Genomic DNA, 69,827 nt, shown 5'->3' on the forward strand with positions numbered 1-69,827 from the left:
GGACTGACAGGAATTGAGGGGGAGAAGTCAGGGCGGGCTTCTAAGATTTCTGTCAATGACCATAATCTTAGCCCTCTTCTGAGATAAATTGTTAAATAACCCTCAGTCTAGGGCCCCCTAGTGGTGAATCTGCTCATTTCAACGAGTGCTTAGTGACTAGTGTGTGTTCCTGGGGAGGGGGAGGGGGAGGGGGAGGGTGGTGGTGTCCTAGATACTGTAGGTAATGTCTTACTTTGAAGCACAAGGTTTAATTGGTTAATTTTTTTTAACTGGCTGAAATAGTTCGTATCCGCGTACGTACCGGGAAACCTGTAGGTACAGCATCTCTTTGACCAACTGGCTGTATGTCCGCTCCTCTATTTTTAAATGGAAACAAAAGAAAAACTGTTCAGGGACAACTGGCACCTCTGTGGTCATGTCGATGAGTGTTGACTCCCCCTGGTCTTGCTGCACATAGGATTTGGAAACGAGCAGTTTCCTCGGGGGGGGAGTTGTGGTCTCTCCCTTCACTGTTCCCAGCCTATCTCAGCCTATGCATGCCACAGAGTTTGTGCTGTTCAATGGTGGAGAACCAGCTGATGTCTTTTAACATCAGTGCTGTCCTCCTTGGCATCAGGAGAGGGGAAGGACCCGGAGACTTTCTGTGCGTGCAAATGCATATAGGGACAGCAGGGGTGAGGGTCCTGGATGTGTAAATAGAGGGTTGTGGGTTCCAATCTTGGGAATGACAGTGCTGCTGTCCACCAGAGCAAAGTATTTTACTCAATGTGCTATTTGTATTTTTGTGCATTGTGTACAAATGGGTGCAAATGTAGGTTACTTTGGATAAAAGCAGCCATACAATTAAAAAAAAACAAAAGAGCTTTTTTCAGTTTTCATTTCCTGCATGTAAATGAACCTGTACCCCACCAACGACAGGTCTGTAGAGGACAGTAACAAACTCGGCCCGGTAATATAAGATCTAGAGTACTCTCAAAGTGCCTAGCCTAGACTTGCAAAGCCAATTCATGTCCATACATTGAATGGTGAAAGCTGTGGGAGTCCCTGTATGTACAAGCTTTTAGGGAGGTGAATTTTTTTTATATGCTTTTCTATCAGAAATTCGTAGTACGGCAGTTTGCGAAAGAGATACTGTACCGGCAATGTGAGGGGCCAGTTCTGAATCTCCGGCCCCATGTGTGAACTTGAGACAACATTTTAATTCTGTTCTGTTTTTTTTGTCTTCTTTTTTACTTTTACATGTCAAAAGCTGAATCATGACATTACTGTAACCTCCATGACAGAGTGAGAGCTTTCTGTCTACGTATATATATATGGAATGTAAAATATTGTTATTCTGTGTTTTCCAGTCAATGCAATATCAATTCTGTATAAAAATGAAATAAATAAAAATGAAATTAACCTCTGGCTTTGTTCTTGGGTGTCCGGGCCCCCAGCGTGACACGGAGTACCTCAGAAACCTGCAACACTATCAAACGTGTTACACAAGGCGGGAGAACAACTGTTATCATTCTGAGTGCTTGGTTCATTAATTGCTCCCTTAATTGAGCTGAATTGATTTCCCAGATTGCTTCTTTTTAAAGCCTCAGTTTTGAAACAGCTGGGACTTTTAAGATTATTTTCTGAGTTTGGCTCTATCCAAGAGCACAGTTATAAAACTGGTCTAATTGTTTAACTCCATTATTGTATTGTAATACTTCTTATCTGAAGTTCCTTCTAGGTTAAAGTACCTTTTAATCAAGTGACTTATTAATCACTTATTCAATACCTTCAGAAGCATACTATAGACTAGTTCAGGTGGGGGAGCTGCGCCAAGTAACAGGTTTATTCCATGCTGAAAAAAAGAAGGAGAACACAACGTTTCGGCCGTGGGGCCTTCTTCAGGTGTGAGAGAGACAGGGCAGTAAGCAAATATTGTATATAAGCAGTATATAGTATATAAAATACTAAATATTATACTTTATTTAGTGAGCCACACACAGAATCGTCTGAGTCACTCAATAAATTATACGCGTCTTTAAATACAGTGATGGATGAGGCATTTGCCAGCTTAGTTAAACCTTTTCAACAATCAAATATAATTAAAACTTGCAGCTAGGGTTATTGAAAGGAAACATTTCCTGTAGCTCAAACTGATACATGTAGCAAAACGCAGATTTCATATCACGACGGTTAAATATTCATCTGGGTTCTGGTTATATTTATGATTTATAAGAACTTAACTAAAACTTGAACCTTTAATGCGATGCATTTCCACGTGTTGCCGTCTTCAGTGGAAACATTTATGGAGACCTCTTCCAGTTGAAAATCGGTTTAAACAAGACTTTTTTTTTATTTATGGGCGAGACGTGTTACGGACTTTTTTTAAAAAAAAACACACACCAAATAAGCAGAATAAACCAGAAATGCGAATGGCGTTAGAAGCTCTCACTTCTGCCCCTACCGGAAGTCAGTAGCTCTGACAACGGAAAACGAAGCTGTGGGAGCGATTTGGTAAATAATGTTTTATGTCTGATCGGTTTTAAATGCCTCTGTCCTCTCCAAGAGTTGTAGAGGTTCTCGGGCTTGCCGGTTTTTGTGCTTTCTGGAGGGTGCGGGGCTACACATGTCCTTTCCCGACCGCCTAGAAGAGCGCCTGGCCTCGGCGGGGGCTCAGCTGACCCAGGTAGCGGTGTCGGAGATATGGAGGGTCGTGGGGGAGATGATGGCGGAGTACCGGGGGGAGATCGCCCGGCTGGACAGAGACAACGCGGGCCTGAGGCGCAGGATCCGCGAGTGCAGGGCCGAGCTGGTGGCGGCGAGGCGGCGGCGGCGGAGGAGGCAGACGCGGGGCTCCGGCGGGGACGAGCCGCCAGGGAGGAGCGAGGGATCCCGGCTCGGAGAGCGCAGCCCTGGTCGGAGAGAGGCCGGAGCGGCAGATAGCAGTAATGTTTTTTTTTTCTTTCTCTCTCTCTCTCTGGGTGTGCATGCTTGCTTTCAAGAGTTGGAAGAGGATTTATCGTGTGGCAACCGGAAAAAAACACACTTGAAGCCGGGAGGACCGCTGTTAGCAGCCTAACCACGTTTTAATCTTGGCCAAATCGCAATAAAATCCCCTCTCTCTTTATTACACACATGAGGTGCGTGTTTAACGTCTTACTTTACGGCGTGTAACTGATGCAATTAGTATAAGTCGCATTTCTTTTACACGTTAAAGTAAAAGTAGACCGTACGTCACCAGTTATACGTATCTCCCCTTCTTACAACGTAACGGGATCCTCAATTTAATTTACAGTTTTCTGAGCAATCGTTTGTATTAAAAAAAACTAATTTAGAGCGGTAACAAAATACACGCTGATCGGTAATTTAGGTACAATCTGAAATACTTAAAGAACGGATATAAATTATTTTTTGTAGAACCGCTCATGTCAATATAGTAACAATTCAGCAGTGCAGTAATCTCAAGAGACATAAAAGTAGCGTTTCTGCGTGACAAGACAGGAAACACGGGTCCATTAGCAATTGTGTTACAGAACATGATAAAGCAAACATATCAAAGGATGGTAAAAGAAATCGAGTGGCCAGTGTTAATATTTGAAGGTTTGTGAAACTGGAGCGCAGGAACCCTTTCGTTGGTTAATCAGGGCATACACTGCTGCCTCACAGCGCTGGGGCCCTGGGTTCGATTCCAGACCTGGGGTGCTGTCTGTGTGGAGTTTGCATGTTTCCGCTGTGTTGGCAGGGGTTTCCTCCCTCAATCCGAAGACACGCTGGTAAATTGGCTTCTGGGAAAACGGGCCCTGGTGTGAGTGTGTGTGTGTGTCTGCCCTGTGATGGACTGGCGTCCCGCCCAGGGTGTACCCTGCCTTGCGCCTGTTGCTTGCTGGGACAGGCTCCTGAAAGGCAGTTTGAAAATGGCTGGTTAAATGAAACGAACACTTAATTTGTCATTACCGCGACTCGCCGGGTTACAGCAGTGGGCATCGCAGTGGCTGTAAAGAGAGGACCTCGGGAGGAGATGATCATTCCCCCCTGACTTCGCCGCGCCTCGTTAATCTTAACTAAGAGCGTGGCGTAGGAGCCGTTCCTCGGCATGCAGCGGGCCACACTGTTCGCCGTTGTGAAGGAAGGAATGTGTGACCGTCGCGGTACTGTGCGGGCTCGTGCCCTCGCCGCCCCACCCCGCCGGTTCGTCCCGCAACACCTGGGGCTCGAACCCGGGTCTCTGGCGTAACGCAACAGGGAACCAGCCGAGTGAGCTAAAGGAGATCTCCCCCAGCCCAGGCGGCTGAGGTGATGCACAGGGAGGGTGATGATGTCACCGTGCCCAAACTAGCTCCGCTACAAATGGGAGTGGGCACTGTGTCTCCTCACACATCGCTGCCATCCCAAGAGTCAAATCCCTCTCCTCTTGATCTCCCTCTGACGCTCAGTCCTGCACTGAGAGTGTCTGTGTAGGGTCCTGGCCGGCCGAGAGTGTCATGGTCTCGTTCCCCTGTGCTCTCTCCTCCGCTAGGAGCCGCAGAGGCCGGCGCCGTCCCCGACGCTGGGCGGCAGCGCTGTGTGACCGAGGGGGACCCCCCGCCGATGGACGCGGAGGACGGACAGCTCAACGTCGCCCGCCACAGGGAAGTGGAGCCGGTCAGCGTGGGCAAACAGGAATCCGAGCGTGGGAACGGGGGGCTCGCTCCAGATTCGTGGCCCCGTTGTGACAGCAGGGGCCCCGACTGGACCGGACAGGGGTCCCCTAGCGGGGATCCGGGTTCCGCCGATGCCTGGCACTCGGCTCCGAGGCCCCCCGGGACCGGCGGCGAGGCCGATCCGGAACAGATCTGTCGCTCGCCTGGAGGGGGGCAGTGGTCCGCCGGCGCAGGGGGCGAGGCGGGAGGGGGGAGCCCACGGCCGCTGCGCCCCGGGCCCCCCTCTCCGCAGGTCCAGCAGCATGACGGACACCGCTGCACCCAGTGCGGCAGAGGTTTCAAGAGAAAGTGCAGCCTGAAATCCCACCTGCGGGCTCACGCCAGGACTCCACCCCCAAAGTAAGAGGTGTCCCTTTCCTGCAGGAAATCCCCCCAAAACAACGGGAACCATCTATCCCGTTTCTAATGCGCTTTATCCAATTCAGGGTCGCAGGGTTGCCGGAGCCTATCCCAGCAGGCCACTGGCCCATGTCGGGTCACACTGACTTGTGCCCAGCTCGCCCACTGGCGCCGGGTATAACTTTCCCTGGAGCCAGTGAACCTACCGGTATGTCTCTGGACTGTGGGAGGAAACCGGAGCACCGAGAAGAAATCCACATGAACACAGGGAGAACACGCAGACTCCACACAGACAGCACCCCAGGTCCCCGAATTGAACCCAGGGCCCCAGAGCTGCAGAAGTGCCCATCACTGCGCCACCACGCCGCCCACAAAAGCATCCTCACACTTCAAGAGATCAACACCTTGGTGTCTGTAAAATGAGCTGACTGCTTCTAGAAATAAAAATGGATAATGAACGTTTCTTTTCATGTACGCAAACACTAATTGGCTCTTCCTTCCACCAATCAGCACAAAGATGTTTTCTGGTTTTCTGAGCGAGCCAGACCCAATTGGAGTGATGCTTCACTAATAGAAGAAGAGGTTAGCTTTAAGTGCAGTAAAAAAAAAGGAATAATAGCAATTTATTTTGCATGGTACATTAATATTGTACCTCAGACAGTTAGCATTAATATCCGCTCATTACAGGGTTAATGCTTAATTTCTGATCAGTTTAGGAGAATGTATACATTCCTGTCTCAAACCGACCTGGAGGGTATAGACTTGATCAGTATCTTTAAGGGCTGCCCACTTCATTTTCTACTGAGAAAATAAAACAGGCTTTATAGTTTGTAAGAATTAAGGTTTATTATGTGGGCATTCTTTTTTTATCAGAGGTGGTGTATTTATCTTGAGCACAGATGTTTTATAAATAATAGACATTCGTAAGTGAATAAATTGCACTGTTGAGTAATTAATTGCCTGGTCTTCTGGTCCAGTCTTCTTGACTTTACTTCCAACTGAGGTCTTAATTACTACACGGACCTCTCAACGGAACTAGTAATTTGCTTAATTAGACCTGTTGTAAAGGCTGCAGATGTTCTTCACCATTAAAACGTGTAACTTGCTATCTGCAAGGGGATAGAAGCTAGAATGTGTTAAAAGGTCTAAGCAAATGACTTGTTTGATGGGGAGATCTACTGTGTGACTGAGAGGAGAGTTCTTAAAAAAGATGGAGAGTCTAATATTGGATTTGTAAGAGGGAGCTGATAAATCTCAGTTTTCTTATCATGGTAGCAAGGCAACCAACTCGAAGGCTGGATGTTAAGCATACTGCAAGCTTAATAAGATGTTAGCGGCCCCCAGCTTTCAAAGACATCTGGGTCATTAGCTGCCCTCCACATGTTCCAGTGACACTAGTCTGCAGTCCCAGAGGAACTGGATGTACTCTGACAGGTCCCTTGTTCTGTAACAGATCGTCAGGAACAGAGTCCACCGAGTCATGAAGGGTCAGTTCAGTATTTGTCAAGTCCTGGCTGGATTGAGTGCAGCAGTATAAAGTAACAGAAGTTGCATACCAGTGTTCTAGATCTGCATTCTCCAGTCCTGGTGCTGGTATAAGGAGCCTGTGTTCTAGATAAACATTTGCCAGCCCAGGTGTTGGATCAAGGCACCTGTGTTCTAGATCAATGTGCTCCAGCCCAGGTGCTGGTATAAGGAACCCGTATTCTAGATCAGTGTTCTCCAGCTCAGGCACTTGTATAAGGAACCTGTATTCTTGTATTCAGCCTTGGTGCTGGACTAAGACACCTGTTCTAGATCAGTATTGTCTAGTCCTGGTGCTGAAATAAGGAGCCTGTGTTCTAGATAAATATTTGCCAGCCCAGGTGCTGGAATAAGGCACTTTATTCTAGATCGGTACTGTTTAGCTCTGGTGCTGATATTAGACACCATGTTCTAGATCTGTGTCCTCCAGCCCTGAAGATAATATGAGGTACCTGAGAGTGGGCAGAGTTTACCAGAGCTCGTCTCTACACTTCCCCCTTTCTTATCAGGGGTTCACGACAGCACGGCGACTATCCAGTACTTTCACTAAGTTCACGGTTTTGTGCTTAATTTGGAATTGGTAAGATTTTTCTATACCATCTAAGAATTTATTTTGTTACCGAGATTTAATAACTGGTCTGAGAAATTGGGACTGCGGTGCCCCTTTAAAAGCAGTCATGATAATTTCTGTGCAATATTTATGCGTATGTGGAGGGAAGAAGTATTAAATCCATCTGATAATTTAATGTAACCAATTAAGCGGCTGAATGCTTGGATACAATGAGAGCCCAGTGAGAACGCCCTAGGCTAGACCCTGGCACGACACCCAAGACATGCTTTCCAGAGGGGTTTCTGCTTTTCCAACCCAGATCTCCGTCACTGAACGGAGCCAGGATCAACATGACCCTTGGCCAACTAAATGAAGAAACACAGAGCCGGAAGGAAGAGGCTTTGGAACAGAGGCTGAAGGCGAGCAAGCTATTGTGTCTGCACACAATTTCATATAGGAGCAATTGCAATCCTTTTTTTTAAAAAAAATGAAAATGATGAATTGATTCAAGTACCTTGTAAGGCTAGTGTTTGTCCAAGTGTGATTGGTCAAGTTTAAAGTGCAAGTCAAATACATCACATCAGGATCAGCTTGGCTTCGCAGGGAATGATGCAGGGGTGTGCAAAGTAATCTAGTTAGGGATTGGCAGAGCTTCAATACTTCTTCATTATTCCACAGAGACATATATAAGCGATTGGAGATTCATGTTCAAGAACTTCCGTGATACCGGCAAGGAGAGGGTGGGTGTACTGAAGAACTCCAGTCACGTCCAGTCTCCGTCAGAGACGGGCGCTGTGTCCGCAGGTTTCTGACCTCTCTTTAGAACAACAGCCCCCGAACAGCTGGGAGAGGGTTCAGTCTGTAATGAGCCGATTTAGACACTACAGCTCTCCCGGAGGGCGGCTGGCCAGCACGGATTTCAACAGACTTTGGAAATGTCAAGGAGAGCAACATGACGGAGCGTTTTTTTTCTTTCAGTCTCTTTTAACGGGGGTTAAGAATCTGTTACGAATATATTTCACTTAAGTAGAATTTAAGTCAAATATATTTTGGTCCTTTATTTGTTTTTCCAAGATCTTTTGAGAAGCCTCTCGTCCTTATTGCCCTGCTGCTGTTCCTAACAGCGGTGCTCCTCACACCTGCGAGCGGCAGGGCAGCGGTCCCCCAGGCTGGGCTAATTGCAGGTCTCCTCAAATCTTCACCAGGACGAGACCTAGCCAAAGCCACTAAATTAGCTCAGCTGGGGCTTTTAATCTGAGGGGTTTAGCCAGGCTCAAGCTTGCAGCTGACGATGACGTCAGGAGCTTTGAAACCTGATGGCCTGTTCTCCCCTCCCAGACCAGACTAACTGTACAGTGTAGGGCTCCCCACAATCACCCTGAGCCCCTGTACCCCTTTATTTTTGCACACAGCCACTAATTGCACTTGCCTATAGACCTATGCTCCTTTATTGTGAACTCACTAATTGAGGAGTTTGATTGAATAGCTTTATCTGAAAGGCACATGGTGTATTGATTTAATATATCCAGTGTATCCATCCCATAAAGTTTTAAAATTAATTTGTGATCTTGCACTACCTGCAACAGTTATATTCTTACTCAGAGAGGGAGGGAGGACCACATGAAGTGTGTGTTACAGTATGTAGGTGAATAATATTGCTTTTGCTGTCATGGAGGTGAAGAACAGAGTGACTTTGCTTTCCCTTTCATCTAGAACAGACTAAGATCTGGTACAAAAGATAGTCCATTTAGACCACTGGGTATCGAGTAGGTACTGTAGGTCCTTGATTCTAGGATCTGACCCAGTCATGTCTTGAAAGAAGCCGGAGTATGGGCTTCAACAGCATGGCTGGGCAGCTTGTTCCATGCTCCCGCGACCCTCTGTGTAAAGGCAAACTCGGAGCAACACTGCCGTGTTAGAAAGTCAGTTGTGAGATTGAAACCTGCAGTTTCTTAAACCATTACACTTAACACCATGGCGGTGAAAAACTACACAGACAGCTGGACCTTTGAACTACATCTTTTCAGTACAATGACCTTCTGAAACAAATGACTTTTCACCGTTTAAACCTTGTCTATAGTCTAAAAATACCGGTCATCCCTCCATTTTTTTTGTTTGTAGTAGAAAGAGCCCAACAGAATGAGCTGGAACTACATTTCCCAGTTTGCCAAGGCATCACTTGGGCCAATGGTGGGGTTTCCCTGAGTTAATTGAGCACAGCTGTTGTCAATCTAGTTTTGTGCCGAGTCTATAAGGGCAAGGCAGGGAGACGAGAGGGGCCCGTTGTGTGAGATCAAGTGTTGGAGCTGAAATGTGGAGGTTTTGCTGAAGGAATTCTTTTTTTTTTTTTAACCAGAATCTTATACTCAAGATGTTTTGTTTTGTTTTTCTGGAATTTTTTAGGCTTTGATTAGAAGCATTTTAATCCTCCAAAAGCAAATAGTCCTTGTTGTTTTGTACTTCTGAGTTGTTTTTCATGTGCCATTGCTTTGATATATAACGGGTGGCCCTTTTCAAACCTTCATTAATATTATGGCAGAATTAAATGCACTATCATAGAAAATACACTTAATGCCTACTCACAGAATGCATATTTGAGTTCTGACTAAGAAGTGTGGGATAAGTATGTTCTGTCACTTAGTTTTTTGAGGACAAGGCTATGTTTGCTTCTACATTACACAAATAACGTGCACTGATTTCCTGTTTGGTTGATTTTCTGTACAGTGATCCAGGTGACCTACTGTATTTACTGACAGCAAACTGACATTCGGCAAAGACAGAGCAAACTACGGTATGTCGTGTGCCAACCAAACGTGAAACTATGAAACTGCCCCTCAAGGACATCAGTTGATCGTCCGCTTCGAAGACTCCAGTTATGGGCAAAGTCAAGCTGTAGGTGAGAGAGCTCCACTGCCGTTTCTGTTTATACTCTCCAGAAGATGAGGTCTCACTGCCCTCTGTCTGCAAAGCAAGCAAGATGTGAGACGCACTCAAGAAGTCCTGGAGCAGCTCTACCTTCAGCTCCAGGATACTGAGAAGATCTCCATTAAAGGACATCCATTATGGTTAGGGGTAAGTCTAACAAGGCTGTCAATCATAAGATGCCCTTCATTTCATGTGCCTGATCGTTTCTCTCAAAGGTTCTCCATGAAGGATGCTGTATTCTGAAGTGAAAAATTTACTGAATTTCATTTGAATTTGCTTTTCATCTGTACTGATCGGTTTCTTCACTTGTGTGTATGTTGTCAGAACAGAGCACTCTGCTCTTTCAGAGTTGAGAACCTACAACCTGGGCGTCACAGACAAGCTTCCATTCCAGCGTGGGCTGATGATGTGGAGATCCTGAATGACTGTTTTTGGACTGTTATGTCTTTTATACGACACCATGATCAGGTGCAAAGACTTCCATTTCCGAAACCTGATCAGAACTCATCTAAGGCCAGCTCCTAGGGCTTTTGTAACTGGAGTCAGTGCCCCCCGGTGGTTGGCTGATGTAATGACTGAGCAGGGAGAACTGACAGTGGTTTTGTGGGTGTATTCAGTCAGGCATGTCAAGGATTCAGCTCTCCAGCTGTTCTAGATCAACACTCACCCATCGCCGTTCCACAGTGAATCAGTTACAGGTCAACAGATGTCAACTGCACTGTACAGAGTCAGTGTACAGTTCTTAAACTGTTAAGACTATTTTTCCTCTCCCTCAGCCCCTCCTGCAGTATTAATGAAGCACCAGCCACCAGTTGGAAAGCAGTGGCCCTGATATAAACAAAACCGTAATGCAAAAAAATGTTAGAAATGAGGAGCCCAACCAGAGCATCTTTGATCAGCTTATTTGATCACTAGCAATTAATCTAATCTGAGCCTTTTCCTGTATTCGTTTAGACAGATTGGCTGAGCAGTGTGTTTCAGACAATACAGACCATCCAGCAGTGCCTACAAGGCACATAAAAGCATCTGATACCTGACTAGAATTCAGAACAATGTTACCCATTTTCTTGTATTTTAGGAGATATTATTTTACCCCTTAGCAGTAACTGGCCAATCAACATACGTTTGCTTTAAGAAAAAGCATATTTCATTTGTCTACAGAGTGAGACACATGGTCTCTTCGCAGTTTAATTGCGGTAACATTTATTTAGAATGCCAGTTTAACTCTGAGAAATGAATTTGTGTGCTATCTGTGCTGTATACAGTATTCAGTTACGTTACACTAGACCGACACGTATTTGAGATTAGACAGGCAAGCGACAAATGCAGGACAGCGATTTTCCAACAGGTTTTCCACCATATGTAAACAACAATGCATGGACCTAGTGTTCTTTGCATTGTGAAAGAGTTTTTTTACGACATTTCAGAACATAGTTTTCAGCGGAGAAGCCAGAGGCATTCTTATCAAGCTCCTGTGCCCGAGTCTACTTATGCAGATTTCTGGGATATTCCTAAATAAAAATAAACAAAAGTGAAGCAAGGCCAATACCAGCATCGTCAAGATTGATGGGAGCGTTGATGCTGTCATACGTGTGCTGTCTACTGTATGTATTGACGACCATGGGTTATCTAAAGTATTCATTGGAATTTATCAACCTTCCATAAAGATTCTCCTACTTCAACTCCACTCCTCCGAATGCACACCACCATCCAAAAATAAGAAACTTTGTTCTCCTTCAGTCCGATTATAGACCTGAAGTCCTCTGAGTCAGCCCTGTCTGCTCCGCACTGACCCTGGCTTGTCTAGTGGCCAGTTGGCCTGAGACTGTCCTGGGACCAACAGCGGCCAGCCTTCCAGACTGGCCCGCAGGACGTCCCGTTCACACGGGACAGGTAGAGCAGGGGTTTGGCCACGCTGCTCAGGATGATGAAGGAGAAAGAGAGGGGGTGCAGGTAGCAGAAGACCATGTGGGGCTGGGCGTAGCTGTAGAAGGGCACCGTGAAGGCGGCAGGGAGATAGAGGGTCAGCACCACGAGCAGAATCGCCAGGACCGTGTGGAAGGCCCTTCTCTTCACTGAGCGACTGTTCCCCCTCTCCTCCTTCCTCCTCGTCCTCCTCTCCTCCCCCTTGCTCTCCCTTCCCTCATCCTCCCTCCTCTTCCTCGCCCCCTCGTCCCCGGGTCCGGTCTCCCTCAGCGCCCTGAGGATGGACAGCTTGCAGAACACCATGACGGCCAGGCAGGGGTAGAAGGGGACCCCCACCAGCCCCAGGTGATCCCAGAGGCCGGACTGGGTGAGCAGCAGGGAGAAGCCCAGGGCGGCGGCCCAGGACCCCGCTGACATGGCCGCTCGGATCGGGCTGCCCCCCAGCCTCCGCAAGGCCAGGGGGTGCACCACGGCCAGGTAGTGCTCCAGGCAGACGCAGCAGTAGAGCAGGGGCCCCCCGTACAGGCTGAGCGAGAAGAGGCAGAAGAGGGAGTGGAGCAGGGCCGTGCTCTGCAGGAAGAAGACGTTGTAGACGTGCAAGGGGGTGATGCAGCAGAAGAGGAGGTCCATCACGGCCAGGTTGATATAGAAGACGTGGCTGGGGGATCTGGAAGAGCTTTGGCCCCTGTGCACAGTGAGAGGAGAAAGAATCAGAGCTCGGCTGATCGCCACGGTCATCAGCCCTGGGTCCTGCAGATGCCATTCTGCTTTGGCAAGATCTGCAGGCGCTCATCAGGCAGAAGAGCTACTTACAGACTGGAAACATCTCCAGTTTCTAAAGTACTGGCTGTCTACAGGACAATGGTGGAGGAGGTCAGAACTAGATGAAAGTAGAATAACGCGGAGACCATGGATCTAGTCTCGGTCCAGGAAAGCTACATACAGTATCACGTCCTTTGGGTTTCAGTTCAGCTGAGCTGTGCATGGCTTGCTTGCACCAAACTAGTGCAAGTTTAAGAACATACTGTATGGGGTGTAGGTTTAAAAACAAAATGTCAGACTATGGTAAGGTACATGGTGGCACCTTACTTTAGCCAGTAGATCAAAGTCTGCCAAACTCACGCTATTTGTTCTTTTAGAAATTTCCAAATTCTAACTTGTGTCCTCGACACCTTAACGTTGTTTTTGTTTGCATACCAATAGAAAATAATAGGTGTGTCTACACCTGTAGCCTTGGCTATGCTGTAAATTCGCTTGTGAGCAAACGGGGCTCTCTGACTTTTCGGGCTAGACGCTATGTACAACAAAAAGAAGCTGGATTGTTCTCATTGACCAAGACTGGCTTTCCAGCTGTAGCACACAAGATGGGAGTCAGCAGTCTGACTGTTCTGGGGGAGCCGGAGCCACTATTGCTCAGAATAGGCCTCTGGCATACAGTCTGGGGTGTCTGAGCCTGCTGCACTCTCACTGAGACGGGGCGTTATTGTTAATGACGTTACGTTACAACCCCAGTCTCTTTGTGGGCCCCACACCTCGGTCGGGGGAAATGTGCTCTTTCACCTGGGCTGGGGTCCGAGCAGGAGCCAGAGGACCCTCAGGTTGGCGGGCGTCCCCACGGCGAAGGACAGGAGCTCCACCGTCGCCCACACGGCGAACCCAGCAGGCCGCTCGCGGCATATCTGCATGATGTCTGAGAAGCGCAAGGCAGGGTCCAGGCCGGCGGTGAGGTTGCTGGGATAGCTGGTGTTGGCCCTGGAGACAGTGAGGAGCTCCATGGTGGGACACTATCTGTCGAGGAGAGAGAGAGAGAGAGAGAGAGAGACCATCGGTAATTCATGGAACTGAGATCTATGAGAATAGACTCCCGCTCTGTACCATCCATCCATTTTCAACTGCTTTTTCCACTTCAGGGTGCATTCAGAAAGAGGAAGGTCTCAGGCTCACCATGTGGGAATAGTGGATGATTCCCTGTATCATTAAAATGTAATAAACCACAACGGAATGTTAGAAATTGGTTTGGCTGAATAGGAAATAATGTAAAATGCACTAATGCTAACCATTGCAGTTAGCAAGTGAGAATTGCCCATAAACCCCTGTACATTCTAATCCCAGGAGTATGTCATAGTGTGCAACACAGAAGATACACTCTGGACAGGATGCCAGTCCAATGCAGGACACACACACACACACCAAGGTCCATTCTCCCAGCAGCCAGTTAACCTATAGGTGGGAGGAAACCAGAGCACCCAGAGGAAGCCCACATAAACAAGGGGGGGAACATACAAACTCCACACAGACAGCACCCCAGGTCCAGAATTGAACCCAGACCCCCAGCATTGCGAGGCAGCAATGCCAACCACTGTGCCACCCTGATTCTTTAAATTCCTCAGAGGTGAGCTTGTTTATGGTTACCGCAAGATCTAGAGATCAAGTATAAGAGAAACAAACACATAACCCCCCCCCTACACAGGGGATTTCTCCTCGATTTGACCGAGCCTTGCTATGTTCCACATGAAGTTAAGTCATGAGGTTGTTTTTTTTCTGATGAAGCTAAAACAAATTCCAAATTCACTGCAATCTCAACATGGGCTTATAAATGTTAATGCCAATTCTGTTATTGTTAATGAATTCTTATGTGCAAAAGAGGTCACTGGGACCAGTTTTTGTCTTAGAATTCTACGGAGGATTTCACGCACACTCATGCACATGGAATTTGACTGAGTGCGACTGATGACAGAGATGGGGCAACATTGAGCATGACTGTAGGCAGGGTATGACCTTTTCAGTCTTTAAAGATAATCCAGACACTAATCTGGACCATCCTTCTTAAATTCCATTAAATACGATAGCCATAAGCAGTTTGTTCATGAATAATAAAATGACTCTGTATGTTTAAATACATACGGAGACACCGTGGCTGTGCCCAGTCTCCTAACCTCATTTTCGGCTCTCCCTGACCAAGTACAATAGGATTAACCAGTATTCCTGTGGCAGCCACCCTGCAGACCAGCGTGATATACTCTAATTGGATGTGGTACGATGCTTGAAACCAACCTGTGATCAATTACAGAAAAGTGCTTTGCTATTTAATGGCGGAGTCGGGTTTCCAGGGGTAACCAAAGCGACCTTGTCATCACACAGCAAGACGCGTTCGTGCTGAATTGTGTTCAGCGTGTCTGAACGTCTTTATCTGGCAGGCTGCTCTGTCTCGCAGAGCAACAGTTTCAAAACATAAGCTGTTCGCTCAGTTACGCACCCCCTGGTTCTGGGAAATACAATATTTTTCACCCTGCCTTCATAAAATCGTTTATTTGACTTGGTCCAAATGACTGCTTTCCCCAAGTATTAAAGTCACTGAGGATCTGAAGGTCACAGGGCCGGTGGACAATGCAGCGATCTGTCCCTTTGAGGACAAGCAGTTAGCAACAGATCGCTGCATTGTCCAGGCAAACACTGTTAATCACAACAACGCAACATCTTTCCTCATCTAACATCATAGGAACAGTGATAGACAGTATGGGACTGCACACTCTCAGAAAGACATGCAGGAATGCAGGAAGAGAGTAAATAGATAGATACTGCATTTCTCAAACGCTTTTCTCCATTTCCCATCCATTAAGATCAATGTCAATTTCAGCCGAGGAAAAGTGTGAGAAAAAGAAAAAGCCCGGAAGAAACTGAGCTCTTCTATCTGATTGTAAATTGCAGCCTTTCGGCTCTCAGCCCTAGGAAAGAAATTATTCCAAGAGTACCTTGCCTTCAGAAGAGGGTGGCATTGATGAGCCAGAGGAGTCATACCTCAGGATGTCCCACCTGTCAGCACCACAGACAGGTCCGCTGTTCGTCGGCACCGCAGACAGCTCCACTGTTGTGTCAGGACCACGGACAGCTCCACTAGTCTTCCAGCACTGACCAGCTGCGCTTCCTTCAGAGCTACATGCCTTTCAGCACCACGGATAGCTCCTGGTTACTGCGTTCAGGACCAGCTTCTCTTGCATTGGCTGTTCCTGCCTCAGACTCTCTCTCACTCTCTTCCCAAAGCACTGGGAGTGACTTACAAGGGTGTACTGAGGAAAGCTTCACACACAGACGTAGCAGGCACACAGAGACTCCTACGCACACACTGTTATACACTGTACATATTATCTGATTTGCTTAGCAGATGACCTTATCCAGGGCAGCACAGAAATGCATAGAGAGTCCGGATGAAGGGTTCCTATTACATATATCATATCATATGCAATATTAGTCAACAAGAAATACTGAAAAAGAATTTAAAGACGGCTCACGTTTTTCACATCTGGAAGAGTGGACAGTGCAGATTATGGCAGGAGAGCGGTGGAAATCAATTCCTGACTGGTAACCAGCATGATCTTCTGAGATGAGTGCAGGATGTAGACCCTCAATCATACCAGCCCATACTGAGCCGGGGGGCTATGGAGAGGGAGTGAGGTGGAGGCCCAGGGGTCTAGAGGCCCTGATGAAATAGAGGTTCAAATCAGTTTTTTATTAAAGTAAAAATGCAGTAAGTAAATACAGTACACAATACACAAGATATTCTAATATTTTATATAATAATCATGAATAGCTCTTGTCTTATCACAAAGCAAATGGGCCATATTTTCCATATATATATTTTTCTGCGTTTTTCAAATGGAATTCAGGAAGTTAATTAGGAATTGAAGAACTGGGATGGCTACAACAAATAGGCATGTTCAGTTCAGTTCGGTTTATTGCCATATGCACAAGTGCAATGGAATGCTTATTTGCCTGTATGCTCCAATACAAAGACATTAAGGACACACCAAAAACATAAACACAGAACAGCAGCAGCAACAACAACAAGTTAAATAACATACAGTACATCTTAGAAAAAAAAATCATGTGGAACTAAAAAGGATCATGGTTATGAGTGACCAATAGCATAGAAAATCACAGTACAGCTGCTGAAAATTATAATATATTATAATATATGAGACATATGCACCAAATTCTCATTGATTGCATCATATATCATTCATACATCGCATTTCTCTATGTATGATATATCATACATTGATCATACAGCAAGGGACACTGCAGGTAGTGGCAAGTCTCCTTTAAAGCCAACAGGCCACTGAGTATCTCAGAGGTAAGGGATATGAGCGATCTAATTGAATAAACGATGTTTGAAAGTACAATTACGATCAATTAAGGCTGCGCTGAACAAATGCTGGCGTCAACTTTCCTGGATAGCTAAATGACCTCTTGACAGTACAGTGAGCTGTGTTGTTTATGCATTATCTAATGAGCTAAATCTCCACATTAAAACATTTGTTAGGAACTTGGAGCTGCGCAGATCTGGCCATCCAGCAGCAATGAGCCATCAGAATAACTCTAAACACTCTTCAGTACCAAGAACAGTTCCACTCCTGGTTCACTCTGACCCAGGGTTTCACAGAGATCGAATGTCTCTCTCCTTCTCCTCGTCTTTGCCTCTCTTTCTTGTCCACCTCTATCCTCCCTCAGCTCCTCCTGTCTCTGAGCCTTGCTGGGAGTGACGTACAGAGTGTGAAAAGGCAAACACGTTTTTTTGTTTGTTTGACAATTACAAATGTTTAATGAGTTAATTCTTTAACTCAATTAGTTACTGGATTGTTGGCATCTGTTAATTAGGTAATCAGCTTTGTGCAAATCAATTAGTTCTGTGCTGTGTGCTAATGTGCAACAGCTGTGGGAGTGGCTATAAATAGTGTGAGAAAAGGGGTGTTGAAACATGGTGCTTTTTAACTCTGTAATGAGCTTTTTGTGTGTTTTATAATGCAAATCAGTTTGCATTAGACTGCTGGAAGATTGTACAGTATTTGCTGGTCATGGGAGTGTCTCCATTGCTCCAAATTCTCCTGTAAGTACATAATGTATGTCTTTGATAGCAGACTAATACTCACATTCAAATAATTCATAGTGGCTTGTTTGCTCTTAAATGATACTTTAATCCTGACGGGTGTTTCTAGTAAGATACAGTATATAAGCCTGTTTCACTGGTTGGTTAGCTATGTCATGCTGATGAGTACTAATGGGGAGAAGCAGTTGTTTGTGGCTGCTAACATTGATTCATGCATTGCATTTGATGGAAATATACTGGTCTTTCCCTATGTTGTAAAATGGATCAAACTAATATTCATTTTCCCATAATTAATAGAAACTTGTTTGCTGTTTAAAGACCTCTGTTTGTCTTCCTGAATGTTGCTCCAGTGATAAGAGTCTCTTTGATGTGATGTATTTCCTTGTCTGTGCAGTTATCCGTCTTGATGTGTAAATAAATGAGGACAGTACAAAGTGGGGCCAGCTCACAAACCTAAAATTTCCATCTGACCTTTTTCATAAGGGCATACACAATCACGGTAAACATCCGAGTACAGAAAGATCACTGGGGCCCAGCAGTCAGGCCTAGATTAGCCAGGTGTCTCACCAGCAGGTGGGGGTGAGGGTGCAGTTCTGGCTGGGGAATGAGCCTCTTGTGCAGGTAGTGGAGTACTCGCATACCTCAGAGTCACAGCAGGGCTGGAGCCACATCTATTCGCTCTTAGGATTTGCATGTGCATAGGTCTATTCAACTGGTTAAAGGTGGGATCTGTCACAGTATAATCCATGTACACAGGTAGGTTAAAAGTACAAATATATCTATTCATGATCTTGGGTCTCCCTACACAGAACAGCAGGCTGACTATGTGTGTTATGTATGTTACAGGTTCTTAAATGTGTCCAATATGTTACAAGTTGTAAAGCTGACATGGTGATACAACCAGCTGCTCCAGGGTGGTGACAAGTAAAATTAGAATTTCAGCACTTATGGGCAGAAAAGAGAGACTTGTCACAGAGATCTCTGGGTCTAATGCGGTGTGAAAGAAAAACCAGATGCCTTCAAGATAAAATTGCATAAAGAGAACATTTTTATTCTTATTGCTGTTGTGCTGTACAATTCTCAAAGTATGGCACTTGTATTTGAATGAAGGACAGATGTAAGACATAAGATGCAGACGTGATGGTCATACACAGTTTTCTTTTTTTTTAAAAAAAAGGTTTTTGTTGGTCTTTCAGAAAAAAACTCACTCAAATGTCAGCTCCCAACTGCGGTCGGATCTCATGTGGGTTTTCAAGGACAAATCCAGCGATTTGCTTAAGGAGAGGAATGAGCAGGATGTTTCTGAAAGCTTTTAAATCAAATCTGTTGGAGTCTACGTCAGAACAAGTCAAGGTGAGAGGAAAAAGTCCACCCAGCTGGTTTAGAGAGACGAAGAATGAAAATCAAAGCATTCACACTGCTTACATAAGGACAGGCCCCAGAATCTAATCCTTCTTTCATGCAAATGTAATGTCCTATAGAATTGTTTTTTTTTTTAATTTTGTATTCATTGGTGCTGCTTTATTATTGGTGTATATTTAACAAGCAAAATAATTTTCCTGCCGTTTTGTCTAAGCACAAGATCTTTCAACTGTTATTGGAGGGATAAAGTGATCTTTGCCAAATTTCCTGACTCTTCCTGAATCGCCATATTCCTCTGCACACAGAGCTGTGGATTTGCTCCCAGCAATCCAGCTCATCTCTCAGAAGCCTCACCCTCCTCCGGATCTCCTGGCCTGCCTCGTTCTTCTTCCCCTGGGCCAGGCCGACGCTGTCTTTGCAGATAATGAACAGGTCCAGGCCCATGAAGACCGCGTTGGCGGCTATGAACCCCACCCTCGCTGCCTTCGAAAGGGCCAGTGGGGTCCCTTTGGCAGCTTGGCCAATATCCACGATGTCTACTGCTGCTGGCACACTGCGCGCTGCCTTGCCTTCCTGAAGCGCCACTTTGGCAGCACTGGCAACAAGCCTTTCAGTTTTAAGCAGATTAACAGCTGAGGCGCAGTCTACAATTGTGTCGATACCCTTCCCTACGCTAACAAGCCCCACTACCATTTTTGCTGCCTCAATAACTGCCTTATGGTCGACGTTGGCATTATCCATGTCAACACCCTGGCCTTTATTGCTGGCTACTGAATGCATGAATTCAATAATGGCAGCTGCATCTTTTGCATAATTCTGGAAGATCTCATGGGATCTCTTTGCTTGCTGGATGTTCATGGACATTCCTGTTACACCCGTTGCAACGCTGCCGACCGCACTGGTGACGCCCAGCGCTACGCCGGACAGAAACAGTGGGAGGGACAAGCCAGCGGTGACAGGAGCCAGAGCCAGTCCTGCAATGCTCAGCGCTCCACTTACCAGCCCCACCGAGCTGCCTGCCACACTGGAGATGGCTGTGCCCTTCTCCACTTTGTCCAGAAGGTTCGCCGTCTCCTCCAGCTCCTCCAGATACTTCCTCATTCTGGAATTTCGGGCACTGAACAGGCCAATAAACTTCAGTGCATTGTCTTTGAAAAGAAAGGTGATCCTCAGGTGTTTATCTTGCCTGTGAAATAGAAAAAAGATTAATACTGCATGGCTAGACAGGCCAAGTGGATTCACTTATTACCACCCAGCGATAAGGATTAGTACTTAGATAACTATTATAGGGAATAAATTCTATAGAGGTGAAAATATTGACAGCTGTTAGACCTCATCTATTAAGCTGTTTTTTAAAGAGACCAGAATACAGTAGAATAGTAGGTGCAAATATTCCCTTTTTTGATTTTCACTCCATTACCTGATTTTATTCAGCTGCTCTAAGTGGTCATACATCTCTTGCAAGCTCTCAGTGGTTAGGTCACTGTGGAGGTGGGGAAATACCGGCTGCTGGATGCTTTCCGGTGCTCTGTTGTAAAGAACAGATGGCATTTACATTTACAATTCTGCTGTGATGCATCAAATCATCCATCCATCCATCCATCCATCCATGTTCTACTCATTTCATCCAGTACATGGTCATGGGGGAGCTGGAGCCTATCCTGGCAAGAAACAGGCACAAGACAGGATACAGTCTGGATTGTACACCATTCTGTCACAGGGTGGACAGACACACTCGCACTCGGGCCTATTTTCCCAGAAGCCCAGACGTCCCAGAAGAGGACTTCAGAAACTCTTGTTGCTCTTCATTGGTCTGGAGAGAGTTGCAGAGCTATTTCTGAACTTCTTGGGGCTCTATTCATTTAGTCTTGTCTCCCCAAGAGCTAATGTCAGAGCTGATGCCTCAGCCATCAGGAAAGGACTGAGTAGCAGTGATATTCATGGGAGGAGAGCCAGGAAGAACATTGTTTCCTGTCTCAAGTTTGCCAAAGAGAATGTGATCGATCCACACAACTGGAAGAATGTTCCGTGGAAAGATGTCAAAAGTTGAACTTTTTGGATTCAGTGAGAAACATTTTGTATGGTGGAAACCAAACATGTCCTTCCAACTAAAAACCTCATCCTGACCATGAAGCATGGGAATGTTAGTATCATGGTTTGGGATGACTTTGCTGCCTCAGGACCTGGAATTCTTTACTCCCTTGAGGGAACCATGACTTCAAGATTGTATCAGCAAATTCTGGAAGAGAATATCGGACCATCCATTCATCACACCCGAAGCAGGCTCCACAGCTGAAATGTTCTCTTTTCTTTTCAGCGTGGAAGAAAGCTTGACCTGTTCGTTTGCATCCATTCATCAGCTGAAGATGAACCGAATGTGAGTCAGTGTAGCATGACAATGATCCTTAACACTCAAGCAGATCTACATCAGAGTAACTAAAGAAGAAATGTCTCATTTTGGATTGGCTACCTCGATGTCAAAGCTAAACCCCATTAAAATGATACGGCAGAACCTGAAGCAAGCTGTTCATGTGAGGAACCCCAAAATGTCACTGATTGGAAGAATGGGACAAAATTCACAGTTTGTGAGACTGAGAAACACTTACAATGACTAGTTGAAGTAATCTCTGTTGGCAATTGTGATGGTTTGCAATCACTTTAAAAATGTGGACACATCATTTGTAATGTAACAAAATGAGACCTCTTTGGAAGGGGCTGAACTTTTTTTGCAAGGCACATACAAGAAACGTGCAGAAAAGTAAAGTATATCAGTACCCCATTATTTGTAGTTTCCCGCAGAGTTCCTCAGCGTTCTGTAAGTAGGTTTCTAGCTGGGGAACGAGCATGTCTATGTTGGCGAGGTCAGGCAGGAACAGATCTTCGGCTCTTCTCTGGAAGTGAAGCAGGAAAGGCGCGACTAATATAGCGACAGCAATGGCCACAGGAACGTCGGGAGCATTTAATTCAACAGCCTGCTGGTACTCGTCTGTGAACAGAGGCAGGGAGGTGACAGACAGCTTCCCCACAGCTTCCAGGACTGGATCGAGTTCTGCCAGGCCGGCCAGAGTCTCCTTCAAGATGCCGCCCAGCTCTTTCTCCAGCTCTTGCGCCCTCTTGCTGGCGGTGATTTTCATCAGGCCGCTTTTGAGATATTCACCAAAGGCTTTGCCCTTGTGTTCAGCATTGTACACGTAATGGAAGCTCACATCAAGCTTCTGGGCTCGATCTCTGATGTCTCTGAGCTTGCCCAGCTCTTCCTCTCTTGCTGAAGTCCATGTGGAAGACTGGGAGAGAAAACGTGTGACCGTTTGGATGTATTTCACCGTTTCTGACACATATGTGCGCATCTTTTCTGCAACTGCCCTGTGGAAAAAACACAAAAGCAAGAAATCTAAATGACTTTATTTAATAGATTGTGATTTAATCATACTGTGATGAAACATAGACAGGTGCTGTACTCGTGTTTCACCTCAGTGTATATAGTCAGAAACCCAAACTCGGCTCAATTAATTGTTTACTGTGACACCATGAAATCGAATGACTTTCAAAAGCTGTTTTTTAAATAATATAAAAGCATAAGAAGTGTTATTAGAGGAGAGGGTGTGAAGTAGTGGCGAGGACTCTAGGCTCATAACTGAGATCTAAAATAGCAGGTGTGAAACAGCTCTTGTACCCTTGCAAAACATAGATTTATCCTCACGACCTCACTGAAAATGCCCAGCTGGATAAACATGTAAGTTGCTTTGGATAAAAGCATCAGTTGAGTGTTTAAGGGGTCCCAGAGGAGGATGGGGGCACTGTTCTTCCTGGTGAAGGTAAGGAGAGCCTGATTGAGCGTGGCAGGGACTGAAAGGAAAGCTCATATTTTGCTAGGAAAAAAGGATTTTGACAGGAATTCATCAGCTCAGGCTCTTCGAGTGGAATAGAGGACCGGGGGATTCTCTATAGAAGAGGAACTGAAGATTTTTCACTAATACCTCTGTGGTGGACTTTTTTTTTCTGAGAAGGTGGGGGACTGAGCCGGCTTCCCTGAGAGTTGAGATAAATCTGTCACTAGCCTTACCTTTTCAGAACTCGGTCCATTATGGGGGAATTTTAACATACGCCAGAAATACAGGGCTCTGTGATTTTCTACGTTGATTAAATGCGTGTCCAGCGTTTCACCTGCAAGAAGCAAGAAAACGTTATCCTTAATATATCGTTTTGCCATTCTGGCTATATCGTGGTGGCTCTCTGGCTACAGATCTGCGCCTGTGGCTGGAAGGTTGCCGGTTCAAATCCCACAGCTGGCAGTGGAATCCTACTCTGTTGGGCCCCTGAGCAAGTCCCTTAACCCCAGCTGCTCCAGGGGCACTGTACAATGGCTGACCCTGTGCTCTGACCCCCCAGCTTCTCTCCCTGTCTGTGTGTCTGTGCCTCATGGAGAGCAGGACGAATTCCTAATGAAAGAAAGTGTATAGGGCTAATAAAATGATGTGGTTATGTTATTGTTGTGTTACAATGTTCACAATGGTGAGTCTATCAGCCGGCGATCTCCTGGGACAGGGGAGAGAGCGCACCCTTGTGGACAGAGTAGGGACTGCCGCAGCACAGCCAGACACCAGCAAAAGAGGAAGAACATGGAGGTCAAAAGCAGGCCAAACACGCAAGTGAAAGCTGTCATATTTCACCTTTCATGGAGTGAAAGGAACTTTATAAATGCAATGAGTTATTGTTTTATAGTTTGTTTGAAGAGTACATGGCATTTGTTTACACTGCCAGACACCTGGTGTGTAACAAAATCCTACTATGATAACAGAAATTCACCCTTAAAAAAAAAATCAGATATTTACCATCTCAAATTGTATTTCAAGTAAAATTTTATGCTACTTCCCATGAGGGAAAAAAAATCTTCAAAAATTATGTTTTTATAAAAAAGTTTCTGAAAGTGATGACAGGGTTATTTTGTTTCTTCCAAACCTAATTCAACCAAATTCCACTACTTAATGAAATTGCAATGTGCAATATCTAACAATTTAAATTTGTGTAGGTGAGAGAACACTTTTAATCTAGTTTAAATATGTTCTTGAATCCCGAAGGATTTTGCACCACATGAGAGGAGTGACGGCTAATTTAACCTATTGCTGAACTCCATAAGCCTTTGACTGAGATGCCACTGAATCCAGAGCATTTTGACTTAAGAAAAAAAGTTAAAATGTCTTATTTACTTAACCCTGCTTTGTACAAGGAAATAACTCCAGGTAGAAAAGCCTCTTTTAGGTGCAGTAAGCAGTCTTTTCAGACTTGAACCTGGCTGTTATCTTACTTTTAACAATTGCACAGCCCTGCCCAGTGATATACAGGATAAAATGACTCTTATCCGGGTTAAAGTTTTCTGTAGGCCCGCCTTTACGGTACACTGCAAAAAAGCAGTTATGCTTTACCACCCCTCCTGAATGAGATCTGGAAAAAAACCCATCAGTTGAACCCTTAATATTTTCAAAAGCACTGCAAAAAGACATGCTGACAGCATGGACAGCCATCTATCTGGTAAACCTCAGTCATTTAAAGGGAAAATGTAAAGTTAGGGGTGGCACAGTGGTTGGCACGCTGAGGCTGTGGGTTCAGCTCCTGGGGTGCTGTCTGTGTGGAGCTAGTATGTTCTCCCCGTGTTCGTGTGGGTTTCCTCTCACTGTCCACAGACACGCTGGTGGGTTAAGTGGCTTGTGGGACTATTGGCCCTGGTGTTTACGCGTGTCTGTGTGCACCCTGTGATGGCCTGGCATCCTGTGCAGGGTGCATCCACCCTTGTGCCCACTGCTTGCCTAAGTTGGGTCGCAGGACGGCTGGGACCTGTATTGGGTACAGGGCTTAGAAGATGGATAGATGGCTGTCAGGTTAAAAGAATAGCTTCGGGTGATCATGACTCAACAGGGAAATAGGCGCACCTGTAAAAGCAATGAGAGAAATTTGCCCCCCATGTCATTTCTGACTGGGTAGTTGTTTGATGTCTCCGTTTTAAAGGGCTGTTGTCTTTTTGGGAGTCAAACTGACTTATTTTTATCAGATGATGGTTACTTCACTTTTTTCCTGTTGTTGGATTATATTAATTTATCAATTCATTAACGCTTTATCATTTATAATAGTAATTTCATCCCTTTGACCATTACACACCCAACGCTGTTTGTGTTTCTTACCTTGTCATTTTGCCTGCTCATTCTTTCCTCTTGCATCACTGTAGTCGAAACGGTTACCAAAAAGAGGAAAGAAGACTCATACTGATTCTGTTATATTCTAGAGATCTTCCTGAGTGTATGCTTAGAATCCAGAATCCAGAATCCTAGTTTTCTATCCATCTCTATCCATTTTCTAACGGCTTCTTCCCACCTGGTATAACAGGGATCTCTGCTGCCCGGGCTGGGGGGGAGGTCTCCTTTAGCTCAGCCGGCGAGTTCCCTGTTGCGTGACGCTGGAGACCCGGGTTCGCACCCAGGCAGTGAGGGAGGAACTGGCAGGGCAGGAGCGGCAAGGGCGGAGACCCCAAGAACCGGTAAACTGGGGTCACGGAAGAGCAGGAGCCTATCCCAACAAGTAATGCACACAAGGCGGGGTACACCTTGGATGAAACACCAGTCCATTGCAGGGGACGTGCAGACCCAGACACACTCACGCACCTGTCGCTCCAGGGTCAATTATCCCAGAACCTTATTAACCTCCCATCAGGTCTTTGGACTGTGGGAGGAAAGGCACGTGGACATAGGGAGAACATACAAACTCCACACAGACGGCACCCCAAGAACCTGGAACCCCATGCTCTGAGGCAGTAGTGCTAACCACTGCACCTTAAGACCCTGTACTAGATAAAGCTGTTTGGAGAATGGTTAGATGTGTAATGATTTCTCTGATTAAGACTTTAAAAAGACGCTTTTCTCCTCACCCGTGGAAAGGCGCCTCTCCCCAGAATAATCCTCCATATAATTAGGTTTTAAACGCGTGCGGTGTTTGCGGAACATAGTTGGAAATAACTTTAAATTTCGCGTCTCACCTTACGAGCTGTCGCGGATTTGGAAGGTGGAGCTGGAAAATCAAGGTAAAAAGAAAACGTGAAAAAAAAAACGTCTTCAGCCTGCTTCGGAAACCCCCCCAAAAAGTACAGTTCTGTCTCTTTTTCTTCTTCTTCGGTCGTGAATCCCACACGCTGGAGCTTTTCCTAATGAAGAGCATACGGAAAGAGAGTTTTTTATATGCGATACCGTGTTCCTTTATCGGCTGTTTGATTGTCTGAGGTCAGAGAACACAAGTTGAAGTCAACAGTATTTTTTTTTTCCCCCACTTTCTGTTTCGAGCTGAGTCACAAGCTGGGTGTTCTATGTTCATAAGCGCCTCTAGTTGTTGGACCAGATTAATTTCCCGGAATAACACCCCTTCATCCTTTTTCTAACCGCTTTCTCCAACTCAGGGACGCGGGAAAGTCCGAGCCTAACCCGGATAGCACAGCTACAAACATAGTTACAAGGAGGGGTCCAGCCTTTCCTTGACGCCGGTCGTTTGCAGGGCACACACGGACACGGGCACGCACACGCTGATCCCAGGAGCAATTTCCCCAGAAACCAGTTAACCCACCAGTATGTCTCTGGAGTGTGGCAGGGGACCCACGCCGATGGCACCGCAGGCTTAGAACCGAGCCCAGGACCAGCAGTGTTAGCCAACGCGCCGCCGTACCCCCGGGAGAGGAGAGCAGAAGCGAAACTAGCCTAAGGTCACAGATCTGAGCAGCACAAAGCTCGGGATGTGCCGACTTTATCGACACCACGGAAAAGGAAGCTTAAATCTAACACGCCCAGGCAGAACTGGGCGCAGAGATAGTGTGCAGAATTTTGCAACAGCAACTAAATCCCAGTGTGGGGTTTCACCCCCTTAATTCATCCATCCATCTGTTTTCTAACCAATCCAATTTAGGGTCGCGGGGGAGCTGGAGCCTATCCCAGCAAGCAACGGGCACAAGGCGGGATACACCCTGGCCGGGACGCCAGTCCATCACCGGGCACGCATTGACTTACTAGCATCTCGCTGGACTAGCTACGTTGCCACCCCCTACAAACAGCGCGAACGATGAAACGCCCCTCATTCGTTCGTGCTGCGTTTGTGCCGGGTCGTGCGGTTGAGAGTAGCGTTTGTGGCGCTTTCGTTCCCGAGATATAGCGCCTTGTTTGGCGGGTGATCACGTCACCATGCACGTCCACCTTGACCGCCTGTCGAGTTCAAGCGCTCTGTTACTGCTGCGAGAGTAACAGTTCTGCGATTGTGTTTCTCTGTTTGCCCGGGGCGGGTGATTTTGCATTTTATACCAGTACCTTCTGTGCGTTTGTGTGAACAGGAAAACTAAAATTGTCACCAATATCAGACCCTAATCAGAAGGGTTGCGAGTGTAGCCTTAAAAAGCGAACAGTTGCCAACAATTGCTTGCTCTTACAAAGAGGCTTTAACGAGCACGTCTTAATCCTTCCTTTTTTTAAATCTGAAGAAGTAATCACTTTCTCGCCGTCTCCTTCTTAAATAAACATGCGCACCAAGGGACGTGTCTTTAAAAAGGCTTGAATTTGCAACTTTATGAACGCCAAGACCACTGTTGCTCCTTTTATGCAAAGCACTTGCGTCAGTGTGAAAAGGACCCAGGATGGTTTTTAAAGGGGCACTGTGTACAAAGTTGACACAGGTAGTTCATAACACATCCCAGAAACAGCATTGGAAAGTCTACCGTCTCACACATGCAGACCGCGGAAATATTGGGAACCTGTTTTTTTTCACATGACAGAAGTGAACATGTATCTAAGTTCTTTACTAAACTGTCATTATCCACGTGTTTGTATTTACAGGGTCCTCATGCGGAAACATGAAACGATTAGCTCAAAGTCCTCTTATCTTTGTGTTTCTGGTCCATCATTGGTGGTGGACTTTCTAATGTTTGATTAGGGTCTGATATTGGTGACAAGGTTTAATTTTCCTGTTCACACAAACGCACAGAACTGCTACTAAATGCACCCCACCATCCCGCCCAAGCTTGGAAAAAAAACGTACTTCCAGTGATAGAAAACATTGCCCGCTGGTAGTGGGAGCACAGCCTGTCCTCTCTGGGCAGCCAGGTCTGCCTGTGTTCCTAGTTTCTCTGGCCAGGCTGTGGTCACTGTGCCTGTCCTCTCTGGGCAGCCAGGTCAGCCTGTGTCCCCAGTTTCTCTGGCCAGGCTGTGGTCACTGAGCCTGTCCTCTCTGGGCAGCCAGGTCAGCCTGTGTCCCCAGTTTCTCTGGCCAGGCTGTGGTCACTGAGCCTGTCCTCTCTGGGCAGCCAGGTCAGCCTGTGTCCCCAGTGTCTCTGGCCAGGCTGTGGTCACTGAGCCTGTCCTCTCTGGGCAGCCAGGTCAGCCTGTGTCCCCAGTGTCTCTGGCCAGGCTGTGGTCACTGAGCCTGTCCTCTCTGGGCAGCCAGGTCAGCCTGTGTCCCCAGTGTCTCTGGCCAGGCTGTGGTCACTGAGCCTGTCCTCTCTGGGCAGCCAGGTCAGCCTGTGTCCCCAGTGTCTCTGGCCAGGCTGTGGTCACTGAGCCTGTCCTCTCTGGGCAGCCAGGTCTGCCTGTGTTGCCCAGTTTCTCTGGCCAGGCTGTGGTCACTGAGCCTGTACTTCATCAGGGTCAGAGACAGACATGCACTTTCTACCGCACTGTAGAAATTGTGTCTGGGATTAGACAAACATTCTTCCCCAAATTTATCAATCTAATCCCAGAATCCCCACACCTGCCAGAATCACAACAACTCCCAATCCTACTGGGAGAGGGGGGAGGGAACTCATTTGGACTGGCAGCCCAGTGTGTGATCTCCTGTCCCAGCCTGAGGAACAGTGAGCCCGTCTCTCAATAATGCTCTGTATGTTTGTATGTAAATGCCTTATGATGTGTCTATATTGTACATGTCTGTAGATTTGATGTTAATTGCATTTGTATTGCTTTGGAAACACTGATTTATTCATTGGTCGTGCTAAGAAAGCATCTTGAATTGAATTGAAAACGTGTCATTCACACATTACCCAGAAGAGGGAAGCAAGCAGACCGAGACCGGCCGAGGGTGTGTTGCCGTACGACCCTGCAGGGCGTCCACTGTACGGCAAGGACGACTATGGCGGCGCTCTAACAGGAAAAGTAGGTTAGTTCCGCTCAAGATGGCCGCGCAGAAGAGGAGCTTGATGCAGAGTGTAAGAATCGTCCCAATAACTTCTTCTTTCACCAGGAATTCGTTGCCTGGACACTCGCATCGAATTTGTCCTGTACAACAGTGGCTCTAGTTCTTTATAATTTGTTCCATGTCTGTAGAACACAAATGCAATGATGCGTTTTTATTTCCAGTCTCGCAGCGACTCTGAAGTGTACTGGTATTTATTTATTATTGTATCGGAGTACGAATGAGCAGTGTCTGGTCAAGTGCATTCAATTATAATATGGGAATTAAAGTTAATATTCGGAAAAAATACTGTAGAATGTCTTCTGAGTGCTTTTAAAACAGGCAGCACGTTCCACCTTACATGTATACTTTTGCGGTGCTGCAAGGTAGGAATTGCTTTTGTTCGGAAACGTTGTTACTTTGGGCTCATTCCCAGTGCGTTTCAAGGGCCGGGGCGCCAGTAAGAGTCTACTGTCAAATTAAAAGCAAGCGTGCCGCCGAATTCTCGACCATGGAAAACGGTCGTTTGACAAGTCTCTGAACTTCAATGACCGGCACCCTTGATTAAAATGATGCGGCCAGGAACCGTGGCAATAAGTCTTCATTGGCACAGCTCCCCGTTTCCTCGTACTTCCTGGTTCTGTGCTTGCATGGTGTTGGCATTTATCATCTAAAACTGGCACCTCTCTACAGTATATATATATATTCATGATATATACAGCTGTGGTTCTCGCTGTCAGTCATTTGTTCACGCAAAGTCCGCTTTCTTACAATGTACTTTGTGGTAAATATGTAAATAGACACATCTGGGTATAGTGAGGTTTGCACAGTCTCGCACATCCCCGTTGACATTTTATATTATTAAACAAACTTACACCAGAGCAAGTAGACTCGACGAAAAAGGCAAAAGACAGGGAAGCGAGGGGGACTGGGATGCAGCAGAGGTGTTTGTCTCTGTCAGGTGTTGCGGTGGCTGCGTGCGTGTGCGTACGTGCCTGCGCGGATTGTCGCTCGCTCACTGCGCCACCGCCTGTGTGTGTGTGTCCCCCTCCCCAGGGGCAGCAGCAGAGCTGGACCGATGACCTGCCCATCTGCCGGCTGTGTGGGGTGGGCACCGCGGCCAACTGCGTCTACAGCGCGGACGGCAAGGGGACGCAGACGCACCCCAACGAGGACGGGCACCTCCGCTTCCGGTCAGGCAGCTGGTGGGGGGGAGGGGGTGCGATAATGTGCTCTTTGACAGTGGGGAACCGTTGCTGATAACGATAATTCCTTAGATTTCTGAGCCCTGTTGCACGAACAACCATGCCTTATCTCTCCGTCAGTACAGTGTGCACAGATTTTTGCGCCTCGTTGCGCGCCCTGACGTGGATCTTCCCGATTTCTGACGTGGATCTTCCCGATTTCTGTCCCGGAGCGGGGACGCCTGACGTCTCTTCCGTGTGACTCCGCAGGGGTGAGGACAGCTGCTTCCTGTACGGGGTCTTCAACGGCTACGATGGCGTCCGAGTGGCCAACTTCGTGTCCCAGAGGCTGACGGCCGAGCTGCTGCTGGGCCAGCTCAACTCCAGCCACTCGGACAGCGACGTGCGCCGCGTGCTGGCACAGGTAGGGGGCGCTGTGACTCCCTCCTCCGGGTACTGCGCCGGCCTGATTTCAATCTCATGTACGGGGGGGGGGTTCACGATTTCCTCTTTTATCCCTGATACTCTTGTCTGTCTTTCACTGTTCCCTGGAATCCAGTCTGTCACTCACTCTGTGCTTTGTTCTGTGCCTGTCAGATCCCTCTGGTTCTCTGGTTCAGTCGACAGTCGAGATTTGATGTCACCCTGTAGTATCTCTGACAAATGATCATTCAGTCCTCAACAGCTTTACTACTTCTGTTTGTCCAAAATGAGGCTGTACATCGTGCTTAGCTTACCCAGTTAGCCCTTATAAACTGTTGATCATCCTGCATCTCGGTGCCTATGGGAAGACCTTTTCCTCTCTGCCCTCTTAAACGGGGCGGTGCTCAATTTGGCCGGCACTCCTCTCCTTCTCCCCGCAGGCCTTCGATGTCGTGGAGAAGAGCTACTTCGAGTCGATCGACGACGCCTTGGCCGAGAAGGTGAACCTGCAGTCGCAGCTGCCAGAGGTGGGCCCGGAGTGCGCGAACACAGCTTTACCAACCCGCTACTGAGAGAGGCTCTGATGCTTTTAGCCCTGGCGTAGACAGGGAGGGTTAATGCACACCGGCACAGAGAGAGCAGCGCAGCTTAGGTGTAGACACACTCGCACATTGGCAGTAATAATAATTAATAGCACTTCCTTACACTTTTATAGCACTTTTCTGGACACTCCACTCAAAGCACTTTACAAGTAATGGGGAATCCCACTATCAACACCAATATGTAGCCCCACCTGGATGATGTAACAGCAGCCAGAGTACTCCAGTCCACTCCCCCACACACCAGCTCTCAGTGGGGAGGAGAGCAGAGTGATGAAGCCAGTTCAGAGAGGGGGGTTATTAGGAGGCCATGATTGGTAAAGGCCAGGGGGGAACTGTGGCCAGGACACCGGGGTAACACCCCTACTCTTCTGGAGAAATGCCCTGCGATTTTTAATGACCAAGAGAGTCAGGAGCTGGTTTAATGTCTCATCCAAAGGACATCACCTGTTTTCCCCTTCACTATACTGGGGCATAAGGACCCACACAGACTGCAGGGTGAGCGCCCCCTGCTGGCCCCACTAACACCTCTTCCAGCAGCAGCCTCAGTTGATCCCAGGAGTCTCCCCTCCAGGTACTGGCCAGACTCAAACCTGCTGCGCTCCAGCGAGCTGCCAGCTGGGAGTTGCAGGGTGAAAGAGCTGCTGGCAGTAGAAAGACGAGGATGCTTTTGCCAGTAGCGCAAGGAAGCCAGTAAGTCACGGTGCCCCAAATCCACGCTTCCCACACCCCAGGCAGCCGTGAGAAAGGCAGGGGGTCAGGGGTGGGCCTGTCGGGCGTGCTGCTCACCGTCCACTCTGTCTCTGCCTGCCCCCAGGGGTTGCAGTTCCACCAGGGGCAGAAGATCTCCGAGCGGCTCGGGCTCCTGGAGCAGGAGGTGTCGGGCGGCACTACGGCGGTGGTGGCCCTCATCCTCAACAACAAGCTGTACATCGCCAACGTGGGTGCGTAGCCGGCGCGCCAGGCGGGCACGAGCCCTGCCCGCCCCCAGCCCGTCCTCTTGAGAGCGAGAGGGGGTTCCCGCGCCCTCGTCTCTGGTTTCCTGCCAGCGCGTTTCTCTTTCGGCGTGTTTGATGCGCGTGCGTGCATGAGTGTGTGTGTGTGCGCATGTGGGCGCGTGAAATGTCCGTCTCTGTGTCTGGGGGGGGGGGGGGAAACCCCAGATATATTTGGTTATCATCTACAAGCCGGTCTGGTGAGAGAAATGATTGCTGGGAATATTTTTCCTTATGATGATAATCGCAGGAACCCCTTTTTCAAATCGTGTCTGTTTGGGTCCTGAGCCATTCCTGTAGGGGGGCTCTCCCCGTTTTTCAGCAGCTCTGTCGGAGGGCGTCTGTTTCCGGGGGGGGGGGCGTAACGTTCTGTCTCGTCTTTCCTCCAGGCACAAACCGGGCCCTCCTGTGCAAGTTGTCGAGCGACGGGCAGAACCAGGTGATTCAGATTGGGCGGGCCCACACCACGGAGAACGAGGACGAGCTGCGGCGCCTGGAGATACTGGGTGAGAGTGCCCCCCGGTGGCCGCCGGGGGGGGGGAATAACACGGCTTGACGGCGGCCCGTCCAGCGCGGGGGAAACCGCTTTTGTTTGGAGAGCAGGGTGAAGCGTTTGTTTCCCGTGCCTTAGGGGCAGAAGAGAGGCTGCCCTTCAGAGCTTGCCCATCTGGCATACCGTCCAGACCCATCTGGTTACGTCAAGCATTTAAATATATATAACTGCAGGAATGTTTTCAAAATACAGTTATGCTACATGCAGTTTCTAACAGCACAGTATATTCTATGTAACGGCATCCTGTACAGAAATGAAAGCGGATTTGCCTTTGCTGTAAAAAGGGATCTGGAATTCAGGGCAGGCTGCGGCTGATTTCGCGATGGGCCAGTAAGAGGCTGCCTGGCTGTCTGTCCGTCCCGCAGGGCTGGATGCCTCCCGGATCCGGCAGGCTGGGGTCATTGCCGGACAGAGCAGCACCCGGAGGATCGGGGACTACAGAGCCAAGTTCAACTACACCGAGTTCGACCTGCTGAAGTGGGTACCCCTCGGCTCTTCCTGGCTGATCGCTGTCCGTTTCGTTCCTTGTGAAACGCCGGGTCCAGACCTTTCTCTGTGGCTGGCGCTCCTGGCTGTCGTGCCCCCTGGCGTACAATGCGTCCACATCCTGCTGCCCAGTGTCCCGGTTTAAATCGAGGCTTCTAGCACAGCAGAGGTTCGCATGCAAGGCCTCTTATACCCAGGAATAGCTATTTTATTTGCCAGCTTTGCGGTGCCACATGATAGCTGAGCATGTTGCACCTTTTAACTATTTCAGTTAGTGTAAGAGACACTTTGAAGGCGCATGCTGGCATAATCTCATGTAACAGCACCTGTGTGAAACTGGACGGATTCTTTCTGTATCTCGGTGCCTTGTATGGAGATGGCGTTTTTGATGCCGATGGGCTGTAGTCTCTCGGATGGATTGCCGCTGTGATGGAGCTCCATCATCCGTGGCAGGATGGCTCGAGATGTGCTCTGTGCAGACACATGCGCTCGAGTTGGTAGCCCCTTTCTCTTCCTCCTAGAGCGGCCAAAGAAAAGCCAGTCATTGCTGTCCCAGAAATCCACGGCGGCCACCCATTGGACGGCGTGAGCGGGTTCCTCCTCCTGATGTCAGAGGGGCTAATCGAAGCGCTGGAGGCCGCCCACGGGCCGGAACAGGCCAATCAGGTGAGTCCTCAGGTTGACTTCCTCCTCGTGTCCCGCCCCCCTCCCTCCCCCACCAGCAAGTGCGGTTGCGGTCTCCTGGCAGGTGACAACCTCCCTGTCCCTCGCAGGAGATGGTCTCGATGGTGGCTGCGGAGCTGGCCCTGCAGACTAATTTGGACGCGGTGGCCCAGGCGGTGGTGGAGAGGGTCAGGAAGCTGCACCATGATGCCTTTGCCAGCGGCAGACTGAAGGCGCCGGCGCAGGGTGCCAAGCACGAGGACATGACCCTGCTGATCAGGACGCTGAACTACAGTGTGGACAGCTCTGCGCTGACGCCCACACAAGGTGAGAGGAACAAACAGGGAGGTTGCTGATATTGGGCTAATAGGCAAGACCTCCTCCATTGATCCATTTCAGGGCTGTGCAGCCCTGTACCAGCTTGGAATACACTTCAAACTCAGTGCTTCATTTCAAATCAGTACCTGTAATTAATAAGAATAATTTCTTACACTTCTATAGCATTTTCCTGGACACTCCACTGAAAGTGCTTTACAGGTCATGGGGAATCCCACTACCGCCACCAGTGTGTCCCCCCCCACCTGGATGATGCGCCAGTTCTCTCCCCGCACACCAGCTCTCAGTGGGGAGGAGAGCAGAGTGATGAAGCCAGTTCAGAGTGGGGGATTATTAGGAGGCCATGACTGGTAAAGGCCAGGGGGGAAATGTGGCCAGGACTCCGGAGTCATCTATCCATCCATCCATTTTCCAACTGCTTCTTCCAATTCAGGGTCATGGGGGAGCTGGAGGCTAGCCCAGCAAGCAATGGCCATAAGGCGGGGTACACCCTGGACAGGGCACACGTAGACGCAAACACACACACACACACACACACACACACACACACACACACACCGAAGCCGATTAAGCTGCCAGCATGTCTCTAGACTGTGGGGGGAAACCGGACATGCTACTCGGCTTTTTGAAAATGCATTATTTTGCTGTTATTATCTGTAAGCTATTAACTGTTCAAGTTAACTTAATACAGTGAATGTAAAGCTGTCTGAGATGCTTGTGCCCTAATCTTCAGTTTGGTTATGGTCAGCGTCTTACCACATGGCATTAGAACTGATGACACCATAGCTCTTCCCTGGATACATTGGCTGTGTGAACATCAGACTTCTGCGATAGTCAGAGCCCCGTGCCAGGTGTGATTGGTTTACTTTTCCTGCTGTGTTAAATCAAGTCTGTGATGCACCAAAGTTGTCATTTTTATTGAATGATTATTTGCCTTATTGTGAGCCCAGATGTGCACAAAAAAAAACCACAGCTCCTGAAGAAAGTAGAGATTGGAAACACTGCCCGTGACTTTGCTAAGAGAGAGTTTTTGTCTCTCCAGGGGGACGGATATACCCAGTGTCGGTGCCCTACTCCAACAACCAGGGCACCAGCAAGACCAGTGTCACCCTGTCTCTGGTGATGCCCTCCCAGGGCACCCTGATGAACGGCAGTCACACGGCCTCCACCCTGGACGAGATCACGCCCACCCTCACCAAGTGAGTACCGGCCTGAGCAGGGAGCCCCAAGACTGGGGCACTGTCCCCTTGGACCCTGGAGGACAGGGCACGTGTCCTTCGTTAACTAAATATTTCAACAAGCAAGGGGCATTGATGATGAAGTAGTGGGATACAGGAAAAAATAGAGCACACCTGGGGCTTCAGCTGTTGAATGTACTGTACTGCTGTGTAGCTGTTCTCTTCCTTCTTCGAGTCCTTTTGACTCCCTCTTCCCTTCTCGTCACTCTCAATCTCTTTAAATATGGCTGCTCCCCCTCTACGCAGCAGAGCTGCAGCCTGGAGCTGGCTGTTCTGCAGCACTGACGAGGGCAGGAGTAACACCTTTCTCCAAAGACGCTGTAGTTCAGACAGCTCCCCCGTTAGCTGCGGGCAGCACTGAGAATGAAAATTCCAGGTGCAGCAGTGTGGTTCGGTACAAACCTGGGACTTGCATGCCATTGTGGCTCAGGGTAACCGCTGGCTGACATGCCAACCACGTTTAAAAAAGTGTTGGCGGTATGTTTTTTCTTTTACCATCCATTTTCTGAACCTCTTCATCCAAAGTCACGGGGGAGCTGGAGCCTCTCCCAGCAAACACCGGGCATGAGGCAGGGTACACCCTGGGCAGGACACCAGTCCATCACAGGGCGCACACACACATGGGCACACACTCACAACAGGGCTGCTTTTACCAGAAGCCCCTTAACCTTCTGGACTGTGGGAGGAAACTGGAGCACCCGGAGAAAACCCCACATCACAGGGCGAACATACAAACTCCACACAGATAGCACCCCAGGAATTGAACCCCAGGAGGCAGCAATGCTAGCCACTGCACTGCCACCACTGTGCTGTCCTATTTTTTTAAAAATAGAAATAACATTACATAGAAGACCTCAACCCATACCAAATCATTGCGCACCTCTCCTACAGAAATCCACACAACTATCCTAAGTTAGTTTACTTTACCCCAGTCACTCAAAGCCCCTATAATTGCACAGTACCCCTTCTCATTGCCCTTGCCCATAAACCCAGACTCCTTTACTGTGAGCTCATTTATTAAATCGCTTGATTGAATGTGAGATAAAGGAGTTGCTCTTTTTTTTTTGGCATCTACATTGAGGGACTCAAAACACATTTATTTGAGGGTATGTGTTGGTATCAAACTGGGCAAAGTTGCCCGATTATGCATATAATAATAACAACAACAAATTATTATTATTCCTTACACTTACATAGTGCTTTTTCTGGGCACTCAAAGTGCTTTACAAGTAATGGGGAATCCCACTACTGCCACCAATATACAGCCCCCACCTGGATAATGTTAGCGAAAGGGCACCAGTAAACTCGCCACACATCAGCTATCAGAGGGGAGGAGAGTAGGGTGATGAAGCCAATTTATTTATCCCAGAAACTCGCATTGACTGCAGCGAACACCCCACATTAAATGTGCCCCCCCTTGTGAATCAGGCCTAGAGGTGATGTCGGTGGTGGATCTAGTGCTGTGCGCTTCCTCTCGGTGTCTGAGTGAATCCACTCTTCTCCCCCGCAGCCAGAGCCCCACGGCCACCCTGCAGTCGACCAACACCCACACGCAGAGCTCCAGCTCCAGCTCGGGCGACGGCAGCCTCTTCCGGCACCGCGGCAGCCAGGCGCCGCAGCCCGACGAGACCGGCCGGGTCGAGCCCTACGTGGACTTCACCGAGTTCTACCGGCTCTGGAACGCCGAGCACAGCGAGCTGGCGAGCGCGGCGGGGCTCGGGCCGCAGTGAGGAGGGCCCGTTGTTGGGGGGGGGGGGGAATCAGTCGCCGAGCTGTCCGACCCGGAGGCTGACGTTCATCCTGCAGGGTCGCGGAGTGTGGTTAGGAAGGTTTCGGATCAAAACCTTCACCCCGTTTCTTCCATTTCTTCCCCTTTCGATTGTTGTTCACCTGTCCAAGGAGGACTAGAGACTTAGGCAACGAGATCGTGGGCTTGTTCTGGCCGGGGGCGGCTGCAGAAAACCATTTCCCCTGAAGAATCTGAATGATGTTATGGCTGGGGACTAAGGGTCTGGATCCTGTACCGGCGGGTCGAGGGGAGAGTGTCGATGTACAGGACAGGGAGGGGCCAGAGTGACTGGGAAGAAGGACCATTCATCGGACACTCTTGTTTCCACGCTGAGCTGGCACTTTCCAGCACGTGCGCGCTCCGCTACGCATGTTCTGTGTTGTTAGCCTGGGCAAATGAAATAAATCTCAAAAACCAATACTTTTATTTACAGATATATTTTCCACTTGGTAGTGTTTCCTTATCCCTGACTTGCTGGTAATGGTAATGTGGACTCCCCTCCACCACCACCAGTGTGCAGCCCCACCTGGATGATGTGATGGCTGCCAGGGTGTGCCAGAACACTCCTCACACACCAGCTCTCAGTGGGGAGGAGAGCAGAGTGATGAAGCCAGTTCAGAGAGGGGGATAATTAGGAGGCCATGATTGATAAAGGCCAGGGGGACACCCCTACTCTTTTCAAGAAATGCCCTGGGAATTTTAATGCCCACAGAGAGTCAGGACCTCCGTTTTACATCTCATCCGAAAGACGGCGCCTATTTTACGGTATAGTGTCCCCGTCACTATACTGGGGCATTAGGACCCACACTGACTGCAAGGTGAGCTCCCCCTACAGGTCCCACTAACTCCTTAGGAGGTCTCCCCTCCAGGTACTGGCCAGGCCACACAGCTTCAGTGGGTTGTCGGCTGTGAGCTGCAGGGTGATATGGCTGCTGAGGTAACACCCTGTCCTGTACATGTTCATGTAGATCTAGTGACTGAAACACTGATCATAATCCCACACGACCAGGTCCAGTCTCCCCCCGACTCTCCTAGTCCCCTGCAGTGTGGCAGTTCTGTCTGTGGGATCAGTTAAAGCTGTGTGGTGTGATGTACCACTGAAATGGAGCAAAAGCCAGTCAGGATCAACGTCTAAAGCCATGAAGTGCAACTGTCTCTAAGGCCTGTTAGATCAGGGATGTCAAAGACAATTTGTGAGGGTTCTCTGGTGTTTGGTCCATCCTGAATAGTCAGCCTTAATCACTTTCTGTTGCTGCGGTTAATTATTAGCTGATTACTGAAGGTATTTGCTTTATTAAAGACACAGTTCCCTTTTAAAGACCTGGTGCACAGGCCATACACTTGTGCAGTTAATAAATGAGACCAACTGTGTCACTGAAATGGAGCCCCTGGTTCAATTCCAGACCTGGGCTGCTATCCGCATGGAGCTGGTGTGTTCTCCTTGTGTTTGCATGGGTTTCCACAGTCCCAAGACATACTGGTACGTTAAATTGGCTTCTGGAAAAACTGGCCCTGGTGTGAGTGCATGTTTGTGTCTGTCTGCCCTGTGATGGCCTGGCGTCCTCTCCAGGGTGTACCCTGCCTTGATGCCCGTTGCTTGCTGGGATAGGCTCCAGCACCCCCCGCGACCCTAGACGAAGGTGTTAAAAGAAGGATGGATGGATGTCGCTGAGAGCTCAGGTAGATCAAAACCCAGAGGACACTGGGCCCTCCAAGAGCTGAGTCTGACAGGTTAGCGCTGAGCAAGGCTGCAGTGTGTTCTCTCGCCTCTGGTAGGCTATGTGATCATCCCTGGATCTCTGCTCTTTGGAAATCCATTCCCCATTCTGAATAACATCCTTTTTCTAGGCTGGGTTGGCTCTGCGCCCGCTGCTTGAGGTAGGACATGTTTTACAATGTAAAAGAAATCAGAAGAGAATGGGGAGGGAGATTCCGGGAACAGGGATATTTGTGGTATACTCCTGGATTACTGGGATGAGTCAGCAGTCTCCATCTGCGCTAGGAAAATCCCAGGCTTGCAAGCCAGGGAGTGCACTGTTTGTAGATCTGGATTGTGCGTATTGTCCAGTGCGAGGCGCTCTCTGCTGGCTAGCGCAGACTTGTTTCTTGTTCTTGGGAAGTTTCCGTTTGCCCCTTGGGGTGTGCTATCAAGTATCAAAAGGAAATGAAGCTTCCTCCCATTTTGTAGCTAACCAGCAAGTCCTGCTAGGATAAGATACCACTGTTAAGATAACTACATGTCCAAAGCAGAAGTGATCCATCCCATCATGACCTCTGGGAACAAATGAACACGATGATTGTAAAAAAAACCCCAGCAGGCTTGTGTGTCTTATCAGGCTTGTGCCATTAGGTAATCTTTTAGAAGTCAATAGAAGCTCTTATATTTAAAATAAGATGTACAGGTGAAATCCACTCTGTGAATAATATGAGGAAGGTAACTAATAAGTGGCAACAAATTATTATGCAAAGGAACAAGTAATAGGTTTATTCCCTGCTGAAAAAAAGAAGAAAGAGAACACAACGTTTTGGCCGTGGAGCCTTCTTCAGGTGTGAGAGAGACAGGGCAGTAGGCAAAGGTAAAGTAGCGGGAGAACAAAGGCTGGGAGGGAGGAGGAGTGAGAGGCGGGAACAGGGGACAGACAGAGAGGCCAATCAAGAGGTGTGAAGTCAGAATGGGTGCAAAGAGGTGTGAAATGAAACTTCCAATGAATGGAGAAAATTTAAAAGAACAGTAGTCTGTCGTTAAGGGAAGGGAGAATGTGTGATCCTAGCTGCAGAATAATTTTGGTTTCAGTGGTCTTTCTGATGTAGGAGTTCGGAAAACCATCTTTGAGAACACAGACGGAGAGATTAGAGTGGTCGTGGCCGTCAGAGGTGAAATGAGAAACAGTGGGCTTGGAGAGATCTTTAATCTTCACAGCCCTGACGTGTTCTCTGAAGCGGTCTCTGAGTCTCCTTCCTGCTTCTCCAATGTAGATGGCTGATCAGCTTGAGTTCTTCCTGCACCATTTCACCAACTTCCACCTGTCCCTCAAATATACGGTTAACATATCTTCCACTGCTCTTCCGTTTCTTGACATCAACTTCTCCATCAACTACCCCCGACTGTCCACTTCAGTTTATTACAAACCCACGGATTCACACAGCTACCTCCTGTACAGCTCATTTCACCCCAACCACACTAAAAACTCTCTTCCTTTCTCACAGTTCCTTCGGCTACGACGATTATGCAGCGACGACATCGACTTCGAGAACCAAGCCCTCGAAATGTACTCCTTTTTCATCAACAGAGGATACCCCAGCAGTGTGATTGACAGGGCCCTTGCCCGAGCCCAAAACACCCCCGGACCATCAACCCGATCAGGAACTCCCGCCGTAACAACCGCATTCCTTTGGTGCTTCCCTACCACCCCAACACACTTCCTATCCCCAGGACCATTAACCACAACTTTTCCATCCTACAGGATGATCCCTCCATTGGGGCCCTCTTTTTTGATCGCCCTATCATCTCATATCGCCGACCACCTAATCTGCGCAACCTCCTTGTTCACAGCTCCCTTGACCGCCCTCAACAACCATCCACACCAGGCACTTCCCCTGCAACAGAGCTCGCTGCATCACCTGCAAGTACACATCCACCACCACACTCATTCAAGGCCCCTCAGGACAATTCCGGATCACCCAGACAGCATCTTGTACCTCCAGCAACCTTATTAACTGTATCTCTTGCAGTAAATGCCCAGCCATCTACATTGGAGAAACAGGAAGGAGACTCGGAGACCGCTTCAGAGAACACGTCAGGGCTGTGAAGATTAAAGATCTCTCCAAGCCAACTGTTTCTCATTTCACCTCTGATGGCCACGACCACTCTAATCTCTCCGTCTCTGTTCTCGAAGACGGTTTTCCGAACTCATACATCAGAAAGACCACCGAAACCAAAATTATTCTGCAGCTAGGATCACACATTCTTCCTTCTCTTAACGACAGACTACTGTTCTTTTAAATTTTCTCCATTCATTGGAAGTTTCATTTCACACCTCCTGACTGGCCTCTCTTTCTGTCCCCTGCTCCCGCCTCTCACTCCTCCTCCCTCCCAACCTTTGTTCTCCCGCTACTTTACCTTCGCCTACTGCCCTGTCTCTCTCACACCTGAAGAAGGCTCCACGGCCGAAACGTTGTGTTCTCCTTCTTCTTTTTTTCAGCATGGAATAAACCTATTACTTGTTCCTTTGCAGCCTACGCATGCTGACGCAGCTCCCCACCTGAACAAATTATTATGCTGAGCAAACATGATACTCTGTATCTGTATACTCTGTAAAGGGCTTAAAAATGGCACATGTGTTATGCCATTTCATAGACAGTCCAGTAGGTGGCACTGTGTTCCAAGTAGTGTAGCTCCTTATGGCCCTTGGCATTGAAGAGCTCAATACCAATAAGAATCAGCTGGCTTTACAAGAGGTTACAATCAAATGGACAGCTTGCCTAGAAATACTATTGATTAATTGGAACTAAACATAATTTCTGTTTGATGGAAGGACCAGGACAGTGGGCTTCTCTACTGGCAATAACATATGGTACAATCCTGTTGTAAAAACTTGCATTCCAGATTATTGATGATCTAGTCTTCTGTTTAAAGAAGAGCAATTGTCATCATCTTCCTGTACTATTTCATTTTACAATGAGAAAACCATCTTTATGCTTCTTAACTTCTGAAATGTGATTTTGTTTATACAGGGATCACCGATAAACTGTGTTTCTACAGTACTATGTTGTGTGTATTGCAATAGGAGCGAATATGCATTGGCAGGTGGCATCGGCAACGTCTAGCTGTGCTGTACGAACAGGAGAAGACCCACTTCATTCACCACGTAAGGGCAGCTGTAACTGGGAGATGCACCAGCAGCCCCACGTCACAGCAGAGCTGGGGTGTGAAGAAGTGAGAACTTGCTTCACCAGCTGGATTTGGGGGGAACTCTAGCAAGTGGAACTGAGCAAGAACACCAGTGTTAACACCCCAGCTCTTTAGTTGTCATTAAACGACCAAGTCCTCAATGACAAAGCAGCCAGGGCCCCACTTTAATGACATGCTCACCTTAGTTTACACAGGGTGTATGTCCATTCTCAAGGAGCCCAGTCATCCCAGTCATAAACTGTTTTCTCTCCTACCGTCCGGTTAACGGTACCGAAGTATTCAGTCAAAGTCCAACGGATTACAGAACAGCTTCTACCTCCAGGCAATAAGACTGCTAAATAGCCTACCTGCAGCTCCTTTAGCAAATCACCATAATGGCTACATGGACACAGTTTTCACTGTATTCAGTATTCAAAAACGAGTTTGACCCCCTGCGTTATAGGGATTTTTAATGATCACAGAGAGTCAGGACCTCGGTTTTGCATCTCGTCCGAAGGATGGCACCTTTTTACAGTATCCCCTTCGCTATACTGGAGCATCAGGACCCACGCTGACCGCAGGCCCTACTGGCCCCACTAACACCTCTTCCAGCAGCAACCTTAGCTTTCCCAGGAGGTCTCCTATCCTATGGCAGGTCTTTGAATCTCTGGTCCAGTCTGTATGCCAGGGTATCAGCTACAGCAGTCTGGCGCGATGCCTTGCTCCACACTCCCGCACCCCTTTGTGTAAAGAAATACCTCCCTTAATCAGACTTAAGCGCAGTTTCCCAATAGTTTTCATTTGTTGTCCTGCAGATGATATTTTACACTGTTAATTCCGAAGTCCATTAATGCACAAACCACTGACAAAGGCCTCTGTCATTGCCTTTGAGTATTGTGGATGCTTTAATCAGGTCCCCCATCAGACTTCTCTGTTAAAACAAAAGTTGCATTATTTTCCCCCTTTCCAAGTCGGACATTCTTATGAGGCAAGGGGTGTATCCAATCGGTCTTTTCTGAACTGATTCTGGAACAGCAGTATCTTTTTGGCGTAACATCACCCCAAAGACTTGATATCCTTAAAACTCAACGATCCTATAACACTACAGATTTAAGTATTTTTCTCGACATCATGTTTGCCATTGTATCGCCGCTGCCTGTTTTGCATAGATTCCAGGTGGGCAGCTGCGTCAGCATGCGTAGTCTGCAAAGTAACAAGTACCAGCTATATTTCCATGCTGAAAAGAGACGAGAGAAAACACAACGTTTCGGCTGTGAAGCCTTCTCTGCGCTCACACCTGAAGAAGGCTTCACAGCCGAAACGTTGTGTTTTATCTCTTCTCTTTTCAGCATGGAATAAACCTATTACTTGTTCCCTTGCGTTATTCTATTATTACTATTCCTGGTTTCCAGGCACGAGTGTGCTAATTAACAGAGTGAAAGGGGGGCAGAATGACAACATTTCGAGCGTGGCGGACTTACAAAGGTTTTCTGCTGCAGAGTGAACTCTGACTCGACAAAAATGCAGCGTCACTCGTGAACTCCCTGTGAAACGCTGCCCCGCCAGATACATGATATCAAACCTGCTCCATTTTAAAACGGCGGCGGGTTACTCTTGTGTGTGTATGTGTGTGTGTGTGTTCGCGCTGTTGGAAGTCCTCCGGCACGATGCGATGATTTTGCTCACATGAGCTCAGGCGTCGCGATAAGGGAGGTTTCAGGAATACGCCGATATTCCCTCGAGGTCTGAAGTCGCCTTCCTCCGTCATCTACAGGTGAAGAAAGCCAGCCCGCTAAGCGTGGTTTCCGTTTGTTTTCGAGTTCCTTTTCAATCACCAACTAAGGGTCGACTCCCCCCCTCGGCTAAGGTGACTTTGAAAATGTGCAGCGACGCAACACGGGTGTACGATTGAGGGATTATAAATAAAAACCCGCAAAGGCCGGACCAGCGTTTCTGAATTGTGCCCCCCCATTCAATGAAACTAAGCGACCGCTAGCAGCTCTTTTCACCGTTGCAGAATATTTTTTTTTCTGTGACTCCGGCGGTTCTTTCTCTTTCTCTTTTCCCCGATAAGCCACAGAGGCGGGAGGAGGTGTCTCCCGCAACCCCCCCCCCCCCCCCCCATCCACTCTCTTCTCCTCTCCCGGTCTTTTGGGAACAGAAGAAAAAAAACATAAGGGGGGGAGTGAGTGAGAGAGAGAGAGGGAGAGAGATAAGTGGGGGGAGGGATGGGGGGTCTGGATTTTATATGAGCGGAAAAGGCGTCATTTTCAGTGCAGAAAATAGTGGGACGAGTCTCACGGAGGGACTGGGGGCTGGAACGGAGATAAGGGGAGGGGGGTGGAGTATTTCGAGCCATAAAAGCGGCGTAACAACAACAAGAATAGGAAAAGCATTTTTCTCCCCCTCTTTTTTTTGGGGTTAAAAAGCCCCGTACTTATTTTCGAACCCGCGGGACGCGTAAAGACGCGGCGTGGGCGAGCGTCTTTAAAACGAGAGCTTTCCGCGAATGGCATCACATTATTAATTCATACCCGAATACGCGCTTTAAAGGGGACCGACCGAGCGGTGGCTTGACTCCTCGGGCTCGGGAGGGACGCTTTTGAGCCGAGCCGAGCCGCCCGCGTTGTATGTTTGCCGCACAGCCCGAGCGATGCGGCGGCGCGGCGGCGAGGGACCCGTCCGCCGAGGAAATAACCGAGCCCCGGCGAAGCCAGACGGCAGCCCTGTCAACGTTTTTTCCTCCTCCGCCGCGATCTCAAGACCTGCTCCTCATCTGCAATGAATATCTAATCCACCCAACACAGGCGATGGGTAAGTGTGTGTGTGTTTTGTTTTGGAGGGGGGTGTGTGTGTGTGTGTACCCCCTGCTGTTTGCTCTTGATGTGTGGGTGTGTATATCCGTTTATACAAGAGAATGGTGGAGGTGCTGGGGGAGACGGAGCCCCCTTTCATCAGCGTAGCTGGCACAGTCAGGAGTTCCGAAGGCATCTTGCTTGAAAGTCTGGCGATGGTTATTTTCGAGTAAATTGGACGATGTTACGGTGTGTGTGTGTGTGTGGTGGGTGGGGGGTGAATATTAAAATGAAGGAAGCTGAGGCGAAAAGGGCACGTGCACTGCAAGTCCGTGGCTCACGAAATGTTACCTTCCCCGGTGACATGATGGGGATTTTAAGTGTAGCCATAGCTGCTGAAGGGGGGGGGGGGTTATATTATTACGCATTTTGTACCACTGTGCGCGAAGGTTGGGTATCTCTCCTTCTGTGCCTTTTTTTTTTTCCTCCTCTGTGTTCTACATCGGGACGCGTTCCAGATCATTCTTGGCTCCACAGACCCGCTGTGCCCGAGCTGGGGACGAGAAATCTCTAGGAAAAGCCTTTTTTTATCGGCAAAACGCAGCAGCAGCAGCAGCAGCAACAACAACAACCACCACCAAAAAAATAAATGCATCCGTCCCCTCATGGTCTGCATTAAAGGAACACCCTGGTAGCGGTTACAAAATATAAGCACTTCCTCTAGTGTGCCAGCAAAATAGAAGCGATTTTCGTGACCAAAAGCTTTTTTTGGGGGGGGCAGAGCGCTTCGCCAGAAGTTGTCATCGGTAAGACTGCACCTGGGGGATGATGCGCACGGCTCTTCCTCTCATTTACTGTATGTGCTGTTGTGGTTGGACCTAAAATGTCCACAGCATTAGCTGCGCTGTGGTGTGTTACTTGGGGATGTCATGCCGGTTACGCAGATGAGAGGCCTCGGTAGTGTAACAATTTTCGAATTGCAAGGCTGTCGACGCCTCTTTCACCCTCCAGTGTTGTGGCGAACCACGACGCGTTTGGTATCAGGCGCTGGCTACTTGATTTAAAACGCTACGCAGTGTCTTTTATCTCACAATTATGTTTATGCGAGACAAATTTGACTTTTTATGGAGAAAATAGGGCATTAAAATATGAGCCAAAGTTCTTCCATCCACTCCATATAGTAATATAGGCCTGCTTGTGTAATGTAGCTTTACGTCTGCTGTGAGCTAGAAAACATGGTCTCTGGTTACTTTCAAAACCAAAACTTCAGTTTTAACTTAGATGGAGGTTTGTGTGCCGTGACTTCTACCGTTTAACTCCTCGTTTACCCTTGTCATGCGTGTGAGACACCCAAATTAAAATAGCAGCACGGGCAGTCTGCAGTCTTTAATTCGGTCTGCTGTGTCGGTGGCATCTCTGCCCGTTACTGTATCAGTTCCTGGCCTTTTCAGCACAAGGCAAGGTCTGTGCTCGACTGTGTAGGCCCTGCCTGATGCAGACGCAGGGGGAAGATGGTTCCGAGCTGACGTGTGGGAGTATTCCCTCTTGTGATGTTAGAGCAAATGTCATTCTGCCCCAAAATAACAATATATGCAAAATTAGAGCCATCAGGCTTCAAAGAATACAGTCAGCATTCTAAATATAACACTAGAATTTCTGGAGAACAATTGCTGCTGGGGGTGGCTTCAAGATAAGTTTCCACTCATGACAGAAACATGAGAGAGAGATTTTTTTTTGCTTATCAATTCAGGGATCTTATCCACCCCCGCCTTTTAAAATATTCGAAGGTTTGAGCTTCAGGAACCTGGGCAGGTTTCTGGCAGGTGTGGAAGACCCACTCGTGTGAAGACTTGCCCGCCGTTTCCCGGTCCTGTGGGGTACTTGCGCTCGGTTCCTCCTTTGGGTTTTGATTCTGACTGTTGAGCTTGAAGGAGACCACCAGGAGGAGGTCCGATACTCTTAACAGTCCTTTGCTTGCGAAGTTCAGACCTCCGAGAAACACCGCCGTTGCACAGTAAGAGGGGGCTTCAGCTTCTAGAGTTGTGGCCCCCATAGAATACACGTGGGAGCAGCTCGACGGAGAAGGATTGTCGTGCGTCTCTCTCGAGCGCACTGCTCCAAACCCCTGGTGGATAAGGCCCATGGGATGCGTTTGTTTGCAAAGGCAAGCTGTTGCTCGGTGCCCGTGTGGGTGAGCACAGCCTCGCACGCGCATCGTGCTCCTGGGTGCAGCCCTGCCTTGTGTCCTGTGGGTCTGGGATAGGCTCCAGGCTGGCGTGACTCATCCCAGGCATCGGAACGAATGGGTAGGTTGAGCTGCGAGTGTCTGTCTGAGCCAAGAGCGTCTCTGTGGCCTTCCATTTTCTCAATGGCTCTGCGTGTGACTGTTAGGAGAACAAATCTGCTGGATTTGTGCAGAAGCCCAATTATTTCAGACATGCCTGAGCAGGGTTGCACTGTATTCCACAGGTCCGTGTCTATTTCTGTTTTTGTCTTGACTATTTCATAACGCGTGTTGCCAGCGAGCGGGAGCCACGTGAGAATTCTTTCTAAAAGGCACAGTCTCTGTCTCAAACCAAAAACGGCTACCAAAAAGAGAAGTGGAATACAGTCTTGTCAACATAAAATGATTTAACCAAACAAAAAGTTCCAATTGCGTAATAAAAAGTTTTGCCATCTGTTTGCCCTAAGTTAACCATTCTGTTCTTTTGTAACCCAATCAGGTCCTATGTCCTGTGTTCTGCAAGCTGAAAGAAATGTTATAAAAGGCTGGGAACCCCTTACTTTCACTGACTGGTCTCTGGGGCTGTGTGTGTGTGAGAGAGAGATCTCGGTAAAGTATCTGAGCCTTCGCAGGCCTCTGTCTGCGTCTGTTGAAATTCCCGTAGACTGCTGCAAATGTGCTGGATAATGGTATTTTACTAGTGAGCTACAAAACCAGATGTCCACAGTTTTTTTCTTTTCAATCTGGAGCATGGCTTGTTAATCAGTAATCAATAAGCAGTTTTAATGCCGGTTTCGGGGGCGGTGGTGGGCGTCCATGGAAGTTGTCATAGGCCGCAGGTTGCAAGATGGCCGCCCTGAGCAGCGTTTGTGCAAGTGTGCCGAGCTGATGAAAGAGCTGGTTTATCTGGCTTGTTAGTAGCTTAATGATCCAAGGAGAGACACCGCTTGAATGGGACCGGTGATTCAGCATTCATGTCTTGGCAGTCTGTCCCAATACGCCCAAGTGCCTCCTGTTCGGAATGTCTTGAGTTTGAAGTACAATCTGTGTTTCTGGTGTAATGTTGCCATATTTAATTATAGGGGAAAAAAAACGTGTAATGGTAATGAGAATATCCTCATTTCACATTTCCTTGTTACATCTGATTATGCAGCATTTCTGCATTTGCCCCTGATTTTGCAGTGAACCTGCAGGGAGCGAGATGGCTTCTGGACTGGTGTGAGTCTTGTCTGGTCGTGGTGAGGCACGTTGCTAGGGAGAGGCGTTATAAGCCCCGCTCCAACGTCTGGAACATGCACAGGGCCTCGCGAAATGTGAATGAGGAATACCGACCTGGTAGTTGTGTAATGGCAGAAAAACACCCAGCATGAAACGGATCAGCTTCAACCACATCCATATATAGCGTCTGGTGGGTGTGGGTGTGTGTGTGTGTGTGGGGGGGGCATTTTAATCTGACAGGGCTCTGCATACGCAAGACTGAATGAATAAACCACGACGCCAAGATTACCCAGCATGCCGCCTTCTCACGTGTCCCAGTCACTCGTGCCCTCGCAGCCAGGTTGACTACGAAGCTGAAACAGAAGCTGTCGGCTTGGCGCTGGCCATTTCCTGACTGCTCTGTACTTCCTGCTCTCTGTCTCCACCTCGTTTCACCCTGCTGGAGTGGGTGGACCGAGCACAGACACAGACGATCCTGGGTCAGAGAGTTTCGTAGTTTACTTCCTTCATCCAATCAGGAGCGTCAACCTAATTCTCCCAATCTCGCTAGTGTGCTGTACTCTGTCACCTAGAGGGTGATTTGTACCAGGGCGTTCTGCTGTTGTCACATAAACAAACATATCTGTAAAATTTCAGCTCTTTACTTGTCTGGATCTTACAGCGATTTAATCTGGTTCGATCATTTTCCAAACATTTTACCCCCTGGAAGTCAATTTTAAATGACTTTATAAGTGTAAATACTCGCCTCTCAATATGGAGGTGAAATTCACTTGCCTTTCGTTCCGTATAAGAACTGAACTGTGTCCTGCAAATGGAGTTTATAAGAGAAGTTCAAGAGGAAGGTCAGATCCTAATCTCACCGCCTTCCGTTTCTGCCCTGTTAGTGTGTGTGTGTATACATCTCTCACCTCCTAGACCTCCCTTTGCACATCTCTCTCGCACCTCTGTTTAATTCCTTGTGAAGGTGAGGAGGGGTTCGGTCAGCCTCATCCTTAAAGGCAGACTGCTGCTCCCTCAGCTAGGAGAGTTACCCCAAACGAGCCCTTAAAACATTCGCCCTCCCCTCACCTTCAGTAGGATCTACCAAAGCTGCTGAACGAGACTTTGGTGCGTAAGTATCCGTTTTCTGCAGTCAAACAGAAGCTTAAAAAGCCCCACAAAGTTACAATCCATCTTGTGAGGCGCAGAGGATCAGATCTGTACTGGTGCTGCTTGGTTTCTTTGCAAATATACATTTTCCCAACAGGCTTTGTAGTTCGTTTGTGTGCCAGAGGCCATCGACTGAAGCATTTGAAATGTTTTGGGGGCTCTTGTCAAGGACGGAAATGGTTGGGTTGATTTATTGGAAGGTGTAGAGGAACCCTGTCATCTTTTGTAGCGCATAAAAGAGCGCATTAGTGCGCCAGCGACGGAAGTCCTTCTGAGCTACTCCTCAATGTCAAAGAGAGTCCGTTTGATGCTCTGTATTAAAGAAACTTGTCATTTATAAGAGCAGCAAGCGCACATCGTTATCTGCTATGATAATTGCATGCGTTCTTTTGTAGCAGGCTCACTGGTGTTTGCTGACATCAGATCTGCTGGAGTGGGTGGAAGGTCTCCCCTCCAGGTACTGGCCAGGCTCACACCTGCTGAGCCTCAGTGGGCTGCCAGCTGGGAGCTGCAGGGTGATCTGGCTGCTGGCTATATTCTTGTCACATTATCAATTCCACTAGTTCTTGGCAATCTTAATATTTTATATTATTCAGGAATCGGCTTTTCGAAAGTGGTGTCCTTTCAGTAAGCACCACTATGAGCTTTACTGTGACAGCCTGGTCTTCCTGACTCAAGACATATTTGTTCATTGATACCTATTTCTTAACAGTTCTCTGCTTTCTCCCTCATGCTATATCTTGCTCTTGTATCTCATCTCAAGATTCACAATCCGATGACCTAATTAGACTTGCTCAGCCCAAAGTTTCCTCACAGTAAATCTTTTCATCTTGCAGCAGACGTTGACTGGAGCCTCCGTGCCAAATGATAACAGTTCTGAAACGTTTATTTCAGAGGTAGTGGTCTTTAATAACGGGACAAAGCACTTTGGTTTTTCTCTTGCATGTGGGCGTTCATGAAATAGAGAATTTGTTTGTTCTCGGTTCATTTCCTTGGGTTAAAAGGAGGCTATTATTTAATCTGTGTCAAGCCCCCCTCAAAGCGCTTTACAGGTAATGGGGAATCCCACTCACACCACCAGTGTGCAGCCCCACCTGGATGATGCGACGGCAGCCATAGCGCACCAGAACGCTCACCACACACCAGTGGGGAGGAGAGCAGAGTAATGAAGCCAGTTCATAGATGGGGATTATTAGGAGGCCATGATTGGTAAGGGCCAATGGGAAATTTGGCCAGGACGCCGGGGTTACACCCCTACTCTTTTTCAAGAATCACCCTGGGATTTTAATGACCACAGAGAGTCAGGACCTCGGTTTTACGTCTCATCCGAAGGATGTCGCCTGTTTACGGTATAGTGTCCCCGTCATTATACTGGGGCATCAGGACCCACACTGACTGCAGGGTGCGCGCCCCCTATTGGCCCCACTAACAACTCCAGCAGCAACCTTAGTTTTTCCCAGGAGGTCTCCTATGCAGCTACTGACCAGGCTCACACCTGCTGAGCTTCAGTGGGCTGCCAGTTGTGAGTTGCAGAGTGATATGGCTGCTGGCTCATATGAGCTTTCTTTTCCAGGGCAGTGAGAAGATCAAACTCTCTGGCAGTGCTGGCGCTGAGCCTTACCAACGTATCGCTCGCTGTGCCAAACTATCATTGTTGTCTGTTTTTTGTATATTTATAGGAATGCTTCGAGCAAGAACATGGGTTGGCAGGAAGGAGGGGTGATTTCTCCCTCAGAAGCCAAAGGCTTCATCTCTCTGCTTGGTCAGGGGTTCTCAATTCTAGTCCTGGAGGCCCACAAACCTGCTGGGCTTCGTTAGAAAGAATCTGCATCGATGAGTGCATTTCAAACCTGGTGAAAGTAAAATATACACAGTCCCGTGTATAACTGCCAATTTACATCACCAAGTAGATTCAATTTCCAGGTGAGCGCAGTGCCATGTTGCTGTCATTGTCTGCGATTCAGAACGAGGCAACAAATCTTCCAGTGAGGTGAAGCGGCCCCATTACACTGTAAACATGCAGGCTTGTCAACGCATCTGTTTTAATCCCGTAGAAATATTGCTCTCGATTTTGAGACGGGTTTGCCGACAAATACTCCGTGCTTGTCAACCCTGCATGCAGATCACGTTGGAACATCTCTGCAGCGAAATGCCTGCCGCCCAACCTGTATTTATTCGCTCGTCCATCACATTTCGGCAGTCCCTACAGGGACTAGTGAGCAGGAAGGGCTGCTTCACGTCGCGATTCGCCACAACATGGCAACTACACGGTGCTTTCACAACGTTGACTGTTTTGCGCTTCATTTGGGATTGTGTCCAATTTCGCGGTCCCCCGTCGATGAATTTATTTGGTTGCCGAGATTTAAGAACTGGTCTGAGAAATTGGGACTGCAGTTCCCCTTTAAGTCATCCAGCAAGTTGCTTGATTGGCGTTTTCCTTCTGAAACGCAATCGCTTAAAGGGCCATCTCCACCGTGTTTTGAGAGTCAGACAGCGCAGATTGATCTCGTTCAGGAAGGGTTCAGCTGAGTAACTCAGATCTGGCTGAAACAGAAACCAGCAGGTGTGTGTGTTGGGGGGGGGGAGGGGGGGCTGCAGGACTAGGACTGGGAGCCCCAGACCTTTAAGTGGCTCCAGCTGTTCAACCAAACATCTGAAATTCCTGCTGTACCCTGTTCAGTTCGGCCCTCCTGCTGCAGTGTGGAGTTCACTGAACGGGGCCAAAGGATTCTTGATCGTCTACATCTTTCTGACTGACGCTTTATCTCGGCCTATACATGAACCATCGGTAATCAGTTCAACCCAGGGGGCGCTCACCCTGCCGTCTATGTAGGCCCCAATGCCCCAGTATAGAGACGGGGACACTGCAGTGTAAAAAAGGCACCGTCCTTCAGATGAAATGTAAAACTGACTCTCTGTGGTCATTAAAAATCCCAGGGTGTTTCTCAAAAAGAGTAGGGGTGTCCAGGCCAAATTTCTTTACCAGTCATGGCTTCCTAATAACCCCCCTCTCTGAACTGGCTTCATCACTCTGCTCTCCTCCCCACTGAGAGCTGGTGTGTGGTGGGTGTACTGGTGCACTCTGGCTGCCGGTGCATGATCCGGGTAGGGCTGCACACTGGTGGTGGTGGAGGGGATCCCCATTACCTGTACAGCTCTTTGAGTGGAGTGTCCAGAAAAGCGCTAGGAGGAATTATCATTTCAATCCTGGGAGCGAGTTTTTAATGCCTTAAAAAAAAAAATTAAGTAGTTCAAATATTAAAAAGTTCCGATAGCGGTGCCCCCTCTTTGTCTTGGCTTTGCTTCGTAATTGCAGTACTTCTGATCTGTGGTTCTGCTTTGAATATTTTTTTTTGGGGCGGGGGTTGTATTTGAGTTTTGTTGACGGAGTTTTGTTGCTTTTTTGAAGAGCGCCCCGACTCGACTTTATCAACAGGATGTTTATTCATTCACCTCATTCCTCAGTCCACAGACTGGGCTTTTTTTTCCCCCCTCTTTTTGTTAATTTTCTAAAGAAGTGGACCACCCTTCCCTCTCGTGACTCCGGCTTTATTCCCACTGCAGGTTTTTTTTTTTTACTGCCCTGTTTTTGTTCTGGACTGCAGCCAGCCTAGCCTGCCTTTAATGGGTTTTTATTTTCCCACTGGTCTAATGGTGCTCATGTGGTCAGACATAATCCTGCATGGAGGCCCTTGTGGGATATGATGTTGAGTAAGATCTCCTGTGTAACAGGCCGTGGCAACTTTCCGAAAGAAAAACAATTTTACAGACCCTGGTTACGGTGTGTTAGGATGATTGGCATTCTCCTGCAACGCAGGTGAAGGTGACTGAGTGCCCCAGTACTTTTAATTTTTTTTTAATTACTTCCTTTTCTTGTCCCAGATAGGAAATTGGCTTGGCAGGCAGGTAAAAGATAGAAGACATTACACAATGCCTTGAGCCCATTGGCAAATAAGAGACACTCATGTACGCTGAGAAAGAAAAAAAAAATTACAGTTCGTTGTCCAAATTAAGCAGGCTAATCACCCTGGGAATACAGGATAACTTGGTTCTGTTGCACTTGAGTCTCAATTGAGTCTAAATCTCAGCCTATATGGGCAGAGCTCAGATTCACTGTGCAAGGGCTGGTCACGACAGTCGTGATTATATTGGCCTTCCGCACTATTTGCTGGAAGCTGTAGTTGTCGTGCACCAGTAACTTTGCAGAAGGTAAAGGGAAGGGAATGTCCATGTATGAAGTTCTGTTCTTCATCTAGATTCTCACGATTAATGTTGCCAGCATTGAGATCGTCTCGCCTCCAGCGCTCATATCAGTTGGCAGCAACTATCCTCATTATGCATGAACAGACTGCTTTGTCAGGCATGGCTGATAAGCAATATCATTGCCATGCACACGATAGACAGGACGGCCTTGTGTCTAATTAGGGTTCAAACAAAACGCCAATGTGGGAAGCTGCTTGCGCGGTTTTCTCGTTATCTTGCAAACGCTGCTTGCTCTCCTGGGTTTGTAACGAACCGCCAGCCCCCCCCCCAGTGCATCCTGTCCTCCGGCAAAACTGCAGGACGCAGCAGAGCAGGCGGGAGGAACAATTTCTTGGAACCGCTTTTCAGTGATCGCCGCGCCGAGATTTCTAAACGAAGGAAACCCCAGAAAAATGGCTGAGCAGGCATCGGACTCCGATTCGGCATGGGTGATGTCCCGGCGGCTTGCTCCTTTTCGCTCGGGACATGGCCACCTGTGCGTCTGGATAAGAGCTCCGAGTTGCAGAAGCTTGCCGGTGCCGAACGTCGTGGAATTCAAAGTAAACAGTCCCAGTTTAAAGTCGGTGGGCGACTCTGAAAGGTCTCCGATGTATGACCACTACCAGAGTCTGAGGTTTGATGGGACAGAAGCTCCTTGCATTCCGCCTGGGACATCTCGGATTGATGGTAATATGCTGAGGCTTATAATAACGGAAAAGAAATGAGTTGCAACACGAAAATACAAATGCATTCCCCAAGGGGCGGGTTTATTTCTCGGGATTGTGGAGAAAAAAACTGACTTTGGTTTGAAGTAGGTATGCAGACATTTAATGACTAGATATAACAGAAGTACATTCCTATTGCTGATTGTGGAAGACTCTTGGCAGTAGCAAATGAGCCTTCTACTGAAGAAAGAGGAAGGAAGCAAGCTTTCCATTGGGCTGCAGTGGCTTGTGGGATGCCGTCTCCTGACGCTCATGGAGTCTGTGCATGCATGTACCTGTTCACTGGTCTCTGAGCTCTAGATACCACTGTCCATCATCCCACAGATGTTGAATGGGGCTCAAGTCTGGTGAGTAGGGTGTCCATTCCCATTCTAATTTATCATTGGCCCTTACCAATCATGGCCTCCTAATAATCCCCATCTATGAGTTGGCTTCATTACTCCGTTCTCCTCCCCACGGAGAGCTGGTGTGTGGGGAGTGTACTGGCGCACGCTTTGAGTGGGGTGTCCAGAAAAGCGCTATATAAGTCTGAGCTATTATTATTAATATTATTCCATGACATCATGTTTTCATCTCCCCCATTGAATGATGCATTCCTTCTGATGCTTATTATACATTGTGTTTACCCAAAAGTACTCGAGGTTGACCAAGCATTAAACATTCAGTGTCTTATGATAGTTTGAATGCAAGAACCTTCAGCTCCCCAATCCCTGGATCGATCCAGAGGGAACTCGAGCCCCTCTTTAACTGAAGGCTTGGACACCATTGCCATTAAGAACGATTTAAGAGACTATCTTGCTTGCAGAATAGACGAATTAAAACCGGGAGATGCCGAGGCGCTTTAAGTCAAGAAGGGGCTCATGCCACAACACATTTTTTTGTGTGCAATAAATAAACATCTGAAATGTTTGTACTGTAGCTGTAGTGAAGTTCAATAATGTGGCCTGTGGCTCTTCCAGTTATCGGTAGCGTGATATTTTGGTATTTTGAGCCGTGTGTTTTTGAGAAATTGATTTAGTTTCACATCAAGCCAGGGTATGTGTATTCATTAAGCAATAATTGCATTGTTCCTTTTACCTATTATTTTCAACTGCACTTCATGCCAGTACTGTGAGGGTCATTTTATTAACAAGCTTTACAATTCTGGTACTAATCTCTAAACAGAAGAGTTCTGCACAGTACTTAATCATGACTTAGTCCTCATGAATTGCTGTTGGACTTAAGATTTGCCCATATGCAGAAACTTCATTTGCCTTCGAAATCCTAACTGCAGATGAATCTTTTACCCATCCGTTTGCATTTCTCTCCAAATTCCTGGGAAGAAATTCCAAATTATATTATTTATTATTATTATTATTTGTGTCTCTTCTAATGTCCAGTTTAAGTCGATTTTAAAGTAACAGAATGGTTTCTGAATCCACAGTGCTTGCGGTGAGATGAAACGCAACAAGCTGGTTGAATTGTTTTATTTCTGCCTCGTCCGGGCTTGTAGTAATTCGACTACTGCTTCCTTGCTCATTTTATCAGTGCAGCTGCTAGAGACAATGTGTGCATTGATCTAGCGTTTTCAAACGGAGTAAGGAGAGATGAAAACCATAATGGTTCTGTGATCATAATGTGGTTCAAAGCGTCGAAGCTTAATGCTTCAAAACTCTAGGTAGGGTCTGCTCAGAGGTTCAGGATTTCAGGAAAGCATACTGTGAAATAATGCAAAAGAGTTAAGAAATCCTATTCTACCTAAGACGTTTGAAATGGGTAGAAAATGGATGCAAATATTGCGCTTGAGGTACAGAATAGATTTATCCTAAGAGTAAGTAAAGCTGTGAGCTATTTGGTTGAATAAACCCATTATGAAAATATACACATATATATATATAGGTGGAAAGAAGGTGTTTTATTAGATGAGTAAAACAGCAGAATCTGATTAAAGGAAAAGAATCAATGAACTGCTGACACAAGTCAAAAAACGTATTTAAAAAGCGGAGATAGAAAAGATGATTTCATTAGGAGCTGAAGAGAGATAAAAGATAACAAAAGACTGTCTTGGATTTAAAAATGGGACTTCTTTCACTGTTAAAGGGAAATGCCTAATAAATATTCCTTTTAAGTATTTACTAAAGAAGAAATGGATAACATCCCTCTGTATGCAATTAGCATAGAGGCAGATGGGTTACAGTCACTAAAAGCACTTAAGGCAAATCTCCAGGGCCTGATGGTATTCTACCAATTGTTCCACAGGAAACGAGATGTTATACATAGACCGTTAACAGACTCTTCCAGCAGTCTCTGGAGACAAGGGTAATACCCACTGACTGGAAAATTGCTAATGTAGCATCCATCTGTAAAAAGGGTGACAAAACTGAAACAAGTAATTATAGACCAATACGCCATACTTCAATTACATGTAAGGTTATGGAAACAGTAATTAGAATTAAACTAGAGGATCATCTGTATGGCAAAGGGATTCTGGGGAGTAGTCGGCATGGGTTTAAAAAAAAAGGAGGTAGACTTGTTCGAGCAATAGCGGAAATGGATATGAGCACAACGCGTATGGTATACTTAAATTTTCAGAAGGCTTTTTGATTAAGTTCCTCATTGAAGGTTCATTCTAAAGTTGTAGGCAGTAGACATTCCAGGTAATGCAAGTCTTTTTGGAATAAGGACTAATCAAAGTTAATCAGTTCATAAAACACTTAATGTAACATATGATGTGTTATTAACGAAAGGAGACCTATGGCACATCTAGCCTGTGTGCTAGTTAGTAGTTAATTGATCTGAGGATCTTGTAGAGAAGGCGTCAATAGTCAAATCTGGGTTACATAATTAGGTGTACCTCAGGGATTGGCATTAGGGCCACTGTTGGTGTCACTGTGAGTCACACTTGCGTACATACACGGCTTGTCCATAAGCATGCATAATGCGTTTTACCCCTCGCAGGGATTCTGCATTCTGGCTAGCATACACAGAGCACTCTGTCTTTTAATACTTACTAGACTGCTTATCTAAATGAACTAGAAACTAGGGCATGCCCAGTGTGACTCGCTAACAACCACAGAAATGGATGCTTTTGCACTCTGCATGCAGCACCAGTCTCTCGTAAGCAGAGTTTCTAACAACCACGCATCATCAGGGTCCGAAACGGACGCGATAAAAGCATCTGATAACCACAGCCTGGCAATCGGTCCAAGCACTAACTAAACAAGACGTCCTTTGTTTTCCTGTCTTGGTGTCATAGCTTTTCATTTTGCAAAAGGTAAACTAACATTTGACTATATTCAGCCCGTGTAGCTCTTTTGGTCGGTAGTAGCTATCCGATCTGTGGATAATGTCCAGCTACTTCTTGATGGAATTGGTACTGATTGGTTCCAGAGCAGTGATTTCAAATGACTCCTGATTGTGCAACCATAACAAAATACCCTCCGTTAAACTCTGCACTTTTGTTGGGTAGGGGAATGCTCATTGCTGAAAATATTAGCAGGTCTTAATGCTGCTCTTTAGTTTTGAATGAATGTTTAGAGTGCTGTAGTTCATGATGCACTGGTTAACACAAGGAAATGAATACAAAAGCTGTTATTGTGGCACATGGAATCTGACCAGTGAATAGGAGTAAATCTAGGTAAATAAACGGAATTTCAACAATTTGCAGACAAGTTGGTCACGGTGTTTAGCAGTATGAAAGGTGCTTGGCTCTGTGGTGCCTAATCTCACCTTGCCCCCCCGATCGATCACTTATCAGGTGTCCAGAGCCACTGGGCAGAGCTGATACAATTGTCAATTCTGCACCTGGAGCTCTTGCACGCCCTCGGGAAGGAAACACCTGTTACGTTCTCTTTTAATAACAATTACAAAAGGTGTTATTATGCTTCAGATTTCTTTTTGTGCGGTTTCATCTCCACTGCAGAGAGAAGCAGGTCCGCACATGGTGAGAACAAAGGACCTCTTTCTCTCTTCGGGCTTGTTGACTCTGTGACTCAGTGTCGGCTTGTGTAGTCGCCGCAAAGCATTCCTGCTTTTTAATCGGAAGGCACGGGTATGGTCTAGGGGTGGCCTTGGGGTTTCGGATGCAGATGAGGACGGACGTGCTGGAATTCTTGAAAGCCGGTAGTCCCCGTCTATGTGGCCTTGGATCTGTGCCGTCCAGATCAGTGTCCACACACCCTCCCTCCAGAGCACTGAAGAACAGACTCCCCGACTGTGAGCTGAAAATATCGGTTGTGCTGCATTGCAATAATGGCCCTTATGAGCAGCGCGTGCTGTCTTCGGAATTAACTTTCTTACCTCTTCAGCATGAAACCTGGCTCCTGATTCCTGATGAGACTGGAGATGATACAGTCACAAATTTGGGCCAGTGGTCTTTTGGGCCAAAGCTGTACTAAATGTGTCTGAACACTGCAGCTGTAGTTTTTAGAGGGTGTGTGTAGTTGTTAAATGTACTGAAACCTTGATTTAATGCTCATCAAGCAGGACTCTGTCCTGGTCCTGGAGGGGTCAGTGTGTCTGCAGCAGGGCTGTCCAGTCCTGGTCCTGGAGGGTCAGTCAGTGTGTCTGCAGCAGGGCTGTCCAGGCCTGGTCCTGGAGGGTCAGTCAGTGTGTCTGCAGCAGGGCTGTCCAGTCCCGGTCTTGGAGGGTCAGTCAGTGTGTCTGCAGCAGGGCTGTCCAGTCCCGGTCCTGGTGGGGTCAGTGTGTCTGCAGCAGGGCTGTCCAGTCCTGGTCCTGGAGGGTCAGTCAGTGTGTCTGCAGCAGGGCTGTCCAGTCCTGGTCCTGGAGGGGTCAGTGTGTCTGCAGCAGGGCTGTCCAGTCCTGGTCCTGGAGGGGTCAGTGTGTCTGCAGCAGGGCTGTCCACTCCTGGTCCTGGAGGGGTCAGTGTGTCTGCAGCAGGGCTGTCCACTCCTGGTCCTGGAGGGGTCAGTGTGTCTGCAGCAGGGCTGTCCAGTCCCGGTCTTGGAGGGTCAGTCAGTGTGTCTGCAGCAGGGCTGTCCAGTCCCGGTCTTGGAGGGTCAGTCAGTGTGTCTGCAGCAGGGCTGTCCAGTCCCGGTCCTGGAGGGGTCAGTGTGTCTGCAGCAGGGCTGTCCAGGCCTGGTCCTGGAGGGTCAGTCAGTGTGTCTGCAGCAGGGCTGTCCAGTCCTGGTCCTGGAGGGGTCAGTGTGTCTGCAGCAGGGCTGTCCAGTCCTGGTCCTGGAGGGGTCAGTGTGTCTGCAGCAGGGCTGTCCAGGCCTGGTCCTGGAGGGTCAGTCAGTGTGTCTGCAGCAGGGCTGTCCAGTCCTGGTCCTGGAGGGGTCAGTGTGTCTGCAGCAGGGCTGTCCAGTCCTGGTCCTGGAGGGGTCAGTGTGTCTGCAGCAGGGCTGTCCAGGCCTGGTCCTGGAGGGTCAGTCAGTGTGTCTGCAGCAGGGCTGTCCAGGCCTGGTCCTGGAGGGTCAGTCAGTGTGTCTGCAGCAGGGCTGTCCAGGCCTGGTCCTGGAGGGTCAGTCAGTGTGTCTGCAGCAGGGCTGTCCAGGCCTGGTCCTGGAGGGTCAGTCAGTGTGTCTGCAGCAGGGCTGTCCAGTCCCGGTCTTGGAGGGTCAGTCAGTGTGTCTGCAGCAGGGCTGTCCAGTCCCGGTCCTGGAGGGGTCAGTGTGTCTGCAACAGGGCTGTCCAGTCCTGGTCCTGGAGGGGTCAGTGTGTCTGCAGCAGGGCTGTCCAGTCCTGGTCCTGGAGGGTCAGTCAGTGTGTCTGCAGCAGGGCTGTCCAGTCCTGGTCCTGGAGGGGTCAGTGTGTCTGCAGCAGGGCTGTCCAGGCCTGGTCCTGGAGGGTCAGTCAGTGTGTCTGCAGCAGGGCTGTCCAGGCCTGGTCCTGGAGGGTCAGTCAGTGTGTCTGCAGCAGGGCTGTCCAATCCTGGTCCTGGAGGGGTCAGTGTGTCTGCAGCAGGGCTGTCCAGTCCTGGTCCTGGAGGGGTCAGTGTGTCTGCAGCAGGGCTGTCCTTTCAGGACAAGCATAGAGCATAGTGCACTACATTCATCAGAATCTCCTACATTTTCAAACAAATCAGTTTCCTGTGTTGTGTTTAAGGATGTTACCCCTTAGTGCTATTTTTTTAATGACTCCCTTTCAACATCTATTGAAAATGTTATATTGGAAGAGAGACCGACACTCTTTGTCACTTGACAAAGACAAATGTCACGTTGGATTAATACAGTCTGCACAGGATTAATGCAGACTTGAACATATCCTAAGGGATTATGTTCACAAACCTTTAGCTATTTTATTGTTGATATCAGATTGGTTTCAGTAGAACAGGACTCACATTTTATATATATATATTCATATTTAAATTAAGTTAGCTGATTAATGGTTTTTCCAAGTGATCACGCTGTAATAGGGTTATACCTGTTACTTCACTACAGGTTGTGAACAATTAAAAATTACAGGCTTGTTCCTTAAACGGTAGGAGTGCCATGTAATTATCTGGAATGTTGTTTATTTCAAAACTGTTTAACACCACAACCGTTGCTTGGAGACAATCTGAGAACAGGTCAAGTCAGAGGGCTTGTCTGCCCTGTCTCCCTCAGAGCAGAAATCTTCTAGATGACTTTTAATGTTTAAAATTGTTCAGTAACCCTCCTGATGTGTCCGCGGTTTAGTTCCTGTAAGAGTGTAGATCTGTACGCAGGTTTCCTCGTGTCCCGACTGTGCAAAGAGGTTTACGTGGGTGCTTGAAAAAACTCCTAAAGAATGGAACAAAATCGATTGGTTCCTGTTTGAACTGATCAGCACCTGTCATTGGGTCTATTTCTCTGTCTCTCTGAACCACACTCGGATGGTTTTTAATTGTTTCGGCATATAAGATAAAGATCACTTTATTAGCCATATATGATTTCTTGCATTAGGAATGTCTTTTCGCAGACCCCAGCTTGCTCTCCATGAGAAACACCGACAGGGAGAGAGCCTGGGGTCAGAGTGCAGGGTCAGCCATTGTACAGCACCCCTGGAGCAGTGGGGGTTAAGGGCCTTGCTCAGGGGCCCAACGAAGTAGGATTCCTCTGCTGGCCGCAGGATAAAAACCGGCAACCTCCCAGCCACAGGCGCAGATCCTGAGCCCCAGAATGATTACTGCGCTATGCCACAGATTAACAGACGGGATTTACATGGTCTGCATAGAGAGTAGAGGAGTTGATTGCCATATGTACATTGGAATTCTTCTTCGCACTGATCTCTCAGGACACACACAGGACAGCCGACGCCACCACACAATGTAAACTGTACATCATGCACATAATAAAAAAAAATTAAAAACAGAACAATAAATATGTTGGGGGTGAACAATAAATATATAGTAGCAAAAAAAAATGGTAGTTCATGCAAAAAGTGCAAAAGAGTCTAAGGCACTGCAGTTAGCTGCAGTAGAGTAGAAACTGTTCTTAAGTACCGCTTGCCAGAGAACAGTTTGTGGCCGGGATGGTTGGGATCTGAATGATGGATCGGGCTTTATTGTGACAGCGGAAGGTGTGAATCTCATTGATTGATGGTATGGCCCATCCTGTCATCCCCTGTGCCCACACCCCTTTGTAGAGCAGCCTTGCCATGCTTTTCAAGATGGCGCCTTGTAGCTCTCCCTCTCATCGCGCTCATGGAGGGAAAGGGCGGCGTCCGGTTCGGGTTTGACGTGTTCCCGCGGTGCTGGTGTTGGAGAAGACGGGCTCGTGTGACCTTTAGCCTCGCCCCTGGGCCCTGCGTCCGAGATCGGGTGGCTGCCGGGCTGGAGAAGGGCGCCCCTGCTGCTTCCCCTGGGATCCTTCTCTTGGCAGTTGTGGGCGTATGTTCTGGAAAGAGAGCCCTGGGATCGCTGTTCCAAATCCCCGTTCGCCAAGCCTAGCTTGCCTGTCGGATCATCTTCCCAGTCCGCTGCTTTTAACCCTCCACCTCCGCTCAGCCTTCTTGCAAAACCTCAGACTCGGTATGGTTGCATCACGTATTTGTACATCAGAAGAATCTTCGAACTTTGCCCCCTCTTCCCCTTTTTATTTATTTTTTTCCGCTTGCTGTTTCAAGAATGAGTAATGGGTTTCGGAAAACGACGGGGCTGTCCGCCCGCCCGCACATGCTGCTACAAATATTTGCTTCCCTGTGATTGCTCAGTGTCCGTGGCCTGGATCCCTGGCATTGGTGGTGAAGGTGCAGTTCCCCTCCCACCAGTGGGGGGAGCCATTCCTCCTGCTGTCTGTCCAATGGAAAACAAGCCTCTATGCAAATATTTAGAAGCCCTGAAGTTAAATATATGTATCTTTCTTTGAGGCAGAGAAGCTTGGCATTTCTCCAGCAGTTGCGAGGGACTTCAGGCTGGAAGTCTGAGGATATTTTCTGTTCAGGTTTGTCCGATTTTAAAATAAGCTGCTTGTATAAAACTTGATCATTTTAGTTTGTTTTTTTTTTTCCTTTTCCTAGTGTTTACATGTCACTAGTGAAAGGCTGTATATGGAAAGCATGAAGTGTAGTTTTTAAAGCCTTTTATTAATATGGAAATGGGCATTTTAACCCCCTTACACTATACTTATGGTTGTAATTTTCCGCTAAGTTATAAAGTGAGCGGTATGGTGTCTCTCTCTGTGAAGCTGGTTGTGTTTGCATATCTGTTCAGACCTGATGCAGAAGGTTTGATGGAAAACATCGCAGTGTGAGGTGTTAAAAATAGGATATTGCAATACCTGGTTAAAATGTTAACAAGCTTTTTTTTTATTCTAGGGTTTTAAACAACTGTGTTGTTTGCATATCCTGCTAGAATCGTTTGCTGTCTTGCGACTAGCCTGCATTAGCACACAAATATAGAGCAAAATGCAACTCGGACTCCCCCTTCATTGTAGAGTTGTGTGAAGATGCCTCACCTGGGAGGTCACAGATCTGTTGCTCCTGCAGGTCAACGGAGGTGTTACTGAGGAAATCTGCTACACAGGATCCTCTGTTTATTACAGAATTTCAAAGGTTAAGACCCTAGTTATGGAAGTAACGTTTATTTAAGTTATATCCAACTTGCCAGGATGCCAGACATTCAGCTGTGTGGCAGTGGGTGGGTCCCGGTGGGAGACGGTCGGTCAGTCGCTGTGGCAGTGGGTGGGTCCCGGTGGGAGACGGTCGGTCACTCGGTCAGCTATGACAGAGCACGATGAACAACACCCCAAGCAGGCCCACCGGAAATGGGTGATGCAGTATTTTAAAGTGCCTCAGCTGCTGCACCTGCCTCTGCTGCTGGTACCTCCCCAGTGTCCTCTTTTGTTGTCCTGTGGAACTCCCACCTGGGGCTTCCCAGTCGTGAGTGTGAGAGTGAGTGTGAGAGTGAGTGTGAGAGTGAGTGTGAGAGTGAGTGTGAGAGAGAGTGTGAGAGTGAGAGTGCCATGCTCCCTGACACCAGTTTGTCTTTGTGCCCTGGTGGGTGAGGAACCGACCCAGAGGACAGACCGAGATCGCAGGCTCTTTCTCTCGCTGGCAGGGAGGAGTTTGGCCGGGGTCCAGCTGTCATCGCTGGGGTTCGGCTCTCAGTGTGCAGTGTGCAGTGTGATGTGACGCGCAGGGTGTGAAAAAAGGGCACTATTGTCGGAGGCAGCGTTTTTCTCCCCCCCCCAATGCATGTCTGTGCCCGTGTATGGATCCTTGAAACCGATCCCTTGGGGGTTGCCCCGGATCCTTCCAGCATCGCCGAGCGCCCTGCGAGATGAGGGCGAGCCGGGGTGTGTGTCCGGTGTCGGGGGAGGAAAAGTCAGCCGGACCCTGTCCTGCGTTGGTGCCAGAACACGAGGCGGGCAGAGCGTGCAGAGAAGGGAGGTATTGTGTGGCTGAGAAGAGAGAGAGCAGAGAGCCCGTGATATTTGAGTGTCTCCGACGGGGGGACGGCGAGGAGGAGAATGGCCTCCATTGTGCGCGGACTCCTCACGAGTCTGAAAGGAGGCAGCCCAGCTGGTACAGACTGGTCGGTCCCTGTGCTGTCCTACACACTGACCCCAGCCCCCCAGTGTCATCACTTGAACACACACGCACACACGCTGACTGTAATTTACAGGCTCGCCCGGATACACACACTGGTTGCCGTGCCGAACACAAAAACAAAACGTGCAAGCACGCATACACCTGAACGTTGCCCCCCACACGTTGTTTTGAAAGTTTCTCTCCATAACCTATAGATTTCGGCGGTGGGCGTGTTGGTTTGAAGTTCTGCGTGCCCCAGGCAGGTTTTGTTGTGTGTAATATTTGAAAGAATGCAACTGTCTGCCCTCTTAGTCTTTTACAAGGGTGTGGGCGTAAGAGTCGATGCCTAAACAAAGAAAAGGCTGCCCTTTCACTGCGTTATGCAAAACAGGCCTTGTGTGAGCGAGAAACCTACCTTTAGGGTTGGGTTTTTTCGGAATATCTGCCGATTTTTGGGTGGCGCTTTAAAGTTTTAAAATAACTTGCGTTTTAGCCATATTGTCCAGATGCGCTTACAGGTTTCAGTGGTGTACGAGCTGGGACAGAATTCCTGCAGCACATGGAAAATCTTTGCAGGGGCTGACAACATTCCACTGCCGAAAAAACTGGGAGAGGTCAGAGCAATTTCAGGCATTTTTCTTGCGAAAGGTGTCGAGTTGCAGTGTTCACGTGAAGTGTAACACCGGCCAAATCCACGACAATCCGGTTTGTCTGTGATGGGTGGCGATTGGCCCTCATCCGAAGAGCTGGGAGAGCAGAGCCATTGGTCTCGTGACTCCGGCGCTCAGTGGGCAGTTAAGGTCTTGGGTGGGAGGAAAACCCAGATGGGTCTCTAAGGACTGGAGTGGTGCCACCAGAATTCTGTGCCCCGTTCAGCCCGGCTCCAATTAAAGATGGGCCTGATGCGTGATGCTGGAGTGTACAAGTTCAACAGCAACTTGGTTTATCCGTTTTGCCATAACGTCACTTCCAGAGCTGCTCCAAAATGCTCCAGCCCAGGTGTTTCCACTTACTAAACACCTGTGACTCGTTTCGTTAAAGCAAATGTGCACGTTATTAAATAAACTGGCTGATGGTTTTAATCAAAGCAGCATGTCCGGATTAGAAATACCTGCTTTTTGTTCCTAATGTGTTACCAGCTTCTAAAGCTTTGTGGGAGCACTCAGAGTACAGTACCTTGCTCAGGGGTGTAGCAGCTATGCCCCTGTCTGGGATTTGAACCCACAACCCCCCACATTACCAGTAAAGAGCCTTGATTAAGGCTCATTTGCGTGGGGGAGATGCAGCAGAACAAGCATGAATTTGCAAGCTGGGATAGAGTTCAGCTCAGGATAGCACTCAGGATTTTGAGAACAGCATCAGGAAGTGGGCGTATTTTGTGTCTAGAGGCTCTACTCTAGAGTGAGGAATTTTTTGGTCTCGTGAGGCTCTGTGGTTAATTTTGGCGCAGTTTCAAACAGACCCAACATCCACAGGATTAACAGACATCGGAAAACGTCTGTCTAATAACTGCTTAGTGAGTTACAGAACTCTTTTTTTTCTTTGACTGGTCTTGCTGATCTTCTTAGTAGCTTGATTGAGATCTTTTTCCTCCGTGTAACACCTGTTTGATGGGGCATACGAGAAGTCCCTTGGGAGAAACTGCTCAATAAACTGTCCGGAGAGTTGCAGAGAGGTCGGACAGTGGCCCAAATGACCCGGTGCATTTTGTAAAGCAGAAATTGGCTGCCTTTTTTTCCTGTTTTTTTAAAAAAATCCAATGACATGTTATCACTGTTTATTAATTAAGGAACTCAATGGATTCAAAGCTACTGTGTCTTTTCAGAGAAAGGGAAATATTTCCAGTGAGAACCAATAGGCATTACATTAGACCTTTATGCAGTTACTAATAAAACAGTAATAAACTGCAGTATAGTAAATACCAGAAAAAAACAGTTTCAAGGTGGTGTTGATCTTTGAACATTAAATGTTGGCTGTGGAGTATTTGCAGAATTTCTGCAGTAGCTGTCCAGTCTCGACATTTTAACACTGCAGGCCTGGCCCATCTGCAGTTGTGATTGTAGGTTTGGGTTATTGGTGTATTGATCGGTGTATGTACTGCATTACATTGTGTATTTCATCTGAGGGGAAAAAAACAGGCGAGAAATGACTAGCACATTAATATATTTTTACAAGCAAAAAGGCATGATATTGGGGGCCCACCATTCATACATGTCAATATGAAAATGACCCTGGTGCCATCACTGAGCCTGAAGTGCAGAAAAGCCTAATAGCCTTAAAGCTGCAGGTAGATGCATTTTTATTAGCAATTGGAAGAAGCACAAAATGTTTGACTTCAGGTGGAATCTGAAAGTGTGCTTAAAAATATTCTCTGCAAAAACTTGTTTCTTGTTCTTATTTTGTTTCTCCAAATCTCCATTTGTTTTGCAAACTGCTGGTTCCACCTCGTTGATTTACACAGTACCCCGGTTCCTTTTTTTTAGCAGAAGGTTGTGGTCTGTTTTGTATACCATAATGCTGGTGAAAAAAGTCCTGAATAATTACCATGGTTTATGCAAGTACGATAATGATTATTATGGTATATTCATGGCAGCCTAGTCCATTTCGGGTTTGACCGTTGGCTGGCCCTTGCTCAGATTGCAATAATGGAGTGGGGAAGCAGTTTTATTTAATAGCACATTAACTTTACATAATTCTTTCTGTACAGATGCATTCAGCAAGAACAAAGCCTCAAGCTCATGATACGGGAATTTTGGATGCTTCTCTGTATTATCGGCCAGCAGCCATGTCACCCTGCAACTGGAAACCCACTGAAACTCAGCAGCTGTGAGCCTGGTCAGTACCTGGATGGGAGACCTCCTGGGAAAGCTGAGGCTGCTGCTGGAAGAGGTGTTAGTGGGGCCAGTAGGGGGCGCTCACCCTGCAGTCTGCGTAGGTCCTAATGCCACAGTATAGTGACGGGGACATTATACTGTAAAAAAAAAAGGCGCCATCCCTTAGATGAGATGTAAAACCGAGGTCCTGACTCTCTGTGGTCCCCAACTCCCCAACCCCAGTTCCCCAACTTTCTTTCCCCTGGTTTTCCCCTCGACATGCGGCGCACAGCGCACATAGTCATTGTGCACTGGGATCCTGCAAAACGAGCTTTGTGCACTCTGACCCCCGACCAGCTGGTCTCTTCTCACCTTTTATTTTTCTGCACTAACGCGCAATGCGACGCTAGCGGCGCAGCGGGAATTTGTGTCCCCCAGATGTTTCCTGGCCGGCCAGCATGGCCTCTTCCAGAGCGGTTTGCTTTGGCATGACGCCTCGGCTCTGCAAACAACAGTGAGGTTTGCCAAGAGAAGAGAGAAGCTATCGCACAGAGCCCAGGTCTGCAACGCCACCCAAACCTGCCTGTAGCTGTCAAAAATGAAGAGAGGTCTAGCATCGTCGACCATCTTCAGTGCAACTGTTTAGGACCAAGGCTGTAGATGCTCAAGTGTGGAATTTAGGTGTCCACTAGCCAGTGAAAGCCGGTACACCATTAAGGCCGAGGATGAAGCAAACTAAACCGAGTCAGACGATACTGTAAAAGGGGGCATTCTGAGCTCTAGTTCTCAGTTTTGTTGTGGCTGTCTTCCTGCATCCTCACAGAAAATAAAAATGATGTCGCATTTTTATCGGGCACTTCTGAAGATGCCCCAACCAGAAACCACATTTTTCAGGCATGTGACGAAACGGAGACTGAGAATACAGAGAAATACAGGAAGTCTCCATAGAGAGACAGAAGGCGTGCTTCAGTGGCAGCGTTGGCAGCAATTGGTTTTAAACTTTTTATCCTGATCAAGATCTGCACACTACTGTACAATCGCCTCTCGGTTTGTTGACATTCTTGAAAACCGATGTATCGCATCCGGTGATTTTATGCAAACTGCAGGCTTTTCTAACCCCCAGACGCCTTTTCGCTTCTGCAGGTGCAGAGGGGAGTTTGTGTGTCAGGGTTGTTTTAAATAATAGTCAAGCATGCCGGTGAGCAGGGAATTGGCGCAGAGAGAGTGGACAAGAGCTTGCCATACTGAGGCGAGATGGCAAGGTGAATTAAACCAGTCTTTTGGGTGGAGCTGGCTGTAAGTCATTTTTCACTTTTAAATCCTAGATTAAAAGCAGGCCAGACAGTTTGTCGTTGTCTGAGCTAGGCGAGTGTCTTTCATCACGTGAACTCGCAGAGGCAGTAGGATGGCTTCAGAGGTAAAGCCATCTTTCGTTTTGCGATTGCTCGGGGCTCGACCGGTTTTAATCGGAATCTGAATATCGAGCTGGGCTTTGCTCGGTGATTTGTGAGAATCCGATTGGATAAAAAGTTAAGGAAAAGTTGGATGATGGGATGTGTTCTGGGGAATAAAAAAATACTTTGGCGTTTACAGTGTGGGCAAATTGCGTGCCACTCTTCCAGAACTGTTGTCCTGGGTTATAGTTCAAACTTAAGGACTTGAATCGCTTTTGAGCCTTCGGAAGTATCCTAACCACACAGAGGCCATCTACCAAGAGTGATAAAGATTTGAATATTATTCATAATATTCTGCTGTAGAGTTTGTCACGCTATTAAGAACTAAGTTACTTAGGATGCTTCCTAAAGAGCAGTTTTGAAAGAGCAGTCCACTATTAACCTGTAGATAATTTTAACAGTTGCAAAAATAAGTTGCATTTTTCCATTGCTCCTTTGCTCCTTGCTCTATGAGTAATGCAAATCCCTTTCTTTTAGACAGACCGGAATAAATAACATTTAAGACCCGGTTCTCTAAGAATCCAAAGTTGACAAAACTCTGAAAACCAGAAAAAAAATAGTTTCCCCAAATACCTTCACTGTGCAAATGTGGGGTACTTTAATAGGGCTCGGTGAGGTCTCAATTTGAGTGAAGTGACATGCGTCAGCATGTATAGGCTGCAAAGGAACAAGTAATGGGTTTATTCCCTGCTGAAAAGAGAAGAGAGAAAACACAATGTTTCGGCCATGGAGCCATTTTCAGGTGT

General features: G+C 47.7%; 4 protein-coding genes across 8 annotated transcripts; 2 read left to right on the plus strand and 2 right to left on the minus strand.

Moving 5' to 3' along the window:
• Positions 1-2,465: 2,465 nt before the first annotated feature.
• On the plus strand, positions 2,466-5,497 carry LOC148821656 (uncharacterized). Its single transcript, XM_088930593.1, has 3 exons — positions 2,466-2,924; positions 4,496-5,018; positions 5,105-5,497. Exons 1-3 carry the CDS (start codon positions 2,606-2,608, stop codon positions 5,439-5,441), a joined length of 1,179 nt encoding a protein of 392 aa, XP_088786719.1. The 5' UTR covers positions 2,466-2,605; the 3' UTR covers positions 5,442-5,497.
• A 6,323-nt stretch (positions 5,498-11,820) lies between these two features.
• LOC148821657 (chemokine XC receptor 1-like) lies at positions 11,821-13,718 on the minus strand. Its single transcript, XM_088929970.1, has 2 exons — positions 13,504-13,718; positions 11,821-12,628 (listed from the first exon to the last, which is right to left on the minus strand). Exons 1-2 carry the CDS (start codon positions 13,716-13,718, stop codon positions 11,821-11,823), a joined length of 1,023 nt encoding a protein of 340 aa, XP_088786096.1.
• A 5,141-nt stretch (positions 13,719-18,859) lies between these two features.
• On the minus strand, positions 18,860-26,928 carry apol (apolipoprotein L). Of its 5 annotated transcripts, XM_088930588.1 has the most exons (6): positions 26,792-26,928; positions 26,214-26,378; positions 23,253-23,353; positions 21,965-22,552; positions 20,610-20,717; positions 18,860-20,375 (listed from the first exon to the last, which is right to left on the minus strand). In XM_088930588.1, the coding sequence occupies exons 3-6, from the start codon at positions 23,270-23,272 to the stop codon at positions 19,415-19,417; spliced, it is 1,677 nt and encodes a 558-aa protein (XP_088786714.1). In that variant the 5' UTR covers positions 23,273-23,353; positions 26,214-26,378; positions 26,792-26,928; the 3' UTR covers positions 18,860-19,414. The 5 variants fall into 5 exon arrangements, with proteins under 5 accessions (XP_088786714.1, XP_088786716.1, XP_088786717.1 ...); XM_088930590.1 differs by lacking the exon at positions 26,214-26,378; XM_088930591.1 differs by lacking the exon at positions 23,253-23,353 and having other exon boundaries at positions 26,792-26,911.
• Positions 26,929-29,361: 2,433 nt separating this feature from the next.
• On the plus strand, positions 29,362-38,058 carry tab1 (TGF-beta activated kinase 1/MAP3K7 binding protein 1). The gene is made up of 11 exons (XM_088930042.1): positions 29,362-29,408; positions 30,431-30,567; positions 30,829-30,982; positions 31,422-31,508; positions 32,398-32,524; positions 32,965-33,081; positions 33,494-33,605; positions 34,136-34,280; positions 34,388-34,604; positions 35,656-35,812; positions 37,362-38,058. The coding sequence occupies exons 1-11, from the start codon at positions 29,376-29,378 to the stop codon at positions 37,579-37,581; spliced, it is 1,506 nt and encodes a 501-aa protein (XP_088786168.1). The 5' UTR covers positions 29,362-29,375; the 3' UTR covers positions 37,582-38,058.
• The last annotated feature ends 31,769 nt before the right edge of the window (positions 38,059-69,827 follow it).

This window comes from Atractosteus spatula, chromosome 13, assembly GCF_055471065.1.
Source record: "Atractosteus spatula isolate fAtrSpa1 chromosome 13, fAtrSpa1.hap1, whole genome shotgun sequence".
Taxonomy (NCBI): Eukaryota; Metazoa; Chordata; class Actinopteri; order Semionotiformes; family Lepisosteidae; genus Atractosteus; species Atractosteus spatula.

Bases quoted from the DNA above. Each gene is read 5' to 3' on its own strand.
- LOC148821656 (XM_088930593.1), top strand. From the start codon at position 2,606: ATGTCCTTTCCCGACCGCCTAGAAGAGCGCCTGGCCTCGGCGGGGGCT. The intron at 2,925-4,495 runs GTAATGTTTTTT...CTCCTCCGCTAG, and splicing joins GGCCGGAGCGGCAGATAGCA to GAGCCGCAGAGGCCGGCGCC. The intron at 5,019-5,104 runs GTAAGAGGTGTC...TATCCAATTCAG, and splicing joins GCCAGGACTCCACCCCCAAA to GGTCGCAGGGTTGCCGGAGC.
- LOC148821657 (XM_088929970.1), bottom strand. From the start codon at position 13,718: ATGGAGCTCCTCACTGTCTCCAGGGCCAACACCAGCTATCCCAGCAAC. The intron at 12,629-13,503 runs GTGAAAGAGCAC...CACTGTGCACAG, and splicing joins CTGCTCGGACCCCAGCCCAG to GGGCCAAAGCTCTTCCAGAT.
- apol (XM_088930586.1), bottom strand. From the start codon at position 26,392: ATGCTCTTCATTAGGAAAAGCTCCAGCGTGTGGGATTCACGACCGAAG. The intron at 20,718-21,964 runs GTACTGATATAC...TCTTTACAACAG, and splicing joins GGGAAACTACAAATAATGGG to AGCACCGGAAAGCATCCAGC. The intron at 20,376-20,609 runs GTAATGGAGTGA...TCTATTTCACAG, and splicing joins GAGCAGCTGAATAAAATCAG to GCAAGATAAACACCTGAGGA.
- tab1 (XM_088930042.1), top strand. From the start codon at position 29,376: ATGGCCGCGCAGAAGAGGAGCTTGATGCAGAGT. The intron at 30,983-31,421 runs GTAGGGGGCGCT...TTCTCCCCGCAG, and splicing joins TGCGCCGCGTGCTGGCACAG to GCCTTCGATGTCGTGGAGAA. The intron at 34,605-35,655 runs GTGAGAGGAACA...TTGTCTCTCCAG, and splicing joins TGCGCTGACGCCCACACAAG to GGGGACGGATATACCCAGTG.